Consider the following 72,089-nt stretch of genomic DNA (forward strand, 5'->3'; position numbering starts at 1 on the left):
CCCACTCACTTTCTTGTAAATACAGGCCTCTCCATGACACTGTATAAACCCGAAGTCTTTGATCACCTTATCAAAGCGTCGGTTCCAACTTCTCGATGCTTGCTTCAGTCCATAGATTGAACGCTGAAGTATGCATACTTTGTCGAGCATTTTTAGGATCGACAAAACCTTTGGGTTGTACCATATACAACTCTTCCTCAATGTCTCCATTAAGGAACGCCGTTTTGACATCCATACGCCAAATCTCATAATCGAAAAATGCAGCTATTGCTAACAAAATCCTCACAGATTTCAGCTTCGCTACAGGTGAGAAAGTCTCATCGTAGTCAACTCCTTGAATTTGTCGGAAACCCTTTGCGACAAGTCGAGCTTTATAGACGAGTAATATTACCATCAGCATCTGTTTTTCTCTTGAAGATCCATTTATTTTCGACAGCCTTTCGGCTATCAAGTAAGTCTACCAAAGTCCATACTTTGTTATCATACATGGATCCCATTTCGGATTTCATGGCTTCTTGCCATTTGTTGGAATACGGGCTCATCATCGCTTCTTCATACGTCGCGGGGTCCTCATCATTGTTATCCACAATCATGACATTTAGACAAGGATCATACCAATCGGGAGTGGCACGTTCCCTTGTCGATCTGCGAGGTTCGGTAGTTTCCTCGTTCGAAGTTTCATGATCATTATCATTAGCTTCCTCTCGTTGCCGGTGTAGGCGGTACGGGTACAACTTCCGGTGCTGCGCTACTCTGATCAACGAGTATAGATTCATCAATCTCATCGAGTTCTACTTTTCTTCCAGTCACTTCTTTAGTGAGAAATTCTTTCTCAAGAAAGGTTCCGTTCTTAGCAACAAAGATTTTGCCTTCGGATGCTGTGATAGAAAGTGTATCCTATAGTTTCCTTAGGATAACCTATGAAGACGCATTTCTCCGCTTTGGGTTCTAGCTTTTCCGGTTGTAACTTCTTTACATAGGCTTCGCAACCCCAAACTTTCGGGAACGACAGACTTAGGTTTCTTATTAAACCATAATTCATACGGTGTCGTTTCTACGGATTTTGATGGTGCTCTATTTAAAGTGAATGCGGCTGTCTCTAATGCATAACTCCAAAATGATAACGGCAAATCAGTAAGAGACATCATACTACGAACCATATCTAAGAGAGTTCGATTACGACGTTCGGACACACCGTTTCGTTGAGGTGTTCCGGCGGTGTCAATTGTGAAAGTATTCCGCATTTCTTTAAATGCATGCCAAACTCATAACTCGGATATTCACCTCCACGATCGGATCGTAGAAATTTGATCTTCTTGTTACGTTGATTTTCTACTTCACTTTGAAATTCCTTAAACTTCTCGAAAGTTTCGGATTTATGTTTCATGAAATAGATATACCCATATCTACTCAGATCATAAGTGAAGGTTAGAACATAACGATAACCACCGCGCGATGCTACGCTCATTGGTCCACATACATCGGTATGTATGATTTCCAATAAGTCAGTAGCTCGCTCCATCATACCAGAGAATGGAGTCTTTGTCATTTTTCCCATTAGACATGCTTCGCATCTATCAAGTGACTCAAAGTCAAGTGATTCAAGTAATCCATCAGTATGGAGTTTCTTCATGCGTTTCACTCCAATATGACCAAGACGACGAGTGCCACATATAAGTAGAATTATCATTAAGTTTAATTCTCTTAGCATCAATGTTATGTATATGTGTATCACTACTATCGAGATCTAACGAGAAATAAGCCATTCTTTTGTGGTGCTCGACCATAAAAGATATTATTCATAAAAATAGAACAACCATTATTCTCAGACTTGAATGAATAACCGTCTTGCATTAAACAAGATCCGGATATAATGTTCATGCTCAACGCAGGTACATAATAACAATTATTTAGGCTTAAAACTAATCCCGAAGGTAGATGTAGAGGAAGTGTCCCGACTAGCGATCACATTGACCTTGGATCCGTTTCCAACGCGCATCGTCACTTCATCTTTCGGCAGTTGTCGTTTATTCTTTAGTTCTGTTTCGAGTTACAAATATGAGCAACCGAACCAGTATCAAATACCCGAGTACTAGAACGAGAACTAGTGAGATAAACATCTATAACATGTATATCGGATATACCTTCTTTCTTCTTCTTGACAAGGCCGCTCTTTAGATCAGCCGGATACTTGGAGCAATTACGCTTCCAGGTGTCCCTTCTCCTTGCGATAATAGCACTCAGCATCGGGCTTAGGGCCGTTCTTAGGTTTCATAGGAGGCGTGGCAGCTTTCTTGCCACCCTTCTTGAATTTTCCCTTAGACTTGCCCTGTTTCTTGAAGCTGGTGGTCTTGTTGACCATCAACACTTGGTGCTCTTTCTTGATCTCAATCTCAGCAGCTTTTAGCATGCCAAAGAGTTCGGGTAACTCCTTGTTCATGTTACGCATATTGTAGTTCATCACAAAGTTCTTGTAACTTGGTGGCGGTGATTGAAGGACACGATTAATCCCCGGTCGCGTTAGGAATCACTATTCCCAAGTCACCGAGTTTCTTCGCATGCCCGGTCATGGCGAGCATGTGCTCACTAACGGAGTTGCCTTCTTCCATCATACGAGCTGAAGAAATGTTTCGATGCTTCATAGCATTCCACCGCCGCATGAGTCTCGAATATAGCTTTCAGCTCATTCATCAACTCATGAGGATCATGGTGCTCAAAACGTTTTTGAAGATCGGATTCCGGACGCACGGGATGGCACACCGAACTTGAGAGTACCGAGTTTTCCGAGTTGCGTAAACAGCTTTTACTTCATCGGATTCATCTTCGCGGGAGGGTCACCTAGCGGTGCATCAAGCACAAATTGCAGATTTCCGCCGAGAGGAAGATCCTCACATGACGGAACCGATCGGTGAAGTTGCTACCGTTGCTCTTAAGTTTCTCTTTCTCTAGGAACCGATTAAAATTGATTGAGGACGCCATCTCTACAACATATATTTGCAATAGTTTAGACTAAGTTTATGACAAATTGAGTTCAAATTTTAATTCAACATAATTAAAACCCTAGGTGAACTCCCACTCAAAACAATATCCCTCGCATTGTCTTAGTGATCACACGAGCCAAATCCACCGCACCTAAACCCGATCATCACGAGAAAAGGTGTGATTTCAATGGCGAACACTCATAGTGTTCATCATATCAACCATATGATTTATGCTCTACCTTTCGGTATCACGTGTTCCGAGACCATGTCTGTACATGCTAGGCTCGTCAAGGCCACCTTAGTATCCGCATGTGCAAAACTGTCTTGCACCCGTTGTATGTACTTATCGAATCTATCACACCCGATCATCACGAGATGCTTCGAAACGATAAGACTTAATAACGGTGCTACTAAGGATGAACACTTTATTATCTTGAGATTTTAGTGAGGGATCATCTTATAATGCTACCGTCGCGATCTAAGCAAAATAAGATGCATAAAAAGGATTAACATCACATGCGAGTTCATATGTGATATGATATGGCCCTTTTGTTCTTGTGCCTTTGATCTTCATCTCCAAAGCACGGATATGATCTCCATCATCTTCGGGCATGATCTCCATCATCGTCGGCGTAGCACCAAGGTCAATGGCACCGTCTTCATGTTTGTCCTCCATGTAGCAACTATTACAACTACTTTGAAATACTACTCAACATGAAATTTAAAGACAACCATAAGGCTCCTGCCGGTTGCCACAATACAATAATGATCATCTCATACATATTCATCATCATATCATGGCCATATCACATCACCAAACCCCGCAAAAACAAGTTAGACGTCTCTAATTTGGTTTGCATATTTTACGTGGTTTAGGGTTTTCGAGAGAGATCTAATCTACCTACGAACATGAACCACAACGTTGATACTAATGTTTTCAATAGAAGAGTAAATTGAATCTTTACTATAGTAGGAGAGACGAGACACCCGCAAAGCCTCTTATGCAATACAAGTTGCATGTCGAACGAGGAACAAGTCTCATGAACGTGGTCATGTAAAGTTAGTCCGAGCCGCTTCATCCCACTATGCCATAAAGATGCAAAGTACTCAAACTAAAGATAACAAGAGCATCAACGCCCACAAACCATTGTGTTCTACTCGTGCAACCATCTATGCATAGACACGGCTCGATACCACTTGTAGGATAACGTTGCATAGAAAACAAAAATTTTCCTACCGCGAACACGCAATCCAAGCCAAGATGCAATCTAGAAGACGGTAGCAACGAGGGGGTATCGAGTCTCACCCTTGAAGAGATTCCAAAGCCTACAAGAGGAGGCTCTTGTTGATGCGGTAGACGATCACTTGCCGCTTGCAAAAGCGCGTAGAAGATCTTGATCACGATCGGTTCCGGCGCCACGAACGGGCAGCACCTCCGTACTCGGTCACACGTTCGGTTGTTGATGAAGACGACGTCCACCTCCCCGTTCCAGCGGGCAGCGGAAGTAGTAGCTCCTCTTGAATCCGACAGCACGACGGCGTGGTGTCGGTGGCGGTGTAGAAGTCCGGCGGAGCTTCGCTAAGCAAACCGGGCAATACGAAGTGGAGGAGCAAAGCTAGGGTTTGGGAGGGGGTGGCCGGCCACTCAAGGGGCGGCCAAGCTATGGTCTTGGGGTGGCCGGCCCCCTCCCTTGGCCCCTCATTATATAGGTGGATCCCAAGTGTTGGTGTCCAAGTCTTCGAATAAGACCCGAAACCAAAACCTTCCATAGGAGGGGGCAAACCTAGCCCAACTAGGACTCCCACCCAAAGGTGGGATTCCCACCTCCCATGTGGGGGTGGCCGGCCCCCTATGGTGGAGTCCACTTGGGACTCCACCCCCACTAGGGCTGGCCGGCCATGGAGGTGGAGTCCCTTGTGGACTCCACCTTCCTTGGTGGTTTCTTCCGGACTTTTCTAGAACCTTCTAGAACCTTCCATAGAACCTTCCGCGACATTTTATTTCACATAAAATGACATCCTATATATGAATCTTATTCTCCGGACCATTCCGGAACTCCTCGTGATGTCCGGGATCTCATCCGGGACTCCGAACAAATATTCGAACTCCATTCCATAATTCAAGTGCTACCATTTCAACATCCAACTTTAAGTGTGTCACCCTACGGTTCGAGAACTATGCGGACATGGTTGAGTACTCACTCAGACCAATAACCAATAGCGGGATCTGGAGATCCATAATGGCTCCCACATATTCAACGATGACTTTAGTGATCGAATGAACCATACACATATATTACCAATTCCCTTTGTCTCGCGATATTTTACTTGTCCGAGGTTTGATCTTCGGTATCACTCTATACCTTGTTCAACCTCGTCTCCGACAAGTACTCTTTACTCGTACCGTGGTATGTGGTCTCTTATGAACTCATTCATATGCTTGCAAGACATTAGACGACATTCCACCGAGAGGGCCCAGAGTATATCTATCCGTCATCGGGATGGACAAATCCCACTTGTTGATCCATATGCCTCAACTCATACTTTCCGGATACTTAATCCCACCTTTATAGCCACCCATTTACGCAGTGGTGTTTGGTGTAATCAAAGTACCTTTCCGGTATAAGTGATTTACATGATCTCATGGTCATAAGGACTAGGTAACTATGTATCGAAAGCTTATAGCAAATAACTTAATGACGAGATCTTATGCTACGCTTAATTGGGTGTGTCCATTACATCATTCACACAATGACATAACCTTGTTATTAATAACATCCAATGTTCATGATTATGAAACTAATCATCCATTAATCAACAAGCTAGTTTAAGAGGCATACTAGGGACTTCTTGTTTGTCTACATATCACACATGTACTAATGTTTCGGTTAATACAATTCTAGCATGATATATAAACATTTATCATAAACATAAAGATATAAATAATAACAACTTTATTATTGCCTCTAGGGCATATCTCCTTCAGAGTCCACATGGGACTCCACCTCCATGGCCGGCCAACCCTAGTGGGGGTGGAGTCCCAAGTGGACTCCCCCTTAGGGGGCCAGCCACCCCCCCCCATATGGGAGGTGGAACTCCCACCTCTAGTGGGAGTCCTAGCTTGGGTAGGTTTCCCCACCATATGGAAGGTTTTTGGTTCGGGTCTTATTCGAAGACTTGGAGACCAACACTTGGGGTTCCACCTATATAATGAGGGGCCAAGGGGAGGGGGCCGGCCACCCAAGAACCACAAGGTGGCCGCACCCCTATAGTGGCCGGCGCCCCCTCTCCCCAAACCCTAGCGGCCTCTCTCCTCCGCCATGTCCGGCACGCTTAGCGAAGCTCCGCCGGACTTCTCCACCACCACCGACACCACGCCGTCGTGCTGTCGGATTCAAGAGGAGCTACTACTTACGCTGCCCGCTGGAACGGGGAGGTGGACGTCGTCTTCATCAACAACCGAACGTGTGACCGAGTACGGAGGTGCTGCCCGTTCGTGGCGCCGGAAGCGATCGTGATCAAGATCTTCTACACGCTTTTGCAAGCGGCAAGTGAACGTCTACCGCAGCAACAAGAGCCTACTCTTGTAGGCTTTGGAATCTCTTCAAGGGTGAGACTCGATAAACCCCTCGTTGCTACCGTCTTCTAGATTGCATCTTGGCTTGGATTGTGTGTTCGCGGTAGGAATTTTTTTGTTTTCTATGCAACGTTATCCTTCAGTGGTATCAGAGCCGTGTCTATGCATAGATGGTTGCACGAGTAGAACACAATGGTTTTGTGGGCGTTGATGCTCTTGTTATCTTTAGTTTGAGTACTTTGCATCTTCGTGGCATAGTGGGATGAAGCGGCTCGGACTAACTTTACATGACCGCGTTCATGAGACTTGTTCCTCGTTCGACATGCAACTTGTATTGCATAAGAGGCTTTGCGGGTGTCTGTCTCTCCTACTATAGTGAAGATTCAATTTACTCTTCTATTGAAAACATTAGTATCAACGTTGTGGTTCATGTTCGTAGGTAGATTAGATCTCTCTCGAAAACCCTAAACCACGTAAAATATGCAAACCAAATTAGAGACGTCTAACTTGTTTTTGCAGGGGTTTGGTGATGTGATATGGCCATAATGTGATGATGAATATGTATGAGATGATCATTATTGTATTGTGGCAACCGGCAGGAGCCTTATGGCTGTCTTTATATTTCATGTTGAGTAGTATTTCAAAGTAGTTGTAATAGTTGCTACATGGAGGATAATCATGAAGACGGCGCCATTGACCTTGACGCTACGCCGATGATGATGGAGATCATGCCCGAAGATGATGGAGATCATGTCCGTGCTTTGGAGATGAAGATCAAAGGCGCAAAGACAAAAGGGCCATATCATATCACATATGAACTGCATGTGATGTTAATCCTTTTATGCATCTTATTTTGCTTAGATCGCGACGGTAGCATTATAAGATGATCCCTCACTAAAATCTCAAGATAATAAAGTGTTCATCCTTAGTAGCACCGTTACCATGACTTGTCGTTTCGAAGCATCTCGTGATGATCGGGTGTGTTAGAATCAACAAGTACATACAACGGGTGCAAGACAGCTTTGCACATGCGGATACTAAGGTGGCCTTGACGAGCCTAGCATGTACAGACATGGTCTCGGAACACGTGATACCGAAAGGTAGAGCATGAATCATATGGTTGATATGATGAACACTTTGAGTGTTCACCATTGAAATCACACCTTGTCTCGTGATGATCGGACTTAGGTGCGGTGGATTTGGTTCGTGTGATCACTAAGACAATGCGAGGGATATTGTTTTGAGTGGGAGTTCACCTAGATTTTTAATTATGTTGAATTAAAATTTGTACTCAATTTGTCATAAACTTAGTCTAAACTTTTGCAAATATATGTTGTAGAGATGGCGTCCCCAAACAATTTTAACCAGTTCCTAGAGAAAGAAAAACTTAAGAGCAACGGTAGCAACTTCACCGACTGGTTCCGTCATGTGAGGATCTTCCTCTCTGGCGGAAATCTGTAATATGTGCTTGATGCACCGCTAGGTGACCCTCCTACAGAAACTGAAACCGATGAAGTAAAAGCTGTTTACGAGACTCGAAAAATTCGGTACTCTCAAGTTCAGTGTGCCATCCTGTGCAGTCTGGAATCCGATCTTCAAAAACATTTTGAGCACCACGATCCTCATGAGTTGATGAAAGAGCTGAAAGCTATTTTTGAGACTCATGCGGCCGTGGAATGCTATGAAGCATCGAAACAATTCTTCAGCTGTATGATGGAAGAAGGTAGCTCCGTTAGTGAGCACATGCTCGCCATGACCGGGCATGCGAAGAAACTCAGTGATTTGGGAATAGTGATTCCTAACAGACTGGGGATTAATCGTGTCCTTCAATCACTGCCACCAAGTTACAAGAACTTTGTGATGAACTACAATATGCAGAACATGAACAAGGAGTTACCTGAACTCTTTGGCATGCTAAAAGCTGCTGGGATTGAGATCAAGAAAGAGCACCAAGTGTTGATGGTCAACAAGACCACCAGTTTCAAGAAACAGGGCAAGTCTAAGGGAAATTCAAGAAGGGTGGCAAGAAAGCTGCCACGCCTCCTATGAAACCTAAGAACGGCCCTAAGCCTGATGCTGAGTGCTATTACTGCAAGGAGAAGGGACACCGGAAGCGTAATTGCTCCAAGTATCCGGCTGATCCGAAGAGCGGCCTTGTCAAGAAGAAGAAAGAAGGTATATCTGATATACATGTTATAGATGTTTATCTCACTGGTCCTCGTTCTAGTACCTGGGTATTTGATACTGGTTCGGTTGCTCATATTTGTAACTCGACACAGGAACTAAAGAATAAACGGAGACTAATGAAAGATGAAGTGACGATGCGCGTTGGAAACGGATTCAAGGTCAATGTGATCGCAGTCGGCACACTTCCTCTACATCTACCTTCGGGATTAGTTTTAAGCCTAAATAATTGTTATTTTGTACCTGCGTTGAGCATGAACATTATATCTGGATCTTGTTTAATGCAAGACGGTTATTCATTCAAGTCTGAGAATAATGGTTGTTCTATTTTTATGAATAATATCTTTTATGGTCGAGCACCACAAAAGAATGGCTTATTTCTGTTAGATCTCGATAGTAGTGATACGCATATACAAAACGTTGATGCTAAGCGAATTAAATTAAATGATAATTCTACTTATATGTGGCACTGTCGTCTTGGTCATATTGGAGTGAAACGCATGAAGAAACTCCATAAAGATGGATTACTTGAATCACTTGATTTTGAGTCACTTGATAGATGCGAAGCATGTCTAATGGGTAAAATGACTAAGACTCCATTTTCTCGGTATGATGGAGCGAGCTACTGACTTATTGGAAATCATACATACCGATGTGTGCGGACCAATGAGCGTAGCATCGCGCGGTGGTTATCGTTATGTTCTAACCTTCACAGATGATCTGAGTAGATATGTGTATATCTATTTCATGAAACATAAATCCAAAACTTTCGAGAAGTTTAAGGAATTTCAAAGTGAAGTAGAAAATCAACGTAACAAGAAGATTAAATTTCTACGATCTGATAGTGGAGGTGAATATCTGAGTTATGAGTTTGGCATGCATTTAAAGAAATGCGGAATACTTTCATAATTGACACCGTCGGGAACACCTCAACGAAACGGTGTGTCCGAACGTCGTAATCGAACTCTCTTAGATATGGTTCGTTCTATGATGTCTCTTACTGATTTGCCGTTATCATTTTGGAGTTATGCATTAGAGACAGCCGCATTCACTTTAAATAGAGCACCATCATAATCCGTAGAAATGACACCGTATGAATTATGGTTTAATAAGAAACCTAAGCTGTCATTCCTAAAAGCTTGGGGTTGCGAAGCCTATGTAAAGAAGTTACAACCGGACAAGCTAGAACCCAAAGCGGAGAAATGCGTCTTCATAGGATACCCTAAGGAAACTATAGGGTACACTTTCTATCACAGATCCGAAGGCAAAATCTTTGTTGCTAAGAACGGAACCTTTCTTGAGAAAGAATTTCTCACTAAAGAAGTGACTGGAAGAAAAGTAGAACTCGATGATATTGAAGAATCTATACTCGTTCACTACAACAGGACCCCCCCTTTAGCAACGCAACGATGCGTTGCCGAATGTCCATATAAGTGTTGGAAGCGTCTACACCAACGGATTTAGTATGAGTTGCCGTAGGTGGCGTTGCAATGGTCTACAACAACACATATATATGCGTTGGTAAACGGCATGATGAAGCGTTGTAAGATAGCAACGTATATCATTAGAGCCTAACAACCCTTCCTATGCGTTGGTGGATACCCTGCACAATTGGATTTTAAAATGGATAGGGTAGAAATTTCAATCTCCAAGAAGAGTTTCTAATAGCTCGAACAATTAATGGTAGCTTATATATCACAACCAATATTTGTTCAACGCTGAGAGTGCACACATGCCACACTATAGTAAACAAAATGGTCTCATATATTAAATCAACTATGTAGCTTTACAAAGAACATGATCCAATGATTACAAGATGTGTATATGTTAAGATGACATTCCAAAACATAATGTATAACTGTGGTAGAAGCACTATTCTCCAACTTCTTATCAGCATCTCATCCATGCATCATCCATTTATTTGGAAATCTGCAACAACAACGGAAATTGAGAGAAGTATGGTACCATTAGCGAGACAAAAAGAAGTTAATAAAGTAATACAATTTAGATACCTGCAACAAATGTTGAAGGCAATGAGATAATTAATCTTTCTACATAAACATGGAAGCAACTTGATGATTATCTTCTCTGAACAACGAGGTCAAAGCAACCACAAGAAACCGATAATTCTTTTAGTCATATATATACATTATATATTTATGGCAGCAGATTCTTGGATGACATCTTATATCCTAATCCTACTGATCTTCCTAGGCTAAAGTGTCTGTTGAGGAGAGCTTACTTGGGAGTCTAATCTAACTTGCATGATGTAGCTTAGTGACTTCGTTATTTTGACTAAACCTTTTGTAGTTCACATAGTAGAAGACTAAATGAGTAGAGCATATCGCATTAAAATAACAGAAGTATTATAGTCATTTCGTCAGCATTTATTTGTACTAGACCTTTTGTACTTCACAAAAAAAAATTAAAGGAAAAAAAGATGCATCGTAGTAATTGGGTAAGCATTTCTATTTTGTGCTGACTCAGTGTTCATTCTTGTGAAAATGAAATTGATAGTAGATCTCTAGAATAGAAAAACTTCATCAGAAGTAGGCAAGTAGCCGATTGTTTTTAAAAAATGCATATGAAACTAAATTCAGATATATCTACACACTTAACATGTACACTAGTATAGATGCCTAAAATGATATATTTGAGACCATAAAACCTTCAGGATAAAAGACATCAAGAGGCCGTACAACATACCCTGATTACTCTCTGAAACCTTCTTATATACGATCCTGGATTCTCATAGTTGCAGAGCACTAATACAGAAGCTTTACCTCTCGTCTGAAGTTGCATAAGCAGAAGACCAACATAAATTTCAGAACCAATGTGTATACATCCATGTAAAGATTACCAGACAAACACAATCTACTATATAATACGGAATCTAGGAAGTTAAAAGTTAATTAGTTCTTAGTCGTCTCCTTCCTTTGGTACAACTTTTCAAATAAATATATGATTAGAAGTCGACACAGCTCCCCTATTTCTGCATCCAACTAGTTACTCCCTTGACAAGCACCAAAAGTTGCCTACCATTAACATCCATACACAATCATTGAAGAAAAGCCAATTATTTTGAACTAATAAATTCCATTCTTTGCATATGTATAGCAGCAGACTGAAGCTGGTCTGTAAGATAATTCAACTATTGCATATATGAGAAGAACACAAATGTGGGCTGCACAAATAATATCAAATGATTGCTATGCACCTCATTGTCACAGATGACTAATTTTATTGGATCGTTCTAAAATATTGAGATAAACATATGAATCAAGAATACGGCTGTCAAAATAATTACGTGTAGAGCCTGGTTACCTGATTAGTGGATGCATAGTAGTAACAAAAGTTGCATTACAGACACAGCTTGCATATCGCAGGGGAACAGATAAATTCTAGAACCGAAATCTGTAAAATTTGGGGGAACAGATCATGTACTAAAATTAGTAAAAAGGAACAACGAAGTCTAGTGAAGTCTGTGGTTGGCAGTTGGTATTCGTGGTAGGTACCTGGGAACGATCGCTCGTGGGTGAGGACTTGATGGGCGGGAACGGCTGGTGGAGCAGCACAGATCCACCAATCACGTAGCCTGAAACAATGAAGACCGGATCAGAAATACAGTGGTGCTCTTGGATTTCCGATCTGAAACAATGAATCACGTATATCCTGAAACAATGAAAAACGGATCAGACACACGGATCTGAAACAAGGACTGCTGATATTGGATGGGTTGAGAGAATAGAAATACCAGATTGTAATAGGATTGCCGAACTTCGGGCAGTGTCTCGACACACAGTGGTGCTCGTGGATGGTTGGTTATGTAGTCACGTACTTCCGTTTGGCTCTCCTGCTCGCATCTGCACATCTTTGACGAACTCTCGACATCTGAATCCCATAACGGTGTCCGGAGAACAAAACACAACCTGCTGAACCAGGAGACAGGCAACAACGATAGAGATCACTAGAAGAGCCCGACGTGGAGATGCTCACATGGGCATGTCAAGGTGGGGGCGGCGGCGGCCAGGCGCAGAGGGAGGCGAAGATTTGCTTGGGGGCGCATTACAAGCGAAAGGAGACGATTGGGATCCAGGGGGTCAGGGGAAAATATTCGTGGAAGGGGATATTTGGGGAAGTTATAAATCGTGGCTTATCCCTCCGCTAGCACGGGAAGTGGGGAGTTGTTTCCTGGAAAACGCATCCCTGATTCGTTGGAAGACATGCGTAGCTATAGGGAGGTTTGTGGCGTAGTGGTTGATCAGAGTAGCGCAGTACCGGAAGTTGTACCTGTACCACCTACACCGGCAACAGAGGAAGCTAATGATAATGATCATGAAACTTCGAACGAGGAAACTACTGAACCTCGCAGATCAACAAGGGAACGTGCCACTCCTGATTGGTATGATCCTTGTCTAAATGTCATGATTGTGGATAACAATGATGATGACCCTGCGACGTATGAAGAAGCGATGATGAGCCCAGATTCCAACAAATGGCAAGAAGCCATGAAATCCGAAATGGGAACCATGTATGATAACAAAGTATGGACTTTGGTAGACTTACCTGATAGCCAAAAGGCTGTCGAGAATAAATGGATCTTCAAGAGAAAAACAGATGCTGATGGTAATATTACTGTCTATAAAGCTCGACTTGTCGCAAGGGTTTCCGACAAATTCAAGGAGTTGACTACGATGAGACTTTCTCACCTGTAGCGAAGCTAAAATCTGTGAGGATTTTGTTAGCAATAGCTGCATTTTTCGATTATGAGATTTGGCAGATGGATGTCAAAACGACGTTCCTTAATGGAGACATTGAGGAAGAGTTGTATATGGTACAACCCAAAGGTTTTGTCGATCCTAAAAATGCTGACAAAGTATGCAAACTTCAGCGTTCAATCTATGGACTGAAGCAAGCATCAAGAAGTTGGAACCGACGCTTTGATAAAGTGATCAAAGACTTCGGGTTTATACAGTGTCATGGAGAGGCCTGTATTTACAAGAAAGTGAGTGGGAGCTCTGTAGCATTCCTGATATTGTATGTAGATGACATATTATTGATCGGGAATGATATAGAACTATTAAGCAGTGTAAAAGGTTATTTGAATAATAGTTTTTCAATGAAAGACCTTGGTGAAGCATCGTATATATTAGGCATCAAGATTTATAGAGATAGATCAAGATGCCTAATAGGGCTATCACGAGTACATATCCGGACAAGATTCTAAAGAAGTTTAGAATGGACGAAAGTAAGAAAGGGTTCTTACCTATGTTACCGAGCAAGGTCTTAAGTAAGACTCAAGGACCGGCTACGGCAGAAGAAAGAGAAAGGATGAGTAATATCCCCTATGCCTCGGCGATGGGATCTATCATGTATGCCATGCTATGTACTAGACCGGATATAGCACATGCTTGTTAGTTTGACTAGCAGATATCAAAGTGATCCGGGAATGGAACACTCTGGACAGCGGTCAAGAATATCCTGAAGTACTTGAAAAGAACAAAGGATATGTTTCTTTGTTATGGAGGTGACCAAGAGCTCGTTGTAAACGGTTACACCGATGCAAGTTGGAACACCGATCCCGATGACTCTAAGTCACGGTCCGGGTACGTGTTTATATTGAATGGTGCCTGCGATAGGCTGGGCAAGCTCGAAGCGAGTGCACGGTGGCGAAGTCTTCAACGGAATCGAGTACATATCGGCTTCGGAGGCTTCATCGAAGCGGTATGGATGAAGAGGTTCATTGTAGAGCTCGGTGTGGTTCCTAGTGCATTGGACCCATTAATCATTTATCGTGATAACATGGGTGCCATCGCCAATGCACAAGAGCCAAGGTCACACAAGAGGCTGAAGCATATCAAGCTGCGTTACCACTCGATTCGAGAGTACATCGAAGATGGAGAAGTAAAGATTTGTAAAGTACACACTGATCTGAATATAGCAGATCCGTTGACTAAAGCTCTCCCTAGGGCAAAGCATGACCAACACCAGAATGCCATGGGTGTTAGGTATATTACAATGTAATCTAGATTATTGACTCTAGTGCAAGTGGGAGATCGAAGGAGATATGCCCTAGAGGCAATAATAAAGTGGTTATTATTTATATCTTTATGTTTATGATAAATGTTTATATATCATGCTATAATTGTATTAACCGAAACATTAGTACATGTGTGATATGTAGACAACAAGAAGTCCCTAGTATGCCTCTTAAACTAGCTTGTTGATTAATGGATGATTAGTTTCATAATCATGAACATTGGATGTTATTAATAACAAGGTTATATCATAATATGAATGATGTAATGGACACACCCAATTAAGCGTAGCATAAGATCTCGTCATTAAGTTATTTGCTATAAGCTTTCGATACATAGTTACCTAGTCCTTATGACCATGAGATCATGTAAATCACTTATACCGGAAAGGTACTTTGATTACATCAAACGCCACTCGCGTAAATGGGTGGTTATAAAGGTGGGATTAAGTATCCGGAAAGTATGAGTTGAGGCATATGGATCAACGATGGGATTTCTCCATCCCGATGACGGATAGATATACTCCGGGCCCTCTCGGTGGAATGTCGTCTAATGTCTTGCAAGCATATGAATGAGTTCATAAGAGACCACATACCACGGTACGAGTAAAGAGTACTTGTCGGGAGACGAGGTTGAACAAGGTATAGAGTGATACCGAAGATCAAACCTCGGACAAGTAAAATATCGCGTGACAAAGGGAATTGGTATTGTATGTGAATGGTTCATTCGATCACTAAAGTCATCGTTGAATATGTGGGAGCCATTATGGATCTCCGGATCCCGCTATTGGTTATTGGTCGGAGTGAGTACTCAACCATGTCCGCATAGTTCACGAACCGTAGGGTGACACACTTAAAGTTGGATGTTGAAATGGTAGAACTTGAATATGGAATGGAGTTCGAATATTTGTTCGAAGTCCCGGATGAGATCCCGGACATCACGAGGAGTTCCGGAATGGTCCGGAGAATAAGATTCATATATAGGATGTCATTTTATGTGAATTAAAATGACGCGGAAGGTTCTATGGAAGGTTCTAGAAGGTTCTAGAAAAGTCCGGAAGAAACCACCAAGGAAGGTGGAGTCCACATGGGACTCCACCTCCATGACCGGCCAACCCTAGTGGGGGTGGAGTCCCAAGTGGACTCCCCCTTAGGGGGCCGGCCACCCCCATATGGGAGGTGGAACTCCCACCTCTAGTGGGAGTCCTAGCTTGGGTAGGTTTCCCCACCATATGGAAGGTTTTTGGTTCGGGTCTTATTCGAAGACTTGGAGACCAACACTTGGGGTTCCACCTATATAATGAGGGGCCAAGGGGAGGGGGCCGGCCACCCAAGAACAACAAGGTGGCCGCACCCCTATAGTGGCCAGCGCCCCCTCTCCCCAAACCCTAGCGGCCTCTCTCCTCCACCACGTCCCGCACGCTTAGCGAAGCTCCGCCGGACTTCTCCACCACCACCGACACCACGCCGTCGTGCTGTCGGATTCAAGAGGAGCTACTACTTCTGCTGCCCGCTGGAACGGGGAGGTGGACGTCGTCTTCATCAACAACCGAACGTGTGACCGAGTACGGAGGTGCTGCCCGTTCGTGGCGCCGGAAGCGATCGTGATCAAGATCTTCTACGCGCTTTTGCAAGCGGCAAGTGAACGTCTACCGCAGCAACAAGAGCCTACTCTTGTAGGCTTTGGAATCTCTTCAAGGGTGAGACTCGATAAACCCCTCGTTGCTACCGTCTTCTAGATTGCATCTTGGCTTGGATTGCGTGTTCGCGGTAGGAAAATTTTTGTTTTCTATGCAACGTTATCCTTCAGTTGATGCTATTGAGTGAAACCATTGAATTAAGGTTTATGTCCAGATTTTTATTTATCATCATATCACCTCTGATTATGATCCATATGATGTCTCGTGAATAGTTCATTAGTTCTTGAGGACATGGGAGAAGTTATGTTGTTAGTAGTGGAACTATGCTAAGTAGTATGCAATGATTTGATATTTAAGTTGTGGTTCTATTCTTCTAGTGGTGTCATGTGAACGTCGACTATATGATACTTCACCTTTATGGGCTAGGGGAATACATTGTGTATTTGGCTACTAATTATGGGGTTGCAGGAGGACAGAAACCCAAACCCCCGTTAGGAAACCGGTGCACATGGGGGTGTAGGATCTCAAAGTTTAAGGTTGTGGCTAGATTTATCTTAATTACTTTCTTGTAGTTGCGGATGCTTGTAGTTGCGGATGCTTGTAGTTACTTTCTTGTACTTTTTCAACATAAGGTTCAGGAAAAACACGATCAGCAGTACAAACCTCAACATTTCTAGCAGGAATTGGGAAAATCAAGATAAGAGGCAAAAGTCTTAATTTTTTTTGCAAGAACTTGAGAATCAAGACCATAAACAACACTAGTATTACGAAAGTCACCATTTTGCATAAAAGATTCAATGCATTCATAATCGTAATTAATACCTGACTTTTTTCCTTTATCATTCTCCCATCCTTTAGTATTTTCCTGAATGCGGTCAAGAAGATCCCATTTATCTTCTTCATTCATACGTGTAAATGATCCAGAATAAGAAGCATTCAATAAATCTTTATCATGAAGAGAAAGCTTTGCATAGAAGTTATTAATAACAATATTACCGGGGAGCTCATGAATGAGACATTTGAGCATTAGTGACTTCAATCCCCCCCACGTTTGGGCAATACTCTCTCCATCTTTAGGCCAGAAATTATATATCTGATTCCGATCTTTATGAATCTCACTTGGAGGATAGAATTTAGAATAAAAAAGAGGTAAAATTTCCTCCCATCCAATAGATCGTCCATTCTTCAGCATCTTAACCATTCTGCAGCTCTTTCCTTAAGTGATAAAGAGAATAATTTACTCTTAACTTGGTACATAGAGATACCTGCACACTTGAACAACTCACATAATTCATGTATAAAGAGTAAATGATCACCCGGATGGACAGTCCCATTTTCATAATAGTAGTTATTCATAACACATTCAACAATTTTCATAGGTATTTTAAAAGGATCCAATTGAGCTTGCGGTGGTTCATCTACTACCGTAACAATGGTAGTAGTAATCCCAAATAGGTAATCAAATGGAGAAGCCTCCATAATAAAATAAGCAGTAGCAGACAGAAACAAAACAACACTTAGTTACCTTTACCAATTCCACTCTTCAATAACGCTTCACTCCCCGGCAACGGCGCCAGAAAGTAGTACCCTTCCCTGCCAAGGTAAAGGAACATTCTGTTGTAACTATTGTGGTTAATAAAAGTAAAAACAAAGCTATAGAACCTGATGAAGAAATAACTATTGAACCTGTGGTAGCAATAGTAAAGGACTTGGTTACTGAAAATGTAGAAGATGGACATATTATATTTTGTGAAGATGCCTCTAATATTATTTCACATCCTAGTAAATCCAAGAAAACTAGTGTTCTTGTGCTTTCTGTTAGAATAGGTGATCATTGCTATTATGGTTTATGTGATATTGGTGCAAGTTCTAGTGCTGTTCCTTATGAGCTTTACAGGGAAATTATGTAGGAAATTGGTCCTTGTGAACTTGAAGAAATTGATGTGGTTATTCATCTTGCTAATAGAGATACCATCTCTCCAATTGGTATTGTAAGAGATGTGGAAGTTTTATGTGGTAAGATTAAATATCATGCTGATTTTCTAGTACTTGGTTCTGCTGCTAGTAAGACTTGTCCTATAATTTTTGGTAGGCCTTTCTTGAATACTTGTGGCGCTGTTATAGATTGCAAGAAGGAGAAAATTCTTACTAAATTTGATGGAGAGTCTTATGAAATTAATTTTTCTAGGTTTGCTAAAGCTCCTTATAAAACTAAATTGCCTAGTGAGGATTTTATAGTTGAACAAATTGCTTCTATCGTTGTTGCTCCTAACAATGCTTTGCAGCAATATATGGAGGATCATGAAAGTGAGGTCTTTATGGAGGAAAGAAAGGAAACTGACGAGATTTTTCTTCATCAACCAAAGATGCTCAAGCACGATTTACCTATGGAAGAATTGGGTACCACACTACCACCCAAGGAGGATCCTGTTTTTGATCTAAAACCTTTACCTGATGATCTTAAAGATGCTTATATTGATGATAAGAAAATATATCGTGTTATTATTAGTTCTAAACTTTCAGAACAGGAAGAGGAAAGATTATTGGGAGTATTGAAGATGCACCGAGGAGCTATGGGATATACTCTTGATGATTTGAAGGGGATTTCTCCTACTATATGTCAGCATGCTATTAATATGGATCCGGATGCAAAGCCAGTTGTTGAACATCAACATCGTTTAATTCCTAATATGAAGGATGTGGTAAGAAATAAGGTATTGTAACTTCTTGATGCTGGTATTATTTATCCTATTGCTGATAGTAGATGGGTTAGTCTTGTGCATTGTGTCCCTAAGAAAGGAGGAATTATTGTTGTGCCTAATAAGAATAATGAACTTATTCCTCAAAGAGTAGTAGTTGGGTATAGGATGTGCATTTATTTTAGAAAATTTAATAAAGTTACTAAGAAAGATCATTATACTTTACCTTTTATTGATCAAATGTTAGAAAGGTTGTCTAAAAAAACACATGTTTGTTTCCTTGATGGTTATTCTGGGTTCTCTCAAATTGCTATTAAAAAGCAAGATCAAGAGAAAATCACTTTTACTTGTCCTTATGGAACTTATGCTTATAGACGTATGCCTTTTGGTTTGTATGCTCCTGCTACATTTTAAAGATGCATGTTTGCTATCTTTCATGGTTTTGTGAAGAAATTGTGGAGGCATTCATGGACGATTTCTTCATCTATGAGACTTCTTTTGATAATTGTTTGCACAATCTTGATAAAGTTTTTCAGATATGTGAAGAAACTAATCTTATTCTTAATTGGGAGAAATACCACTTTATGGTAAATGAAGGAATTGTTCTTGAACATAAAATTTCTGAAAGAGGTATTGAAGTCGATAGAGCCAAAGTGGAAGCAATTGAGAAAATTCCCTATCCTAGGGATGTTAAAGGTATTCGTAGTGTTCTTGGTCATGCTGGTTTCTAGAGGAGATTTATTAAAGATTTCTCTAAAATTTCAAAGCCTCTTATAATCTTCTCCAAAAGGATGTACCTTTTTCTTTTGATGATGATTATAAGGAAGTTTTTGAAACTCTAAAGAAGACTTTAACTACTGCTCCTATTGTTTAACCACCTGATTGGAATTTACCCTTTAAAATTATGTGCGATGCTAGTGATTTTGCGGGAGGTGCTGTTCTTGGACAGCGAGTAGATAAGAGATTGAATGTTATTCATTATGCTAGTAAGACTCTTGATGTTGCCCAAAATAATTATGCTACTACTTAAAAAGAATTTCTAGTTGTAGTCTTTGCTTGTGATAAGTTTAGACCTTATATTGTTGATTCGAAAGTTACTATTCATATTGATCATGCTGCTATTAGATACCTTATGGAGAATAAAGATGCTAATCCTAGACTTGTTAGATGGGTGTTGCTTTTAAAAGAGTTTGATTTGCATATTGTAGATAGGAAGGGCGCTGAAAATCCTGTTGCTGATAATTTGTCTAGATTGGAAAACATTTCTTATGATCCGATTCCTGTTAATGATAGTTTTCCAAATGAACAATTGGCTGCAATAAAGGTAACCTCGCGTGAGAGTCCTTGGTATGCTAATTATGCTAACTTTATTGTTTCCAAGTATTTGCCTCCAGCATTTAGATCTCAGCAGAGAAGGAAATTCTTTTATGATTTGAGGCATTATTTTTGGGATGACCCACACTTATATAAAGAAGGAGTGGATGGTATTATGCGAAGATGTGTTTCGGAATATGAACAACAGGAGATATTGAGAAAATAGCATGGTAGTGCTTATGGAGGACATCATGCTGGAGATAGAACTGCACAAAAGGTTCTACAATCAGGTTTTTATTGTCCTACTCTTTTTAAAGATGCAAGAAAGTTTATTTTATCTTGTGATGAGTGCCAAAGAGTTGGTAATATTTCTAGACGCAATGAAATTCCTATGAATTAGTATCTTGTTACTGAACCATTTGACTGTTGGGGATTTGACTTTATGGATCCTTTTCCTCCTTCAGAAGGTTATACTCATATACTTGTTGCTGTTGATTATGTTACTAAATGGGTAGAAGCTATACCAACAAAGAGTGTTGATGGTGTTACCTCATTAAAAATGCTTAAAGATGTTATTTTCCCTAGATTTGGTGTGCCTAGATATCTTATGACTGATGGAGGTTCTCATTTTATTCATGGTGGTTTTAGAAAGACACTTGCTAGATATGATGTTAATCATAGAATTGCTTCAGCCTATCATCCTCAAACAAGCGGGCAAGTAGAATTATCAAAACGAGAGATTAAATCTATCTTGCAAAAGACAGTCAATAAATCTAGGAAGAATTGGGCTAGTAAGTTAAATGATGCTTTATGGGCTTATCGAACTGCTTATAAAAATCCTATGGGTATGTCTCCTTACAAAATGGTTTACGGAAAGGCTTGTCACTTGCCTTTAGAATTAGAACACAAAGCTTACTCGGCAGTGAAAGAACTTAATAGAGACTTCAAACTAGCCGGTAAGAAAAGGTTGCTTGACTTGAGTTCTTTAGATGAATGGAGGAGTGAAGCTTATGAAAATGCTAAACTCTTTAAAGAGAAGGTTAAAAAGTGGCATGATAAGATAATTCTTAAAAGAGAGTTCCATGTAGGTGATAAAGTTTTATTGTATAAGTCTAGTCTTAGATTTTTTGCAGGAAAATTACTCTCAAAATGAGAAGGACCTTTTATTATCGAAGAGGTGTATCGTTCTGGTGCCATAAAATTGCTACCTTAAAGGATAATACTACACAAGTGGTGAATGGGCAAAGACTCAAACATTATATTTCTAGAGATTCTTATAATGAAGATGTTGATCTTATTCAAGTGGTGACCCTAGAAGAATTCATTAAGGAGCAATTCCAGGAATCTGCAGAGTCCATTTTTGAATAGGTAACAGTTCTAGTAAGAAAAAGTTCTTGTTAGGATTTCCAGGTTATGTTTTTGCCGTTTTTGCTAAATATGAAAAATTACGAGACGGAAACAGTTACAAGAAGGTGCCTAGGGGCACCAAACCACCCCTAGGTGCGGGCCAGCTCTAGGCCGAGCATAGGCATGGTCTAGGTGCCCTGGAGCGCCTCTCCGACCTAGTTTCGCCTTGTTCCCTTCCTTTAGTTACGAAATTTTTGTTATATAATCCCCCGGATCCTCCGAGATCCGTATATCGTGTTCTCGTCGTGTTTTCGTTTCAAGCTGTTTCTGCCAGGATCTGTTCTCAGTTTTAGAGGCACCATGGTCTCCACCAACAACAACAATGGCAAGGAGCTGCCGGAAGATAATCCCCGATTCGTCATCGGTATTGGTATCCCCTTGGCTTGTTCCAAGCTTGGGGGAGTGCTGCGGTATCACACTATTCCCTTTTACCTATTTACTTTTTAGTAGAGTCATATCATGAGTAGCGAAGTTATCATATATGGTAGTTTGCAGTGTGAAAGTATCTCTCCTTTGGTTGATTATTGATGTATCCCTTGGTGTGAGTTGCCGTTAGGGAATATTAATGAGAAGTTTTTATCATTTACTTTCTACACATCTTATTTTAGTTTGTAATTTCTGTCTTGTGATTAATCTTGTTGGTTAGTATTTGTATCACTTTGGGAGCATAAAGTAATTCTAGTTGGTCTTGGCAAACTTAGCATTGGTCAGTAGCAACATTACTTTGAGGCTTAAGTAGAAAAGAGAGAGATACATGTAGATATATTATTCCATTATCTTTCTTTCTTGTGGCTCATAAGCTTAATATTCTTAAGATTAAATCATTTGTACTCCCAAGGAAGATTGCATGATTTTTTCTGTCACATGTATATTTGTTTGTATCGCTCAAATCTTATGCTTGCTACCCAACCTTGCTAGCCAAAGACACGTACTAAGAGGGAATGCTTCTCGTGCATCCAAACCATGAACCAAAAACGCGTGCCATTTGTGGTCACCATACCTACCTATATGTGGTATTTCACCGCCACTCCAAAGTAAATTGCTTGTGTGCTACCTTTAAACTTTCAAACATTACTACCCATTTTGTTCTTAGCTCATGGGAAATTAGTCTAAAAATCTATTGTGATAAGGACTATGCAACTTATAAGTTGCTTGTTGTGCGATAACCATGTCGTCTGGGGAAAGCCATCAACGTGTCTCTTTTTGTTGAATATCATGTTTTACCATGCTATGAATGTCCATCTTGTGTGAAATAATTGGGGTTACCATGCTTAGATCGGAGTATGCATATTTGTTAGAGAAGAACAAAGGGCCGCCAACCGAATCCATGTTCACATGGTGGAAGTTTCAGCTGGACAATTAAATCCTCAAATCTCAGTCTGATAATATTACAGTTGAATGCTTAAAGCATTAACCTGAGGAGTCCAACCATCTGTTTTCATGTTGTCCTGGTATGGATGTCTAAAGTTGAGATTTTTCAAAATCGAGAAATCAAATGCGATTTATCTCCTTGGACCTTTGTACATGCGGCATGGAGGTACCCCTTTTGCGATACTTGGTTGAAAGTATATGCATATGTTGAAGATCTTCGGTAATCATTAAAGTAAGTCAAGGTTGTGGGCGCTAATGGTATATGGGAATCAGGCACGCAACTTATATGACGAGTCATATTAATTATCACTACCGTTGACATAGACATGCATACCTCTCAAAATATATATTTTCAATACTCCTATTGCATTTAAAACAAAAAGCACTAGCACATGAGTAATCTTGCTTCCCTCTGCGCAGGGCCTTTCTTTTACTTTTATGTTGAGTCAGTAAACCTATTTCCTCTACCTCAAGCAAGCATTTGAGTTGTTGTGATCCAACCATTTATATATATTGATCCATTCGATTCTCTCTTTTATTCTCCCTTGTGTATTACAATACTTTTATCGCAATGAATATGATTCTGAAAGCTATCTATGATTGTAAAGAGATTGTATTGATTGAGCATGTGATTTCTGCAATAAGCTCTAATATAAAGACTCTGCTCGAAAGATAAGTACCATTTGTTAATTGTTCTCTGACCAAGAACAAAAGTTTGCCATCATCAATTATGATTTCCTCTATGCACCTCTATTTAGTGATTCCTTACTCATTGCAAGTTGAATTATATGAGAAGAAGTTGTTGTCTATAATGACTTGTGTATTGGTAATTATGATACTTCTTGTCCTTATTTTGTTTATTGACACTTCACTCCATAAACCCGTGGTCTGGTTTACCAAGTTCAGTTTCGCTTGGGGACAAGCGAGGTCTAAGCTTGGGGGAGTTGATACGTCCAATTTGCATCACTATTTTATATCATAATTTATTGTTATTCATTGATATATTTCATATTTAGAGGTAATACTTATGTCATTTCATCTATTTTTTGCATGTTTGATGATTATTGGAGAATTAACCACCGGAGCCAGGAATCTGCCGAAAAAAGGACCGTCAAGGCACCATATTTCTAAAGACCAACAATTCCTAACAAAGATACAGAAAATCATATTTTTCCGGATGACGGAGTAAGCCAGAAGGGGAGGCCGAGATGGGCCAGGGGGGCTCCAAACCACCCCTAGGCGTGGGCCCACCTCAGGCCGCGCCTAGGCATGGTGTGGCCGCCCTGGCCAACCTCTGAGGACGCCCCCTCGCGTATATCAACCCCTCGGGAAACCTAAGATCGGGGGTACGACGAGAGAAATATTCCGCCACCGCTACGGGGCGGAGACAGAGAGGGAGAAAAGCTCTCCGGCAGGCTGAAATCTGCTGGGGAAATTCCTTCCCGGAGAGGGAAGATCGTCACCACCATCGAGCTGGACTTCATCGGGATCATCATCACCATCATCTCCACCACCAGCACCATCATCACCGCCATCTCCACGCCGTCCCGCTGTAACATCTTGGGTTCAATACTTGTCTAGTCCATAGGAGAAACTTTTCCGGTGTTGATTACTCCTTGTAGTTGATGCTATTGAGTGAAACCATTGAATTAAGGTTTATGTCCAGATTGTTATTCATCATTATATCACCTCTGATTATGATCCATATGATGTCTCGTGAGTAGTTTGTTTAGTTCTTGAGGACATGGGAGAAGTCATGTTGTTAGTAGTGGAACTAGACTGAGTAATATGCAATGATATGATATTTAAATTGTGGTGCTATTATTCTAGTGGTGTCATGTGAACATCGACTACATGATACTTCACCTTTATGGGCCTAGGGTAATGCATTGTGTATTTGTCTACTAATTGTGGGGTTGCGGGAGGATAGGAACCCAAACCCCCGTTAGAAAACCGGTGCACAAGGGGGTGTAGGGTCTCAAAGTTTAAGGTTGTGGTTAGATTTATCTAAATTACTTTCTTATTGTTGCGGATGCTTGCAAGAGGTATAAACACAAGTATGCATTAGTTCAAGTATGGGGTAGTGCATTAGCATAAGTTCACCCACACAACATTTACCAAACCACTGATATTATTTAACTATGTGAAGCAAAAGCAATTGACGTGATTCCCGTGTGTCCTCAGGAACGTTTGGTCATCATAAGTAAAACAACCGGCTTGTCCTTTTCTTTGCTCTAAAAAGGATTGGGCCACTCACTGCAATTATTATTACTGCATTTTATTTACTCGTAATTTATTTATCTGCAATACCAAATACCCCTGCAAACCTGTTTGCTAGTGTTTACAGTGAATCCTCAACCAAAACTGCTCGTCAACACCTTCTGCCCCTCTTTGGGTTCGACACTCTTATTTATCGAGAGTACTATGATACACCCCTCTATACTTGTGGGTCATCACGGCGTCGTAGCGGGAGAGTTTCCCGCGCCGCGCACTGGCATCACTGACAGCGTGGCCCCATCGCAAAACTCGAGGCGCCAGCGCGCACGATTTGCGCCCAATTGGGCTCGAAATTGCGTCGACGCTTTTTGAGACGCCAGTGTGAGCCCATTTTCATTGCCGTCCCCCTAAAATACTATCGAGGCCGCTATCGAGAGGCGGGCGCCGGTGGAGATGCTCTAACTTCCATATTATCACATTAACACCGTTTACGTAGCTCCGATGTGCCAGAGGCAGCATCAAGTTTAGCTTAGAAGGCATCACCAGGCATGGGAGATTTTTTTAAGTATCAAGTCACCTGAAAAAATACAAATGCAGTTCGGAAAGAAATGCAACTCGTTTTAGTTGCATTTTCGGGTAGAAAAGTGCAGTTGTATTTTTTTATGTTGGAAAATGCAACCCAAAATCAGCTCTGCTCAGCTTTTAATACTCTTTTTTTGCAAGCTAGAAAATTCTAAGACATACTAGCAAATCCGAAAGAAAGATGATGTAGTAGCACATAGGTCTGTTTCACTGTACATGCAGGCAGCTAACCAACCTGATGCAGGTCATGTCACGCTCACACAGGCCGTGACACATGACACTGGTCGGGCGAGCACGAGCACGGCGACCTCGTCCATCCGCTCCGCCACCCACCACCAAAGGCATCATCTTTTTCCTCTAGACCAGAAAGCAGTAGCTCCGCTTCTTCTTTCCCCCTAATTCCACCCCTTCTTCCCCAACCCAGGCGTCCTCCTCTTTCCTTGGATTGGATCCCATTCCTCCCTTCTGATCGGAGGAGACTGCTGCTGGAGTGAACGTCTCGGTAAGGGATCCGAATCTCTCCGTTGCTTCCATTTCGGGTCTCCGCTGCGCTCGCCGTCCCCGCCGGATCTCTATTTCTTTACTTCAGGATCGATCTCATCTCAGATTTCACAGGACTGCCTCCCGCCCTCCCACACCTCCTTCGCCTTCTCACTTCCGGAGACCAACCGGCGGCGCGCGACCAGGTAATTCCTCCTTCCCCGTTTCCTCTGCGCCTGTCCCCTGATTTGCTAGGTTGTGGGGGAGGAGAGTGATCTTGTGAGATCATCACAATGGATTCCAATGTTTTCTGTCGTAATCCGAGTGAGCCAGCCAGGACGGCATGTACACCTTATAAGTGTCCTGTCCAGGTTTCTGATAATATATGTACAAGAGATGGTCATTTTGTTGTACTCCTTATATGTTATGAGTTTCAGTCACTGATAGTTGTTTACCTACGTGATTCAGGATGCCTACCCAGCTGCTGTGTTATCAGCTCGAATTCATGATTTCCATCTATTTGGATTTTTTTTTTGTTATGCTGATCGATTGAATGAATGCGGATCTTTACTTTGCTTACTCCTGTTGATTACGCTCCATGCTCGTTAGTAACGTGTGCTCTTTTTTTTCATGCCAAGCAGCCCTGAAGCTACTTACCATCATCCTTATTGTAGCATGAGCTTAATTGCATAATTTGCAGATTTTTGAAACAATCATCCTTATTACTAACTATCTGAAGCTACCTACTATCATCCTGAATCCATGATTTTCCATCTGTTCGGAAAATTTGTTGGTATGCTGATCGATTTTCAAAACATTCATTGTTATGCTCCAGTTCATGATTTCCATCTATTACTTTGCTTACTCCTATTGACAAAGATTCGTGCTCAATAGTAATCTTTCTCCTCTTTTCATGCCAAGCAACCCTGAAGTATCATGAGCTTTATTGCATGATTTGCATATATTTGGATAATCCGTTGTTATGATGAATTTGTATTGGTGATTGAATGACTGGCTTTACTCCCGCTGACAATGTTTGTTTTTTTTCTTATTTTGATGCCATGCAGCTCTTAAGCTAAAATGGCAGCGCTGCCATTGGCCACCGCCGAGGTGTGCGACGCAAACTCGCACCTGATCACCAACGGCGAGCTCCGCGCCCTCCAGCCCATCTTCCAGATCTACGGGAGGCGGCAGGTCTTCGCTGGCCCCATCGTGACACTCAAGGTGTTTGAGGACAACGTCCTAGTGCGTGAGTTCCTGGAGGAGAAGGGCCAGGGCAGGGTGCTGGTGGTCGATGGTGGTGGCAGCCTGCGCTGCGCCATCCTGGGTGGCAACCCCGTCCAGCAGGCGCAGAACAACGGTTGGGCGGGCATCGTGGTGAACGGGTGCATCCGGGACGTGGACGAGATCAACGGGTGCGACATTGGCGTGCGGGCACTCAACTCGCACCCAATGAAGGCAAACAAGAAGGGGATGGGCGAGAAGCATGTCCCAGTGACCATTGCTGGCACCAGGATCTGCGACGGCGAGTGGCTCTACGCTGACACCGACGGGATCCTCGTCTCCAGGACTGAGCTGATCGTGTAGTCGTCGATGTTTAGAGTGTCTGTTTATTCCCCTTTGGATGGATGTATTGTCTTGAAAGTAAAAAATATGATGAAAACCGGGCTCTATGTAAAAAGATAGTAGGAGGCAGACGAGGAGGGCTGCTGTTGCTGCGTGCTTCTGCCCCTCCAAACTGAATATGCTGCTATATCTGAAGCCTAAACATTGTAATAAGATAGCTTGGCGAATGGGAATAATAATTGGTGCCTTACTTAAACATAGATTTATATCTCGCGCATCTTCAATTTGAGGTGTTTTCTCATGAGAAACCTTGAGGCATTAACATGGTACATGTTCATCTCTAGCCATGGCTGTACTGTCACAAAGAGTGATGGAACTTAACATCTGTGTGTGCCAGCTGAGACTGCATGAACTGCAGCCTGATTTATCTATCTGACCTGTGGTGTCATAATAGCCCATGAACCGCGTTCCTGTGATGCTGTCTCAAGGATTACGAGTCGAAAAATCGAGCCGAGTTGTTAGGGTACCGACTAATCGTGACTAGTCTAGACTAGTGTTCGACTAGTCGACATGTACTCTGTCAGTAGCTAGTACAAAATAAGTTGAACGCAAGTTATGTAACATAATAATACTATAACCTAGACAGCTATCCACCGGTACTTCTAGATAATTGTTCATGCCCAAATTGAGTCGAATTACAACGACTAGTCTAGACTAGTCCATGACTAGTCACTCGACCACTTACTCTATGAACTAGTCGAGTCGAGAAAGCTAGTCGATAATTAAGTTAGGACTCATAGACTAGTCGCGAGACTAGTCTAGACTAGTCATTACACTCATAATCCATGTGCTGTGTGCTACTTGATGATTAACCATCCATGGGGAACACGTTGCCACTAGTGGAGAACATGCCTGTTGTCGCGGGCCGTTAGAGGCTTTTGTCCCGGCCGGCCACCCAGGACAATAGAGGCGGGGCAAAAGGCCCAACCTTTTGTCCCGGCCTGGTTACCTGCGGGGACATAAAGTCCACCACGTGGCTGCGATGCAGGTGTTTGGGCTGGAGGACCTTTTGTCCCGGCTCGTAATCACAACCAGGACAAAATGTTTTTTTTTCATTTATATTTTTTCATTTTCATTTTCATTTTCATTTTTCATTTTTTGTTACTCTCTCACTTGGACCATTTTTAACACTAATTACACATAATCTATACTCAAATTCTAGACTTGGTCACTTACCGGTCGGTCACCCATCTTCACACTACTCCACCCTCAGCACACTCAATTTCTCGGTTCTTTCCTACCATGCTCCCGCGAATGTGGTTGTACCTTGTTGTAAATACTACTATAAGATAATAATATAGCATTCCAATGTGAGGAATTTGAATATCTTTAAATTTTTAAACCGCAAGTGGACAAATAATATATGCATAACTATTAGAAAAATGTGAGGAATTTGAATATGGAATAATTTTAATTTTATTCATTTATTAATATTATTATCAAATAATATATACATTATTCATATAATATGGCCAAACAATTAATATCTTTCAATCCTTAAACCGCAAGTGGACAAATAATATATGCATAACTATTATAAAAATATGATGAATTTGAATATGGAATAATTTTATTTTTATTCATTTATTAATATTATTATTAAATAATATATGCATCATTCATATAATATGGCCAAATAATTAATATCATTCAATCTTTAAACCGCAAGTGGACAAATATTATATGCATAACTATTAGAAAAATGTGTGGAATTTGAAAATCGTCCCATCCAAAAATCTGCGCCTCTTCTTCTAATCCCTTGTCGGTATTCGGCGGCTTGTTCTTCTTATAATTAAACTTCTTTTTCTGCTCGAGACCCGTCCCAATATAATGATTTGCCAAATCATACAAACTCGGAGTATGCTTTCTTGGGACGGGGTTCTGGAGGATCTGCTGGAGGTTGATCGCAGACGGAATAAAAATTGCGTAGGTCTGCAACATATCCACATCATTGTGGATTGCCGCGTCACAGAATCTGATGTTCTTGTCCGCAAAGAAATCGATGACCAGTTGTGGCACTTCATCGGCATGCACAATATGGAAGACCAGAGTATGTTGCGCGACGGAGAGTTGCAGGACGGCGGCGCGTTGGTTACCCTTGTGAGGGTCGGTGAACTCGCAGTCCAAGCCCATGACCTTCAAACACAGAAAAAAATTGCCATTGGGATTTTGGATGCTTTATGATATCTCTAAATTTTAAGCTACATACCTTTGATAACAAAAGCCATGGGAGAACTAACCTTGATTTCCGCGGGCGTCGAGGAAATCCCTCTTGACGACGCGGATCCACCTCTCCACCCCTCTTCGCATGGAGGGTGTACGTGACCTTGAAATTCATCTTCTCCATGACATCGTAGTAGACTTCAGATCGAGGGAAGTCAAGGGCGCGAGCTAGCTTGACCATTTCGGGTTCAATGAGGGCCGACCGGGGCGCGGGAGAGAGAGAGGCCGGCGCCGGCCTAGCTCTTTTTTTTGAGAGAGATGTGGCTAATGGTGTAGTTTTGGTGGCTATGGAGATCTGAGGAAGAACAAGGCATGTATATAGGGGAGAGGGAGGTGAAAAGGTCGGTCATGACGCCGGCGGCGATGCAAATTCCGACGCCGATGATCGTTATGCTTCTCTCTGTTTTTCGTGTGCACTAATGCCGAGACGAATCGATTTCCACGCGGGAACGAACGGTTGGACCTTATGTCCCGGCTCGTGTCTCCAGCCGGGACAAAAGGGCTGCCAGTAGGACTTGAAAGACCTCAGATCCTTTTGTCCATGTTGGAGGTTTCAACCGGGACAAAAGGCTTTAAAGAACCACGACAAAAGACCCGTAGTTTCTCGGTGATTTCGGGGCGACGTGGGCGGCCTATTTGTGCTGACTCTAGATTGGACCGGGATAAAAGACCTGAACGGAAGCCCAATTTTCTACTAGTGTGCTCTCCCAGCCCGTGCACAGGATGACAATGCAAAAGGCCAAAGACCAATGTATGAGGATCAGAGGAAAAGGAATGCTTGTAATACACCACCATCTCAACGACGGCAACCTCCTCCCGAGGGACTTGCAAAAGGTGAATGTGGACGCCAGCTTCGGAGAAGTACCGGACAGGCTGGCCTAGTTCTAATGGAGCAGCTTCCCTCCACAATTGCAGATCCGTGGCGGAAGCCCTCGTCTCTTTGGAATGTCTGAATATTATATTACTTCCATCCTAAAATTTAAGGCTTATATTATTTTTAAAAGGTTAAACTATGTTAAATTTAATTATATTTTTATCAAAAATCATTAACATGTAAAATACAAATTCAATATTATTAGATAGATAGTGAAATATATATTTATATGGTATCTACAAAATATCATATTTGTTGATAGGTTTTTCTAAAAGTTTGATCAAACTTTACATGGTTTGATTTTTCAAAAATAAATATAAGCCTTCAATTTTGGGATGGAAGTAGTATTTGGTATGTAGGGATAACTAACTTAGAAGCACTCATTGTACTACACATAGCGGGTACAAAGACAAAAGTCATGGAGATTCAAATTGTTTTTTAAAATACATAAAAAAACTTTACTGTATTCATACATTAAGGATTATAGTGTTTTCCAATTAATTAGCGAAAACCAGTCAAAATAGACACGAACTTTTGGCTTTCAGGTGTGCAAGAACTCATTTTGAACAATAAAAGTCGAAAAAAAAATACTAAAACTAGAACATCAGGAGTCGCGCATGGAGGTAAGAGCATGTCTAACAGGCCCCGTATTCCTATGCCCCGTATAACGCTCGCACGTATCGAAAAATTGCTAACGAAAGAGCCATTCCGTCTAGCAGACCCCGTATTTCGTCCCGTATTTTCAAAAATTAAAACCCCAGGAAGTTCATCTTCATTGATCATACTACGGATCATACATACATTGCGATCATACCTACATCTATCCTACATCTATTCGTCAAGGATGACGAATGGGATGAACGCGATGGAGGCCGCCTTCTCCTGCGCCTCCCGCGCCTCGAACTCTCGGACGGCGGCGATGGCCACCGCCTCCTCCTCTGCCTCCGGCCGAGCCTTCTCGGCGGCATCCTTCTCGGATGCGGCCACCGCCTGCAGGAAGGCCGCCTCCTCCTCTGCCGCCTCCGCTTCCTCCTCGCCGGCTCGCGGATCTCCTCCGCTTCCTCCGCCGCTGGTGCTGCCGATGCTTGCCGCCCATGCCGCCTTCGACGCGCGGTCACACTCGCAGTCGGCGCGCCACTTCTCGAAGGCGACGCCGCTCATCGGCTTGAGCGGCGGGTCTTGTCGGTACCACCGCCCACCCGCGGCGAACTCCCGGAGCGAATCCGGCACGTAAAGCGCGCTGGCGTACCGGCACGCCGCACGGCGACTCCCCTAGGCGGAGCGCTTGCACTGGCGCCGCCACGCCTCCTCAACGGTGTCCGGCGAGCGGGATCGCTTCGATCCGCTCGCAGGCGAGCCGGTACTGCGGCCGCGAGCGTACATGCCGGAGATGGGGTGGAATGCGGCGCGGGGGAGTGAGGAATTTCTCGCCGGAGCAGGATGGAGGAGGCGGCGGCGCACGACGGAGCTAGGGTTGCGAGTGAGGGGTTAACCCCTCACTCGCACCTGCGCCCAGTATAAGTAGGGGGCGGCGGGGCCGATTTCCTAGGCCCCGTATTCCGCCGAAACGGGCCGGCCCGAATACGGGGCCTGCTAGACGGTCCAAATCGCTCCTGCCCCGTATCCCGCCGGAATTTTACGGGGTGGGCGGGTTATAAGGGGCCTGTTAGACATGCTCTAACCTCGTTGATTGCCTCAGTTTGGTGTTTGATTGCCGCATGAACAGCAATCCAGATGGAAATAAAACAGAGTATTTTACCTCAAAACAAAGCATTTGGCAAGAATTCAGTTCATTGATTTGAATTAACAAAATGCCATTCTTGTAGTAGTAGGATTCGCTGACCAGCTTCTGATTTCATTCGCCAACTCGTCCAGCGCGGAGTTTCTTCCGTTGGCGAAGACGACACGTAGCGACTGGAGCACCAGGGCGCCGCGGAGCAAGGACTTGAGCAGCATCCTCTGCACGTTGGCCCCCTCGTACTGCTCCACGCTCACCTCCTTGACCCGCTCCCGCAGGCACTGCGCCGCCTGCACATCCGGCACGTCCACGGCGAAGCTCCATTGGTACAGATGATCGCCGGTGCCCCACTCAGGTGAGCCACTGCTGCCGTGCTTGCCGATCTGGAGCGACAGAACAGTGAGGTTCGGCGTCTGCCGCAGGATCCCTGTCACCGCTGCTACGACCCGCGGATCCATCAGACGGCTCCCGAGCTCGAGCCTCGTGAGGTTGTTGAACAGGGGGAATTCGGCAAAGAAATCGTCGCCGCCGGCGAGGGCGTCGGATCGGTCGACCCAGCCGAGGTGGAGGTGCGCGGCGCTCACGAACGGGAGCAGGAGCTCCTCTTTGAGCCTCCCGAAGTCGATCTTCCCGTTGGGCCAGATGCCGGTGCTGCAGACGTTGATCTTTGCCGAAGCGATGGCTGTTAGCGCACCGCCGCCCACGAACGTGAAACACGGCTCGACGGGGACCTCGCCTCTGTAGTCGAAATAAAGACCGTAGTGTCTCGGATGCGTCGATGGTGGCGCTGCGAACATCGTGGCAGCAACGCATGGCGAATGTCCTGAGGCACCTGGCTTCTGGCGCCACCGTGATGTCGGTGATCTCGCAGTCCTCGAGCGCCAGGCAGCCAAGGCGCGGGCAGCTGGAGACGAGCCGCTGGATGTCTTCCCCGCTGGAAGATAAGGGCGAGATATCGATCAGCGCCAGCGTCTCCAGGGACGGGAGATCGATGGTGGACGGCAGCCCGCGCAGGGAGCAGGAGACGAGGTGAAGCGCTCGCAGGGTAGCGCAGGAAAAGAGCTTCTTTGCCGGAAGGTCGATTGGATCGTCGTCTTCCCAATCCTGATCGAATGATTCGCTGTACTTGTCAGCTTCTGCAGAGTAGACGTAGCCGCCATGAGCGAAGCCGAGCTTGATGTCGTCGACCCGACGGCAACCGGTTACGCAGCAGGAGATGTCGTAGGAACCCTGCCTGCGTGTTACGAGGTGGAGCTCCTGGACGCCATAGTCGAGGGCGTAGGAGAGCCAGTGGTGGAGAGTAGAAGAGTCCGACGACATGTACGGGCCCAAGGCCACGCGGAGGCAGCGCAGCCGCGTCTCCCCGCCGCTACAGCGTCTCCGGGCCAGGAGCGCAGCGGTGACCCTGTCGATATGTCCCTCTTGGAAAGATATGGTGTGGACGTCGGCGATGACACGGCGCCATCGGCGGGACAGGACGGCGGCGCGGCCGGCCTCTTCGGTTGGGAGGAAAGAGAGGACGTGGCCGAGCAGGTCGTCCTGGAGGTTGCTGAGGCGGTCGCGTCGGGGCCGCCTCTTGGCGGACAACGAATCCATGGCGGTGTACTGACCAGATGGTTGGTATAATTTGTTTTCTTTAACTGATGCTTGATATGAATTTAGGGCTAAAACTGATTGGATGTCTCAACGAAAAAGAATCCGGCAAAATAGGTTCGATCAGATTAATTGAATTCCTCAATAAAAGAGATTAATCGAATTCCTATACCTTTTGGAAAGCATGATGGGCCCACGGATTAGAAAGAGTTTCAGGAAGCTACTTCTCCTGCTCCGGATCATGGAAGTTGGAACCAGCCAATTTTAGGGAAACGCTATCGTTTGCGTCCTCCTCGATGCATCGTCGCGTGGGAGAAAAGAAAGTAGTGATGTCTCGCGGCGAATTTGTAAGGGTGACCGGATCAGCCCATATTTTTTGTTTCTCTTATCTATAGAAGGTTTACAGGAAGGTCTCCATGAGCTACAAGATGGATGGATTTGAGAGAGAAGGAAAAACCTCCGAAAACGTTTTGCTCGCCCCCCGCGTTGCTCCGCTTTAGGGCGATAAGGGCGGCGACGGAAACCCTAACTAGCCATCCCTCCCCAGTTGTCCCTTTCTCCCTCGTCGCCGCTGAGAGAAGCCTGCCGGCAAAGCCCGCGCGCGGCAGCGACCTCACTCCTCCCGCTCATCGGGTTGAGCTCTCGCAATGGAGGCGACGGGTGGTGAGGGCGGCACCGCCAGTGATTTGGGCCGCCCCCTCCGCCGCGTGGGTGGCATGGGGGCGGAGGCAGCTGGTCGTGTTGTAGAGGTACCTCTACCTCAGGTCTAAATATGGTGGTTCCTCTCTGTGGTGTTCATGCCTCGATGTTGCTCGATCCCGGTGGGATCGCCGGCGTTTGAGTCATGGTGGTGGCGGGTTGGCTCTGACCGGGGAAAACACTTGACTGGCAGTGGTGGTCACGACGTCAATGACGCGGTGCACCATTCCCCTTCTTGGAAGCAACGTTGAGGTATATGTTCCTCTCCTCCCACTCCCTCCCTCACGGGTGAAAACCCAAACCCCTTGGATTGGGGTGATGTGCTGCCGTCGTTTTTCCCTCCTTGAGGTGTCGCCTTGGGATGGGGTGATGGTGGAGCAGTGCGGCGGTCAATAACGGTATGTGGTCTCGCTTGGTGGGGTCACGCGGGAGAAAGCTTTTTGCCGTTAGACATGCATGTCTTCGTTAAGGATGGCAGGGTAGATCAATACAGCGGGTACAAACTTCTAGCATACCCGTACCCACGGATATAAAACTTCACCCATACCCATACCCGTAATTGCTAGTTAACTGCCGGATTAATTAGGTTCAGTTGTCATATTTATCAATTACCAGGTTAAATAGTGGTACTAATCTCCCGATTAATTAGCACTAATTATGAGATTGATTACTGGTAATTTCCTGATTAATTATCTATAGTTGCCATATTACCATTTGACAGATTAATTAGGTCCTAGTTTCCTTATTAATCAGGCGCAGCTGCCAAGTTTTAAAGAGCCTAATATAGTGCATATTTTTCCTTATTTTGCCAAGTTCATAATTGCCAGTTTAAATGGTGTACTTTTTGCCTGCCTAATTGCCAAATTGGTTGATCCAGGTGCCGTGAATGTATTTTGTTTTGGGAACTGCTGGGCGTCTCCCGGGGATCTGATTTCCCAGCCCCCAGGTCGCCAGCCGTCGGATCGGCTATATTGGACGATCAGATCTGCTTCTACTGAATGTAGCGAAAAAATACCTTCCGGCAGCAAAAACATAGCCCGTTTTTGCTACATTGTAGCAAAAAACGGTTCAGTTACGAAATCAAATAAAAAGGCTGAGCTCGCCGGAGACCTCGCCGGAGATCTCGCCGGAGAGCTCGTAGCAAATTTTTTAAATTAAAGTAGCAAAACAATAAAACAATTATATCAAAAAAAATAGCATCACATCGTGATAATATGTTTGCTACGTTGTCTTCGGCGATGTCTCTGACGATTTTCATCTTTGCTATATTATCACATTTTTTTGCTACGTGGTCTCTGGGGAGGTCTCCAGCGAGTCTAGCCTTTTTATTTTTATTTTTCTGAACGAACCGTTTTTTGCTTCAGTCATTTGCTGCCGGAGGTGATTTTTTGCTGCCGAAGGTGTTTTTTTGCTATATGCAAATCTAACCATCAAAATGGTTGATCCGGCGGCTGGGGACCCGGGGGCTGGGAGAGCCTTATCCCCCGGGGGTAACGAATCATTTTCCTTTTGTTTTAGAAATCAAATGAGATGCCACGTGTGGCTGCATGCATATTTTTCGAGTTGTTTATGTCATACTTAAAACAGTGGGCCGCATGGCTAATCCGTTGAACCAGGGAAGTAGCTTTTTGCTGCGATTTTCTTATGTGGTGGGGTTGGGAAATCCGTCGCACGGATGTGATCTTGTGCGGCGCCGCCGTCTAGTCCTGTCCAATAATGTATTGCCTATTTTAGGAAAATATAAGCAAGCTGTAGTTACAAGAAAATCCAAGCAAGCTCTATACAACGCATTCTGCACTTTATGAATGTGCTAGGCTGTGTCTTTGCTGACTCGTGATCTCCGCTGCCACTACGGTCGGGTCTTTGCTGCCACTGCCAGGTCATCAGGTTGTGATGTTACGATGCTGCTCTACACGATCGTTGTGTCCTTCAAGTGTGTCCAGTCGCCGTCGTGCTGCCGCTAGCTAGACGCCCTTTCCCATTTGGTTAGTTCCTGGCTGGCCATTTCATGATTTAGGAAATCGTTTGTATGTCCATTACTTGGCTCTATCGCTAGCACCTTTTGATTTGTTGGTCTTATTTTAGGTTAGCGCTGCAGTGCATAATACTACCACTATTCATTTAAATTGATTTAGTCCAAGGTCAAGTGGTGGGATTCCATTCATGCAACAACTACCATAACCTATCAGGTTATATATAACTTATACATCGGTATCAGTTTGAGTTATTTGTATTTGTTTTTGTTCTAGTGCTTCTTGTTTACCTTATTGTACTCTCCCATATTTACAGGCTGCAACTGGAGAAGTTTACCCCTATGGGATGTCATGAGGTTACACCTCTGATGAAAGGTATCATGTTAATTAGGTGCACACTTGGATAAAGTTCAGCTCTGATGAGTCTCCTCTATTATTTGTTGGTTGGCTGCTTTTTTGCTTTCTTCACTGGTTGCACTTCATTTACCATTTGTTTTCTAAATACTTACTATTTCTTCCCTTGGTTGTGCTCATGAAATATTTATTATTGGAAAATATGGAGTCGGAACAATATGTGTATTGCCTTCTGATAGACACATGTTTGTTCTTAATTTGCCTATTTGTTCTTTCACCTTTTTTGAAGCTAACTACTGCGGGAGAGACTATCTTTGTGTACATGTCCTTGAACAATATATTAAAGTGTCATTATCTTAAATGTCTTTCCTTTTACAACACTGCTATTATTTTGAATAAATCAGCACTGTACTCAATATCTTTTTCAACTGGATGTCGAACCCAGAGGTAATTGCACTTCGTTATATTTGACATGTGGGTGGCATGGAAGAATTTGTAGATAAGAAAGGAATTACATTTAGAAGTCAATTATGTATTTGCACCAAAAAAGGGAGAATCCTAATGCATATTTAGCAACCATTTAAATCAGCTTGCTTTAAGATTCAGAGTTAGTTAATGAAGAACCAAAATGTAAAACATGTAAGAAAAAAAATCAGAACTTGGAGTGGAAAAGTTCCAAATTATCATGGTTTACAAGCAACACTGAAAAAATGCTATTGGATGAACCGTTTATTTCTGAAAAACTCCATATAGATAGATACATCATTTTATCTTGCTTAGGCTTGAAGCATTTATTTGTGCAATCTTTTATTTTTTTTAGTCCAGAAAAAATGATTAATTTACTTGATTTCTTTCCCCATTTATCCTTGCATAAAAGAAGAACATTTTATCAGCTCTAAAAGCTCTTCGACTGCACCATACATGTTCAATTAGATTGTATACCTCACCTCGGAAAATTTGCCACCTTGCTCGGTTCCACTTTGTTATCTAGACCAGTTAATCCACCTTCCGAATCCCATGAACTCCCTTATCGTTGAATCAGATGCCCTGATTTCGTAAAAATGAGCTTTTGTTAATCATTCAATGGACTTTTTGGCATATCTCATTTGTTTGCATATAATATTTCATAACCTCCTAATTATTTTGATAGATACATAGATACGGAAACAAGGATACAATTTCATTTTTTTCAACTCGAGTTTCAGGTTGTATCTGCAGCCGGTGTCACTAACTGAGGTTTGTCTGATCATAGCATCAATCTTCTTCTATACATGTCCTTCTGATTGCCGAACAAGCCCACGTAATTAAGGTTATTAACTATCTATATGTTTCGGACATAATTAGTCCTGTACAACTAAGTTTTTGCGCCACTACTTTAGAAGAACTAGGACTACAAGAAATAGTACTATAAAATAAGTATGATAGACGTCATGTAAATTTTAACCAGAGTATCAGAGGGTGTTGCCTGTTTTATCTGAGACACGAAGCAGTTGAATAATTGCAGGTTGACTTTTGGGTCTTCATTTCCTTGACTGAACTTCTATGTTTCTGGTTAACTGAAACAGATAACTGTTTATGCTTGGCATTATGATTGCTGGCTCTGGATATCATTAAGCAGTATTCAGCCAGTTCTCTTTAAAGAAAATTTGCCTCGGATGCGATTGCCTATCTTAGGCCCCCACGTGATGTTAATTTTTAATAAATATATTTCACTTGTGAATAGAAAGAGAATACATTGATTTATTTTCTTCTCAAAGTCTAGCATTTCTTTGTGTTCCTTTTTTCTAACTCAAGAGTATGCTTTTATGTTTTCCTTCTGATTTTGGTATTTAGCTCTGTATATGTTAATATATTTCGCCTCTAAATGAAGGAAATACACTTCATTTAATCCAGGACTGGAGTGACGCCGATGTCACACTGATGGTCACACTACTGCATCTTGAGGTCGTACTGTACCTGACAGCTGGTTTGACTATGTCTTCCTAATGGTATATATGTATGCTATTTTGTATTTACCGTGCCATAGTGCATATGCACTGTACTTACATGCTTAGAGCTATAGGCTTTGTGATAGTTTGTGCATGTCGTAGTGGAGGATAAACATGTATGTAAATCCTATGTCTAAATGAGTGACATGCGTTCAAGTTTTTTTAAAAATCTGTGCAAAGAAGATTCCTCAAACAGTTGTTCCATTTCTCTTATTAATGTTTTCTTGGTGAACTTTATAATTGGTGGTAGTTTGCACTGAACTTTTCTACTGCAACCACATAGGTAAATGCACAAATGATGCAATGCTAGGTATACCGGATTCTCCCCTCTCTGTTTCTCTAAAAATCCAACTAACTTCATCTTGGTTTGGCTTTATTCGGTGTCCATGGTCGTATGTTACCGCTCTTCTAATATTTTAGGCACATTAACAGAATTCCAGTTTTACAGACATCACATTGTGGCAGTAGGTATATATTGTCATGTTCATGTGAGAATTTAAGGAGATGAATAAAGTGTGGTTGGTGTATCTGAGCAATGACACAATTTAGATCATGAATAATACTGTATAGGCCCAGATTTTGATCGCCCAGCTAGGAAAAAAGGGAATTGTTGTATATTTGTCGGCGAAGATGTATCAGTGATATGTGCTAGGTAAACAAGCTTATACATGCAATAAATTCCGTTATGCATGTGAAAATCCATCTAGTGTACAGTTTGTGTTTTGAGTACATGTAGAACAGATATACCACTTTATATTCAAAGGTGAGATTATTGACTGGCATTAGAAAGAGAGATGATCCTGTTCTGTTAAGTTGTGCATTCTATTTTGATGAAATAATTACGAGGAGCTTATTCCTAAAATAACTAAATTATATTATTATGGATGTTGAGGGTTATTTCCCTCGCAGAAAAAATTCAGTTCCTTTATTCGATGAAATGCGACCAAGGCTAGAGGGACAAGTTCAATGCCCACTGGCTATTTGATAAAACACATGTACTGGATGTTCTCTTTTCTCTCTATTTATCCATATATTTCTGATGTTTTCCCTTGATGTATTCACAGTTCATTGATTGCTTACTAGGAAAAGTATTGTCGTAGGTGCATGTATTAACCAAGGACATAATATTTAAGCTTGGCACCTCTGAAAGTTTGAATTCAGACCTACTACCAAGACGATTTTATTTTATTTGCTGCATTTTTTCTAGCACAAATGATCCTCCACCACTTACAGATGCTTCACTCTTTTGTCATAATCTGCATGATTTCCCCATTCCTGAGCAGCAGATTGCATCTCTTGTTTTCCTATACCTGAGATTTTGTTATTGTGAATTTTATATTGATAGACAAATTATTATTAGTTCTTAAAATTGCTAGCATAGGTTGAATTAAAATATATTAAGTTAGCAGTACAAGTCGATATATGTGTTGCTTCCTTTTCTCCTTTTTATGTGCCGTTGGTAATATATTAAGTTAGCAGTACAACTGTGAACCTTTTCTCTGCTTGGAGAGATTCTCCATGCATTTTTTTTTATGTTTAAATTCTTGATGAAAAGATGGTTCAATCTGGCCAACATCCTTTAGTTCTCGGGACCTAACCAAAATTCAACTGCATGGACATTTAAAGTATTGTAGCATGGACAATTAAATTGTTTTACATGTATGGGAGTCTCTTACATTTTAGGCAGCTGTATTCATTTCTCTCTTTATAATACAATTTTTTTTCTGTAGATGTACATTGGTATTTTGAAAGACTTGAGTTGTTGAATGATTTTTCTATTTCATTCCACGTATATTTGCAGGTTACAATAAGTTTGAACCAATTAGCGAGCTTTGTCTATCACTGACGGATGCCGCGTTTTATACCATGTCCTTGGCTTAAACACCTTATGTAGATGTGTTGCCATAATATGTTTTCCTATTTCTCTAATTGTATATAAGCGTTTGCCACTCTGTTCATGGTTTTGTGTATTCTATCTAATATCGCACTATTGATTTTGTTATTTAAACTCTAAGAAATAAATTATCATTTCTCACCTTATTTTTTTATTGTTGCTATACAAAATGTAAATCGCCGTAAAGTTCACGGGATCGTGCGCCAAGGCGCACATCTAAATCTAGTATAATACTATATATGCATGTTGTTACATGGTTCCCAGTGAGATCCCCCTGAAAGGTAGTGCTATTAGGTCTTATAAATGGCCCATACGATACACAGGAAACCCTAATGGTATGCTGGGAAAGCCTTTGTATGGCTCTTCCGCACCTTCCCGAGACGTTGTCGGGCCTGCCAACCACCCTGTCTTGTCTCCTAGTCATCACTGACAGGGACAGAGCTTTGAGGGCTACATGGCATAGAGCCACCGTGCCCTCGTAGGCATGCGTCGCCTCCACCGTCTGAGCCATCATCATGTATGGGGCGGCATGCGCCATGATCATGCACAGTGCCCCATGACAGACAAGATGTGACGCGCGCATGGACTTCTATACTCGGACGATACCGAGGGATGGTAGTTTTGATATTTTAAGCTTGCCACGTGGGAAATTCCCACGGGTCGTTCCCTACATTTCCACGGGTTTATTGGTGCCCATTTTTTTTTCGTGAATCCAACTCTAGTTAGATTTTTTTTTTGTTTCAAAATGGTGGTATAGCAGTCTTGATTTTGTTGCAAGCTTTCTACACTACTTAAAAAGAAGGAAGATGTTCCCAATCCGCAATACGTCGAATCTTTTCGTCGTCGTAGTCCCGTTCCGCACGCGCCTACCTGGGACGGTCGCTAGCGCCCAAATGGGCCAAGCCCAACAAATCCACCCAAGTCCTCCCCAACCTTCGCCTCCTCTACCCTGCCGCCGCCGTCGCCCCGGAGCAAATCCCGTGGGTTGGGAGCATGGCGGACGCCATGGACATGTCGCTGGACGATCTCATCACCAAAGAACAAGCCCTCGCACAGCCGCGGCCGCGGACGCCGCAACCCAGCCTCCGCCGCGGGAGGACCCGCGCCCGCGCGCCGCCGCTTCCACAGCCGCGCCGCCAACCGCTCAGCCGCGGCACCCTACCACCAGCTCAACTTCCAGCCGCAGCAGGTCTCATTCTCATCCTCCTGCTCTTGATTGATTAAGTAAATCCCGCGGCAGCACAGCACAGTACCCTGCCAGTCTCGAGCTCACTCCAATCTTGCTCTTTTTTTTCTCGCTCAGGTGCCCCCGGCTTTCGGGTACGTTGCCCAGCCGACGGCCATGGTCACGGCGCCGTCCACTGGCTTGGACATCACGCCCACCAAGCTCTACATCTCCAACCTCGACTACAACGTCTCCAACGAGGACATCAAGGTCGCTAGCGCATTTTCCTTGTTACCCCCTCCTTAACAAACTCGCGATGATTGTATATTAAGATATTTCTGTAATTCATCATCTGCCGCTTCTTCCTAATCAACTAAAGTGCTCACTTTTATATGTCTTGCATTCATCACCCATACAATCATGGATTGGTTATTGCCCATGGAAAGGAATTTTACTTTCTTCATCTTGCTTTACTTAGCTGTTATTTCCAGGTTTAAGCAACCCCTCCTTACTTATCTATGTTCATCGTCTCCTGGTCCTAAAGTTACCCTAAATACTTTGCTCAGGATCTATATTCCGAGATGGGCGAGATTAAGCGTTACTCCATTAATTACGACAAAAGTGGAAGATCAAAGGTTTGCGCTCCCCCCACACTTTCTTTTTCGGTTTCAATCCCTGCCTTTCACAGACCTTCCATTTTGTTTGAATGTTCATAGTTCAACTCATTACCGGGACTCCATTTTGGCAGGGAAGGCTGTCTTTTCGACAAAAGCAGAAGCTTTAGCTGCTCTTAAGAAGTACAACAACGTGCAACTTGATGGCAAACCTATGAAAATTGAGGTCATTGGGATAAACATTGAGGCACCATCATCTGCTATTTTCTCTTTTGCTTGACCTCCGCTACCTGGAAACTTCAGTTTTCCTCCCAGATGGTCAGATGGTTAGTTGCATCTACCAGAGGCACTATTTATGAACTATATATTTATAGGATCATAGCACGGCAAAAAGAAAGAAAGCAAAGCACAGGAGATCTAAGTTAGCTCCCCTGTGACGCAATCATGCTTGGCAAATGTGAGGGGAAATGAAATCAAAGCTGTTATCGTTTTACTGAAACTGCATTGTCTTGTAAATTAACAATTTCAAATGTGTATTACTCTGAATATTATGAGCAAGTGACAAATCCAGTACTTAATATTTTGCAGTGGACCTGGGAGGGGTGCTGGCGGCCGAGGATGGTCTCGGGGCGGAGCTGGGTTCAGTGGTCGTGGCCGAGGGCGTGATGGTGGCCGAGGGCGTGGTGCTAGCCGTGGGCGAGGGAGGGGAGGGCATGGCAATGTGGAGGTTTCTGCTGCAAACCTCGACGCTGACTTGGACATGTACCACTCGGCTGCGATGCAAACCAGGTAGATCGCTCTTGCACTGCCTTTCATGTATTGTTCTTTTGGTAGTGACAGATGCAAACCTCTCTCGCGAACCAGCATCGCCGTTTCCTAGGGTTTGGCTCGGCCGCCGCTTCCTTCAACAATGCCTCCTTATTGTACGCCGCTCGCTTATCGCTGCCGATTCCACCTACGATGGGTTCGTCCTCCATCTCGCACGACCGGCGCCTCTACATCGACCCACGGCGACACACACATCCTCTAGATCGATGTGCGGCGAAGCGAACCTCCGGAGGAGCTCTGACAGCGACGAGCACTTGCGGCCGGAACCCCTGCTCTCCTGTCTCTGCAACTCCATCCAGAGGGATTCATCCTCTCCAGATAAGGCAAAATTCTCCATTGTTTCTCTATTATTTAATTCTTTTTATTGCAATAGTAGGATCGGTAGGATTCTATTGGCTTTCAAAGTTGTGCGAACGGACTTTGATTCTGAAACTGTGAATCGCGGGGTATGGAACTATGGATGATCTAGGACGAATGAAGTAGTAAACGGATGGATGTAATTTGTATCTTACACACTCTTTGATTCAAAAGCTCTGAATGCTGGGTATATATATTAAAAAATGTATTTTTTTGGTGCCTATTAGGCTACTGGGATTACCCCCTTAACCAGTGACAGTGATGAGATTGTAAAAGGAATTCACTTGTTTGGTGAAAGGTCTTTGTAAAAGGTAGACTTTGAGTATAGAGTGCCTAGAAGCCCTCCATCTTCCTGTAGGTGAAACCTCTTTGTAAAAGGTTAATGGTGTGTTGATTACAAAAATGAAAACTTCGGATCTTGATAGGATTATGTGAATGCGATTATCTGTGAACTCAAAAGTGATCTTGTTTATGTACCAACATTTGTGGTATCCATTATTTTCTTCTTAGTAGAAAGCATAGTATCTAATTTCATCAAAATTTAGTAAAACTGTAAATACATGAAATGTGCAAGGATTTTGGTACTCATAAGAGCCTCTAGAATAACAGCTTGATAAGAGGAATTAGAAATACCTAATTTCTCATCTATAATAATCAAATCAGTTGAATAACTTATTTTGTTTCCCACAATGTTTGCAACTTTATTCTTCGGAGGAGCTCACCTTCCTGGTCTAGAAACTGTTCTTGTGCAGTTCGCGATGGTGCTCTGTCCGGTTTGAGGTGAGACTCACGGGCTGGAGTGTTGACGGAAATTAAATATGACCTAAAATTAAATATTAGTGTTTGTGGGCCCCAGCTTGAGCATAAAAGGTTTTAAATGTTAATGAAATGCTAGGAGTTTTACAGCTCAAAGTTGTTGGTTTCCACAATTCCACTTATGTACTTATCAGATGAAGTCTGTCGAGTTTTTGCAGGTTTAGATAAATGGTTTCCCTCCTCATGTTCTAATTGTTCAGTTTGTAGAGAAGTGCATCTACTGGCTACTTCTTGGATGTTGTGGGTAAAATGAAGTATTGCAGCTTAGTTTTCAGTTATCTCTGGACATGTTGCCATTTTGTTGACATACTTCCATAATTTAGACTAATTATATTATCTTTTCACCAGAAGACAATTGGTTATTAGGTGAGCACGATGTACCTCAACACCTCCAAACCAACGAGCAAACCAGAAGCGTTGCCAGCTCCTACACGAGGACCATGAAGTCTGCAAGCCCATCCCAGGTATATTATTTCATTTGGTTCAGTGTTCATTGTAGTCCGACAGATAAATTAAATTGACTTGGGTATGGTCAGTTACAAAAGGTGAACAGATTAGCATGCCACTTGCAGGTGTGTACAGATTCTTTATTGTAGATGCCAAAGTAATTTGGCATGAATAATTCAATGATGTTTCAAAGTAATTTGATGTTCATCGAGTAGACATAATTGGTTAGCATGGTTTCTTTATTTTTGATAGTTTCAGATTAGGAGTAAATTAGTTCAAATACAACTCAGGTTCTCCAATCCTCTACAAATAGTTTAGCACCAACAAAATCGGAAAAGCCCACCCTTCAAACTAGCTACAGATTCCAATTAAGTTCTAACCACCCAAGTACTTGTGTAATTTGTATCATGATCACAAACAAAGCGTCATTGACATGGGACCTTCCCTTTATTGTCAGGCTATAGCTTGAATGTTATTAGAAGCTTTGGTGTATTGCATCATTTCAATATAGTTCAATATGACCTGACACTAGCATATCCTTATGAAGAGCTACAACATATGTGTAATCAAGGTTTTCGATATTAAAAGCAGTTGCTTCTTAACAGACAACATAAGCCAGAGATCATTTTGGAACATCGCGCGCGATTTGACCAATCTGAACCATACCCCTGATCAGGTGGAACCACCGGCATCGCCGAAATCGTCTGCGCCCGGGAGGAGTGAAGAGGCTTGGTGGAGGACGCCTTGACGCTGGCAAATAATGGTGCGGCATTCGTCTCCTTTGGGATCCTAGAGTTATATATAAAAATGAACCTGGGATCGAGTTCTTTGATTTGTTGGTGCAGATCAAGGAGTGCATAAGCTGGCTAGCTACGCTGCAGCAGTAAGGAGACGTCGTAGCAACAACACACAGTAGTGCTCACAAGTGAGGGGATTCCCATTGGTTTGCATGTTGCAGCATTTTTGAGATTTATTTAGGGCAAATTTCCGTTGTATTGTGGCCTGTTTGAGAGTTTATATTGCTACTTTGTCATGTAGACCCTTTTATTCACGATCTGAATCGACAGGAATAGTATAATTGAAGGTTTGTGACGATGTCTAACCTGATATCCCACATGATTTCTTTGCACCATATGCATTTTCCAAGAGGTGCTGATCAATAAGAATTATCTACGGATCAACGTGCATAGTAGTAACTCATACACGCAATTCCTATGGATTACAATGGAGTCAAAAGATGCATGCAAGAGCACTATATCTGCCCCATTATATTAGAGGATAAAGAATACACTACAAGAATATAAAACCTAATCATTGCTACAGTTTTCCTTCTGTTTGTTTCAAATAATATTTCTTTTCTTGGGTGCACACACTGCTCGTTATATTAAAAAAATATGTTCGTTTGCAAAAAGAATCCTAGAACCCGTCAAGAGTCTGTGAGTAATATTTATTGTACTTCTGCAGAATACTTCTATTTGAGGTTTGATGCCCTCATGGTGCTATGACTATAAGATATTTGAACAAAAAGAGGTGAAGTTTGAGTTTTTACCATGCAAGTTAATTACAGGTTTTTGTTAGCCTTATCAGTGCTCTTCTTGGGGCCTATTGCATTATGGATTATGAGTTCTCTTGACTGAGTAGGTACCATTGCATCAATGCTGATAAACGGTGGATGATCCAATCTATTCTTTTTCTCTTCTGTATTTGCTTAAATTATATTTCCTGTTTTATGTGTCCTCACATGAATACTATGCACCAATTATAAACTAGCCCCCCTTGTGGAATTACAGGAAGGGGAGGGAGGTGCCGGCGAGCAAGAAAAGCGGTCGACCCTATGCGATGGAGGAAGGTAGAGGGCGAAGAAGCGTCAATGTGGGTGGAAGGGTGGTGCACTGCAGAAGTTCTCTCAGGGGATAGCCTGGGAGGTCTGTTGTTGTTGCCTAATCGACGGTACCTCGGAGGAGGGATCCTCACGAGGGGGAGAAGAAGTAGGGGCCATAGGGCGGAGTGCTCTCGGGACGGTGGTACGCGATTTACCCAGCTTCGGAACACCTGCACGATGACGGGGCCCTACTGCTGCTTGTCCGGAATTATCCAGGCGCTTTCGCGTTGTTACAATGAGTTGTGGTTGTGCCTCTAGGGCTCCCGGGATCCGGCTTATATAGGCGCACGGATCTAGGGTTTACACGGAGAGTCCTAGCCGGAAAACAAGTTGCCTAACTACGGTACAATGTCTTGCCGTGTACGTCAAGGATCCGCCTTCCTTCTAGGCCGTCTCGGATCCGGATACTTCATGGGCCTCCACGGATCCGGCCTCCTTCGTAGGTCGGTTGAGATCCGGCTTCTGTTCTGAGGCTGGACTTCATCCTTCATGATCTACGACAAGCTGGGCCGCCCGATGGGCCACATGCCTCACCACCAACTATGGGCCACCCGGGCTTGCCGGATCTAGGCCATGCCGTTGATATACCCATAAAGTATACCCACAACAGTAGCCCCCGAAGTTCTCCGAGATTCATCATTCCTCCGACTTCATTCAGCTCGGATCCGAAGAGAATCTTGAAGAGCTTCAAAACTTTTACTTGATTCCGGGTTCATTCACTCGGAAGTCCTTCATCTTCAGATCACGTATAACAACGGAGACTCCGCTTTTCCCGCGCACAACCTCCTTATTTCCCGCGCTAAATTTTCGCAGATGCAAATCTTTAGCCGGAATTTTCGGGAGTGCATGGTTAAGTTACCTCCACGTCGTTTTACCGCACTTGACCTAAAACACGTGTCGTCCATCCAACGGTGTGACCGTTCCGTTTCCACCGTCGGATCCGAATCCCGAATCTCCGTGTGTAGCCTATAAATACCCCGCGGCTCGGTAATTCCTCATTCTTTCACCTCTCCTCACCACTTCATCTTCCTCCTCGCGCCGCGCCGCCCGACGGATCTTGACTCCGGCGAACTTCGCCACGGTGAACTCCGCGCGCCGCCAGTCCAAGCCTTCCCTCGCGCCAAGACCCCTTCGGTTGAACGGGAAATCCCTCCCGCCGCCGATTCGTGGTCACGCGAGGTGACTTCCTTCAAGTCCGGCGACCATCGTCTTCACCGGAGCTCCGTCGAGCCACCGCGCCATTAACGGTACGTGCGCCGGCCTTGTAGAAGACAAACGTAGTGTAGATCCGGGTACTCAAATAATTTGCATGGGCGCAACCGGAAGCATGCCACTTGATTCATCGCACTGTACTGGTAGCTCTCCGAGTAGCCCGGATCCCCATCCATTAGAACCAATATGTCCGGATCCTATAGCATACCTGCCACCATATGTTTCCGACATTAGGTTAGCTCAACCATTTTCCGCATCTTCCAGCACCGCTCCAGGCCGGATCCCTTCCCTCAAAGAGCTTCAAGAAGAACTCGAGGGACAAGCTAGGATGGCAGCCAAAGTACAGGAGGCGGAAAACAAGAGGGCGTCCAAGGCCCGGATCCGCGAAGGAGAGCGGGGTCAGTGGTGGCCCTGCGAAACTACTGATGTGGAGCTTAGAGAGCTCCAAAACGAGGGTATGATCTCCACTCACTGGAGCTTCACACGCGACTCCATCGTCCCCAAACCCGAAGCCGGAGAAATCGTCATGACTAAGGCTTGGGTGGAACGTGGATTATCACTCCCCTGCTCGGAGTTTTTCCTCTCCATCCTCAACACATACGGGCTCCAGCCCCACAACATCTGCCCAAACTTGTACCTCCTCCTTTCCAACTTCGTCACTCTTTGCGAAGGGCACCTTGGGATCCGACCAGATGTCAAATTATGGCAGTTCTTCTTCCGGGTGAAGAAGGAAACGAAAGATAAAGCAATGGTGAACTGTGGGAGTATGACGTTCATGCTCCGACCTAGCCGCATGTATCCTCCCCACGACTCGCACGAATCCGTCCGGTACTGGAACGCCGGATGGTTCTATGAAAAGAACGCCTCAGTTCCGGATATCCACGATGGCTTGCCCAAGTTCATCAACGAGCCTCCGGAAGAGCTCGCAAGCTGGAGCTTTGTTCCTTCACTCGCCCAAACCCCTATCTTGGAGAAGGCAGCGCGGAGAATCTCCTGGCTAGTCCATGACGGACTAACCGGAGCTCAGCTTACCCTCAGCTGGTTTTCCCGGAGAATCCAGCCCCTGCGCTACAACGCACGCCTGATGTGCGCTTATACTGGGACGGACGATCTCCTCCGAGTAACTCGCCACGATCTTCCGGCCGACTCCCTCAAGAGAAGGTTCAAGACGTTGGTGAAGATTCCTAGGGGCCAACAGGTCCCGGAACTGATCAAGGATATCTACACAAACGACCAGTGTCCTCCGGTAAGCTTTATTCTTTTCGTTGCTTCAAACTTCACAAGTTTTTGGATGTTAACTCTGACTTTTATTCATATTCCTCCCAGCTCAACACTTTGGCGGAGGAAAACTTCCGCACCATTCTTCGTGTCCCTGTCAGCGGCGACGCGGCGGAGGAGGTTCCGGAAGACGAAGAGGAGGAAGAGGAACAGGCACCCCGCAAGGCAGCCCCTCGACCTTTGAAGCGTCCCCGCGCCAAAGCTTCCGGCTCAGAAGCCGGAGCTAGCGGCGAGGCCTCCGCCAAGAAGCCCAAGACCGTAAAGCCACCTCCGCTAGACTCGAGGAAAGCGGAACGTGCACGCACGCGCCCCATCATCCCCGGCGCCCCGTAAGTTTCCGAATATGGTGCACCTCTATCTTGGCGAAATTATTTCTTATTCAATCCCTTTCACTTGTTTGCAGGAATCCGAGTACCACCGCCACGCGGACCATCAGCCAAGAGCCTATCACTAAATACATGAAAAAGTCTCCGGCTGTTGGTCCTACTACTCCAGCTCCGCCAAGTACCTCCCACCCTACTCCTCGGCCATCTCCCCCTCAGGCTGATCAATCTCCCCCTCCTGCCGCAAACACTCCACCGGAAATAATTCCGGTTAGCAGCGAGAAAGTGGGCGGAGAAGATCCTAAGGCCAAAGGCCCTGCCCAAGAAGACGCAGAAGAACAAGGCCAAGGAGAGGCTGAAGTCACTTCTTCTGAGAAGGCCGGAGACGGCGCTGGCGACATCGTCGTTTTTCCGAAAAACTTTGGAGATCCGGCTGACACCACTTCCACCCCCAAGGCATATGCTACCAAGTTTTTCAACAAGTTAACCGAGGCGGAGAAATGGGAGCTTGAACAAGACTTGCTCAACGCCATGCTGAACAACGCCTGGGGGAAGCCTGATACCGCGACATCGGAAATCCAGGACTTTAAGAAGAATGTCGGCCAGTTCTTCGACAAACTCATCTGCAAGCAAAAGGTACTCCCCAGTAGCCCCCAAGCATGTAGGCGGAAACTCAAATAATAGTTAGCGCTTAGATGCTTAGAGAAAGATTACTTCCGGGAAAGTTTGTAAATTGGATCAGTAGCCCCCAAGCATTATGGCGGAAAGATTCCGGCAATAATGCTTTGAAGGAAACCACTGTTACAGGCCGAATTTTTACTCCTGCCCTGTCTATGTTTTTCAGGAACAGCAGGCGCTGCATTATGAGCTGCACAAGAACATTGCCCTTCAGCGCCGCGTTACTCTGAATCAGGCGGAAAATATCCGAACTCTGAAAGATGCGAATGCGGAACTGAACAAACAACTGGCGGACGCCCAAGGTTGGTTTCCGTCTTTTTCGTCATTAGTCATATTCCGACTTTGAACTTGTTTTTAACTTATGTTATTATAGGCGCATCCTCTTCCCTTGCTACAGCCTCGTCGGAGCTTGAGAACCTACGCTCCTCGTACCAAGAATTGGAAACGAAATTAAAGGAGGCGGAACTGAAGAGGGAGCAGGCCGAGAAACAGCTGGCGGAGAAAAACTCCGAGCACATCAGGGAAACGGCGAATTTATATTGAAAAGAAATGCTGACAGCGAGACCATCAGGAGGTAGCAGAAAGAGCTCAATGGACTCCGGAAATATATGGAGACCGCGGAACATCACTGGGACTTGCTCAACGAGAACATCTTGGGTACTATGCTGAAACCTTGTCTAGATGTTTGCTCCGACTTTTGTTTTTTCTTTGTGCTCAAATCGCATGCTTATATCCTGATTATCTTATGCAGAGCCGCTTGGGTATCCGGAAAAGCGTCGGAATTTGTTCCCACGAGACGACCTTCTTCAACTTGCAGGCGATGATTGCAAAGATCTCATCTCCGCCTCCCGCAAGATATGCTACAACTTATCCATCAAGAGGAGTCGCACTTGCAACGTTCACAAACTTGTTGAAAAAATGGACGTTCTTCCGGAGCTGGTGACGGATCTACAAGCATCATCAGCCCGAGGCGCAGCTGCAATGACCTTAACTATGTGCTTAGCACATAATCCGGAGCTTGATCTTGAGCAGGTAACCACGGGCGTTCCTCCGGATGCGGATGTTAACGCGCTCCTGGATGCAGTGAGCGGCTACGACACCCGTATCGCGCAGGATCCGGCATAATGAATTCTACGACAAGGTCGTTCTTCCTGCGGACGAGCCCTTGGAAGCCGGACTTCAAAAGGAGCGCGACGCGGAGGCGCGACCTGCGGAATCCGGAACCCAATTTACCTGGACCAGCTCCAAGGACGCTCCCCAAGAAGAACCCAAGACCAGCACTGCAGCTTCTGAAGAAGAAGAAGAAGAAAGTGATGAAGACGTGTCATCTCCGGCCGAAGACGCCAAAGGAAAAGATCCAGAGGGCAAGACTTCTCCGGCTAAGGGGGAGTGAAAAACTTTTATTCCTGCGGAAGAAACAATGCATCATTTTGGCCCCAGCGAGGGTTTGTAATATAACTTTAAATTCATAAGTATCTAGGGACGAAACAATTATGCGTGGGCGGAAAACTTATCCTGCTATCCGTTAGAATTATTTGCATGTTTCGTTTGTTAAAAGCAAGTGCTGGTTTGTTAATTTTCCGGCTTACTCATTTGACCTTCCACGAGCCGGAAAACCTTTGGCCGGAAACGCTCGCCTGCGGCGACGAAGCCCAATGGCGTCCGTCCATAACCGCGGAAACAAGCCCCCAGCCTAGGTGCCGGAAATCGCTACCAGGAATCCACGAGTTCGCAACGAAAAATTTTTCCACCGGAAAATTTAAGCTTACGTCCTAAAGGACGATTTTGAAAATCACAACTTTCATACACGCATAGGCGGAAACATCCAGCTCTGCGGTTTTAGTCGGAAAAAAATGTACACGATCTAAAATGAACAAGTAAAGGAGGTAAAAGACTCAAAGAGTGAACCATAAGCTTTATTTCATTGATCATGTATAACTATTACAGAGTTTGTAACTCGGAAAAAATATGCTAAGTGTAGAAAGGACGTAGCTGTGCGATGTTCCAAGGGCGATCTGTCTCGTCGTAGATGTCATCCGGATCCTCACGCTTGCGTTTCCGGTGCCAATTAGCAGGTCTATCCTTTAACTCACGGAAATCAACAAGGTAGTACGACCCGTTATGAAGCACTTTGCTAATGACGAAGGGTCCTTTCCATGGAGATTGCAGCTTATGGTCTTTCACCTGCCGAAGGCGGAGGACCAGGTCTCCTGCCATGAAGGAGCGATTCCGAACTCGACGACTGTGATAACGTCGGAGCTTCTGCTGGTAGATGGCGGAGCGCTGGTCGGCTAAATTCCGAGCTTCCTCGATCAGGTCCACAGATAGCTGTCTGGCCTCGTCAGTTGTTTCTTCATTGTAGGCGGAAACTCGCGGTGAATCGTGGATGATGTCGGAGGGGAGCACGGCTTCGGATCCGTATACCAGGAAAAATGGGGTAAACCCTGTTGATCTGTTGGGGGTAGTTCGTAAACTCCACAAAACAGCTTCCAACTCATCAGCCCAAGCTCCAGCTGCTCGTCGCAGCGGTTCTTCAAGGCGCGGTTTAATTCCTGATAATATTAGGCCGTTAGCCCTTTCAACCTGACCGTTGGATTGTGGGTGAGCCACAGATGCAAGGTCCAATCGAATCCCTACTGTCTCACAATAATCCCTCAACTCTCCCTGAGCGAAGTTTGTGCCATTATCTGTGATTATGCTGTGTGGGATGCCGAATCTCATCACGAGGCTGCAGACAAATTTTAGTGCCGTAGCACCATCGGCTTTCCTCACTGGCTTTGCCTCGATCCACTTGCTGAATTTGTCAACAGCGACCGGAAGGTATTCAAAACCGCCGGGAGATGATCTTTTTAACTTACCAACCATATCGAGCCCCCGGACCGCAAATGGCCGGGTGATAGGTATGGTCTTCAGCTCTTGGGCTGGAGCGTTTGGTTGAGTAGCGTAGTCATCGACAACCTCGGCAGGTCTTGACTATTTTGTCAGCATCTTCTTTAGCTGTGAGCCAGTAGAAACCTAGCCGAAAAGCTTTTGCAACGAGTGACCTGGAGGCGGCATGATGCCCGCAATCCCCTGCATGGATCTCTCTGAGGATTTCAATGCCATCTTGATTGGAGACGCATTTGAGAAATATCCCTGTTGCACTTTGTTTGTAGAGCTGTCCATCAACAACTGTGTAGGATCTTGCTCGTCTGACGATCTGTCGCGCGAGGACCTCGTCCTCTGGCAACTTCTGATCGATGAGGTAGTCCAGGAAAGGCTGTGTCCAAGCCGGAATGATAGCCATCACTTCCCTAGCCGGAGATACTGCCACTTCTGGGTTTTCCGGGTTAGCGCCCTTAACCGAGGGTATCCGAGAGATGCTCCAGGAAAATGCCAGGCGGAATTTGCTTCCTGCCGGATCCGAGCTTGGATAGCATATCTGCCGCTGTGTTATCGTCTCTCCTGACGTACTTGACTTCGTATCCGAGGAAGCACTTGGCGATCTCGTCAACTTCGTCTCTGTAGGCCGCCATGACGGAATTTCTGGCGTTCCAGGTTCCGGCTACTTGTTGTGCCACTAGGTCGGAATCTCCACAGCATATAATGTGCTTGATCCCGATTTCCTTAGCGATGCGCAGACCGTGTAGTAGAGCCTCGTATTCCGCCATATTGTTTGTAGCTTCGAAGTGGATCTGCAGAACATACTGCAGTTCTTCTCCGGTAGGGGACTTCAGGGTGACTCCGGCTCCTGAGCCTTGATGCTGCTTGGATCCATCGAAGTGCATGACCCATGTTTCTGGTTCCGGCTCCAGACTTGCATCCGGAGCTTCTGTCCAATCTGCGACGAAATCTGCCAAGACTTGGGATTTAACCGCAGTCCTAGGCTTGTAAGCGATGTCGAAGGCGGATAATTCGATGCCCCATTTAGCCGTACGTCCTGTTGCGTCAGCGTTGTTGAGAATTGTTGACAGCGGAGCCTTGCTCACAACTGTTACTGGGTGCTCTTGGAAGTAATGTCTCAGCTTCCGGCTGCCTAGGAACACTCCATAAGCTAGCTTCTGAAAGTGAGGGTATCTTTGCTTTGACTCCGTCAGTACCTCGCTAATATAATAGACAGGTCTTTGGACGTCATATTCATGACCTTCTTCCTTTCGCTCCACCACGATGACGAGGCTAATGACTTTGTTGGTAGCTACTAGATAAAGGAGCATTGGCTCTGACTCTGCTGGGGCTGCCAAGATAGGTGGGGAGGTGAGTATTTCCTTCAACCCCCGAAGAGTTGCGTCGGCTGCGTCGTCCCAGACGAATTTGTCTGTTTTCTTCAGCAGCTTGTACAAAGGTAGCGCCTTCTCGCCAAGACGGCTAACAAACCTACTGATTGCTGCGACGCAACCAGTTAGTCGTTGCACATCTTTGAGACAAGTTGGCCGTTTGATGCACAGGATTGCCTTGATTTTTTCCGGGTTAACCTCAATGCCTCTGTGAGAGACTATGAAGCCAAGGAGTTTTCCGGCTGGCACGCCAAAGATGCACTTCAGCGGATTCAACATCATCTTGTACCTGCGGAGGTTGTCGAAGGTTTCGTGAGGTCGCTGATCAAGTCGGATCCTTTCCGGGTCATGACCGCGATGTCGTCGACGTAAGCGTGCACGTTCCGGCCGATTTGGTCCTTCGAGCACCGCTGCATCGTACGTTGGTAGGTGGCACCTGCGTTTTCAAACCAAAAGGCATAGTAACATAGCAGTAAGTACCAAACGGGGTAATGAACGAAGTCGCCTTTTGGTCGGATTCCTTCATCCGGATCTGATGATACCCGGAATACGCATCAAGAAAACACAGAAGTTCCGCCCCCACCGTCGAATCAATGACTTGGTCAATGCGCGGCAAGGGGAACGGATCCTTCGGGCAATGCTTGTTCAAGCCGGAGTAATCGATGCACATTCTTAGTATTTCAGTGTTCTTTTTGGGTACAAGGACGGGATTTGCGACCCAATCGGTGTGGATAACTTCTATTACAAAACCTGCTTCCAGTAACTTTGCTAGTTCCATTCCTATGGCGCGGCGCTTCTTATCTCCAAAGCGTCGCATAGCTTGCTTCACCGGTTTAGCCCCGGATTTATGTTGAGGTAGTGCTCGGCGAGTTCCCTAGGTACTCCGGACATGTCGGAAGGTTGCCATGCGAAGATATCCATGTTAGCGCGGAGGAACTCGACGAGCGCGTCTTCCTATTTGGGGTCCATGTTGGCTCCGACTGAAACCTGCTTGGAAGGGTCGCCTTTGATGAGGTCGTGCTTCTTGGTTTCTATCGCGGCCTTAAAGGAGGTCTTCTGTTCGGAGATCTGCTTCTTGGTGGTCTGCATCTCGGTCGGATCCACCGCGGCTCGTAGCCTTGCGGCTCCTCTCCGGATATCACGGACTCGCGAAGGCGGCTTCGCCTAACTCGCACTCATGAGCCTTTTTGTAGTCTCCGGATATGGTAATCATACCCTTAGGACCCGGAATCTTGAGCTTGTTGTAGATGTAGCACGCTCTTGCGTGGAACTTGTGGTAGGTGGGCCTGCCGAAGATGACGTGGTAGGAGCTCTTGAAGGGCACAACTTCAAACGTGATTTTCTCTTCGCGGAAATTGTGAACATCGCCAAAAGCCACGGGAAGTGTGATGCTTGCCGAGGAATTCGCCTTCTTACCCGGAACCACGCCATGAAACTCGGTGTTGCTTGTGTTTGACCTGTTCCTTGGTGAGGTTCATCCGCTCTAGAGTCTCCGTGTACATGATGTTCAAGCTGGCTCCACCATCCATGAGGCACTTGGAGAAGTCATACCCGTCTATGCGGGGACTTACAACCAAGGCGTAGCATTCTTTTGGCACAATGGCAGGGTGATCCTTCCTATCAAATGTGCACGGGATTTCCGACCACCTGACATACTGCAGCACAGCCGGAGCCGTGGCGTTCGGGATCCGGGTAGGCTGACTTGGCGGCCGCGGACGGTTGGGGTTCCGAGGAAAGTGTGGTAAGCCCCCACGCTCTTTTTATCGAATGGGTTGGATTTACCTGCGGATCCTGCCTTGGGATCCGGCGAGTTATCATCCTCATCCATCGCCTCGGAACTATCTTCCTCTTTGTCCTTGTTCTTGCCCTTGCCTCCCTTGCCTCGTGGGCGGTGCTTCCGGGCTCGCTTGTATCCTGCCTCCGGGTCGTTCTTTAGATCATTGACCCACTTGCAGTTGCGGTTGGTGTGAGTTGACTTCCCTGTAACCGGATCCAGGTGGGCCAGGCAGGGCATGTCTCTGTACTCCTCGTAGGTTTGCGGGGCGCGGGATCCGCCAGCTGTGACCTCAGTGGCATGCTGCGGACCCCTGCCGGCTCCGCCTCCACGTCCGCGTCCTCTTCTGCCTCCTGAACCTCCGCGTTGAAACGCCATGGCGACCATCTCGGATCCGCCACTCTTCTGGTCATCAGGGTTCTTGCGCTTATGGCTGCTGCTGTTGCCGTTATCACGGTTCTTCTTTTGTTGGTGCAGGGGGATTGCTGTAGCTGCGAGATCACCGCCTGCGTCATCATCGGCGGCAGTATGATCACTGGCAATGGAAGTCATTTCATCCAAAGTCAGCTTGGTTGAGTTAGCCAAGCGAGTGAGCGTATGCCTCAGCAATCCTCCTCTCTGCAGTCCACCAATGAAAGCGTACATGGCGGTGGTGTGGTCGACGTTTTCGCACTCGTTCCTGCATGCCAACCATCGTGTGAGGTAGTTTCTTGAGGTTTCTCCCTTCTTCCGGATGCGAGGCTTGCGGGTCGCTTGCCGTGGCGGGTCTTTTGTAGGTGCCTCTAAAGTGTTTCTCGAAAGCGGTATTCAGGTCGAACCAGCAAAAGATGGAGTTCTTCTCGAGGTCACCGAGCCGGATCCGGGCTGGACCTACAAGGTACAATCGGAGCATGCGGCGAGCGATGTTAGGGGTTCCTCCGGCAAAGGTTACTCGCATTATAGTAATCCTCAATCCGGGTATCCGGCCTTTCGGTGCCATCATAATGCTTCGGGTTTCCGGTAGCTTGAGGTTCATCCTTGGCTTTGGTTCCTCTCGAATCATCCTCGCCAAAGCACTTCGGACCAATGTAGTCGGTTCTGTATTCGTTAAGGCGATCCCGCGCGTCGCGCGGGCCGTGGCGAGGAGATTGTGAGCGAGAGCGAGATCTCCGGCCGTCGCCTCCGCCTCTACCTCTGCCGCCACCGCTAGGTGGTGGTGAGGGAGACCTGCGAGGTGGTCGGTCCGATTTCTTGCTTCCGCCATCTGATTCTCCTCGGCCTTCCCGGTGCTGGCTCCGGCTCCTGTGGCTGCCTTCGCCATGGCGCTGGCTGCCCTGGTCGTTCCGGCTCCGGCGAGGCTCCGGGTCGCGGCTCCGGCGAGGCTCTGGGTCGCGGCTCCGGCGAGGCTCTGGGTCGCGCTCCTCATTCCGACTCCTCCTGGGCTCGGGCTCACGAACATTGTTCTGGTTCCGGCGTGGTTCCGGCGAGCGCTCCCTGGTTTTCGTTTCTTGGCAGCACGTTGTCGCGGATAACAATCCCACCATGCCCTGGGGGCCTGGTGTTTCCGGCTGGACTACGGCGGCGAGGGGGTCGCGGGTAACCATTAGGCGGCGGAGAGGGATTGCGATATTTGTCTCGTCCAGAGTACATTGCATCTTTTCCCTTTCTTGGATCTGACGAAGGCGTCTTTGACGGAACGGGGATCGGATTTGGGTGTTCCCTGGTTCTTCTTCTGCGCTCCGAGGATCCGGTGTGTGATTCATCATCGGGATGCCGATTGGCGCGAGCGTCCTTCTGCGCGGTTGATACACAGTTATCCGGATTGGATTCTAACCTGCGCGAAGTATCCGCCTTGCTTTGCTGCTGCATTGCTGAAGCGACAAGTTTGCGGAGGTAGTTGATATCAACCTCTTCGTCCTTCTTCTTCAACAGCTCCGCAGCTTTTAGCATGTTGTCCTTTGGGGTTTCCAGCGGCTGCTGCTCTGCGGGCGTGGCAAAGTTGATTCTGCGTGGCGGAATTGCTTCTCTAACAATTCGATCGGCCTCCGCCTGCGCATAGGTCATCTTTACTTCCCACTCTTGCGCCATGCTCTTGACATGCTCGAGTGTGGCAGCAATTTCGCGATCCTGTCTGTCGAATTGGTCCACCAAACCTGCAGCTTCTGCCCTTTCCTCCCTTAATGCGGCTTCGGCATCGGCGAGCTTCTTGGCTGTTGCCAGCATTTCCTTTCTAGTGGCCTCTAGAGCCTCCGGATCTGCGGTGTCGCCCGGGGTTATAGGTTTATTAAGAACTGCTCGTGCAACCATCTCTTCAGCTGACAGGAGTTCCTCCGAGGAAGAATCCCTGCGGGGTCGCTCCCGTGACATTGGAGATCCTTGGCGGGAAGGCTGAGGGTCAGATTGGTCGGTTGCCTCTTCTGATCCGGGTTGCCCCAGCGCTGCTACGGTTGCGAGAACCTGCTTAGGCTGGGCGGATTCAACTTCAGGCTGATCACCGTATCCGTATTCCCTTATCTTGCGAACGAAGTCATCAGACTCCATGGAGGGGGTATCTCCCGAAATTGGGCTCAGATTGCCCAAAATCGACTCTTCAACCGGAGCTTTGCTTTCTCCGACAGGCTCAGCCTGATCCGGATCCGCGTCGTTTTCCGGTGCCTCTACCTGCTCAGGACCAGCTCCATCTTCTTGAAGGGCGGTTCCGGCGGTATGGGCCAAGAAGTGTACGAAGTGGCACCTCTGCTTTTCTAACACCTGGGAGACCCAGGCGGATCTGCATTGGTCTTCCACCGTTGTTTCCTGCTCAGGGGCGGATTGGGTGGGCTTTAAAAATTCCAGATCCGAGGCGGAATCTTCCTTGGGAAGCTCCTGCGTCTCAGATCGGATCTTCGCGACAGCTTCCAGCTCTGCAGCGGTCGCGTCTGCGTTACTTACCAGTGGGTTTCCGTCGGAATCGACGGTTTCCCCGATGAAGATGTGTATGCCGCCAACTGGGACGATGGAGAGCTTGACGGGGTTTGTCCTAGCCGGAATCCAACACTCATCCGGAGGGACGATCGGCAGATTTCCGGCGTAGAGGACGCGCCCCACAGCGATGGTGTCGTCGTAGCTTCCCATGGCGGAACCCTCCTGGTTCCGGCCTCCAGACGCCACAGGCCCCACGGTGGGCGCCAACTGTCGTTGCCTAATCGACGGTACCTCGGAGGAGGGATCCTCACGAGGGGGAGAAGAAGTAGGGGCCATAGGGCGGAGTGCTCTCGGGACGGTGGTACGCGATTTACCCAGCTTCGGAACACCTGCACGATGACAGGGCCTACTGCTGCTTGTCTGGAATTATCTGGGCGCTTTCGCGTTGTTACAATGAGTTGTGGTTGTGCCTCTAGGGCTCCCGGGATCCGGCTTATATAGGCGCACGGATCTAGGGTTTACACGGAGAGTCCTAGCCGGAAAACAAGTTGCCTAACTACGGTACAATGTCTTGCCGTGTACGTCAAGGATCCGCCTTCCTTCTAGGCCGTGCTGGATCCGGATACTTCATGGGCCTCCACGGATCCGGCCTCCTTCGTAGGTCGGTTGAGATCCGGCTTCCTGTTCCTGGGCTGGACTTCATCCTTCATGATCTACAGCAACTGGGCCGCCCGATGGGCCACATGCCTCACCACCAACTATGGGCCACCCGGGCTTGCCGGATCTAGGCCATGCCGTTGATATACCCATAAAGTATACCCACAACATCTGTCCTCACAAAAAGACACAGGTTTATTTGTGTTGCTCGTTGGTTCACAACCTGTCAAATATGACATGCATGTATATACTCAGAAACCGTGCCTTTTGTATGTTCTCAGTTGTTCTTCTGCCCTGAATATATAAATGTGACCAAGAAGTGCTCTGTTCAAGCTATGAATGAGGTTCCAGTGGCCAATGCCAGAATTCAAATTTTTGGAACACCAGTTTAGGTATGTCCTTGAATACATAGATATTTATCACCAAAAGAAATGAGGACTAAATTTTATTTCGGTTGAACATTTAGCAATGCAAATCTTTTTGATCTTCAACCAACTAAGCTGTGAATGTGTTAATTTTGTGTGGTTGCTTCACCAGGACTCCTAATGCTTCAAAAAAAATTAAGCGGCAAGCTCCAGCGGTGATTATGGCTGGCGCTAGGCGCAGGGATGGTAGAGGCCCAGTCGGAGGGAGAAACGGGGTGCTATAGCTCAGCATGCTCAGCAGGAAGGCAGAGGGAGGGTCCGGGAAAGCTGGAGAGGGCGTAAGGAAGACAACGCGGTCATTGGTGGCGGCGGCCGGACTGAGGCATGGTTGTGGTGGTGCTTGAGGGTGGGCGGCTCCTCGGGAAGGAGATGGTTGATTATAGCAGAGCGGAAGGGGTATTGCGCCAAGTCAGGGACGGGTTGAAGAAAAACACCAAGGCGCCTATTAAGAGCAACCCGTCGCAATTCCTGGTGTAGCTGGTGATTGAGGGTGTGGTTGAACATCAGTGGCGTGGGACTCCACCTGGTCCCACCTTCTGTGTTAAAATGATAGATTACAAGACTGGTCTACTCCCTCCGTTCCAGTTCATAGGGCTTGCGCGTATCTCTTGGTTGTCAATTTGGCCAACATAATATCATTTGTATAATATAAAAATTATATAATTAGAAAGTAGAACATCTAAGCTTTCTAATGATATATATTTTGTAATATATATGTTGCATTATCATCGTCAAATTTACGACCTAGGGACACACGTAAGTCCTGTGAACTGGGACGGAGGGAGTAATATGCTTTGGTTATTCCTTTTTTGTGGGTTAGTTCAACCCAGAGTTATGTGAGATTGAAAGGAAAAGAAAATTGTGACGGAGAAGAAATCCGACATGTATCATTTTACGTCTTGGCATATTTTGGAGCTCGTACAATGTTGCATTATATCTAAATCCTTGCATAAATATACCATGTTAGGAGTTTGTAATAATGAGTTGATGGCTCAAGTGTATTGCTATGCTTAAATAAAGAAATAGAGGAAACATAGTTCCCTTTAGGGCTTTCCACTTGTGAAGTTATTTTAAAATTTTGTTACATATTCACAATTGAAAGGCCGGATGCAGCAGCCGAGGCCTCCCTACTCCAGCTCTTCTACCTCATGTCCCTCCTCTTTTGCCGCCGGTTCGTACTCATCGTCGAGGGGGGGGGGGGGGGGGGGCCGAGACGTCTCAACATCGACGGTGTTGGACTCCAGCATGTGAACCAACGGACTACCGCTGCGGCTCAACGGAGGTTTTAATAACGAAAATCGCGAGCATAAAAACCAAGGCTGGGGGACAAAACTGCGTACATAGATTCATCAGGCGGCGGCCACCGTCAAAGAGGGTAACATCCCGGGTGGGGATTTAGAGGAATCGCACGGCAGAGGGTGGTTGCCTTCCGCTTCTGCTTTGCCACGGTAGTGGGCCCTCCTGCCTTCGATTTCTACCGCACCAGGACAACCGCCTTAGCTGTTCATGGTTTTAAGTTGATGCATTATGTTTGTTTGCCTAAAAGTGAATCTCAAAATGTTAATATTTCACTAATTTTGAAATAATAGAAAAGAAAAAAAGGCCGCTAGCTAAAAAATGCTCACTCGTAACAAAAATAAATCGTGCATTAGAAAAAAATGTTTATGTTGTCCAACAATTGTTCACGGACGTTCAAAAAAATGTTCATTATTTTTTAAAAATGTTCTATTTCGGAAAAAGGTTCACCAATTTTTTTAAAAAAGTTCATGCATTTTAAGAAATGTACATGTGTTGTGAATTATATATGTGTATTGAGAAATAAAATTTGACGACCCGTGGCAACGCACGGGCATTTTTACTAGTAATTATAAATGCATGGCAAAAAGGATTTGACAACCCTCAAATGTAGAAAAGTTGAGTAATATGTAGACATATATAAGTATATAACATAGTACCTCCATTCTGAAATGTAAAAAATCTTGCATTTCAGAACGGAGGCAACAGTAGTGATTTTATATAGATCGAGAGAAAGAGCCGCAGAGTAGAAATTCCATTACTAGTGCAGTGGAAACCTGTATGAGACAGAGACATGATCTCAAGAGAATGTCATTGTTGCAGCTGGATTCACTGCCCAACTTTTGATTTCATTCACCAAATCAGCCGGCATGTAGCCTCCGTCCTTATTAACACTTACCGATTCGACGACCAGCGCGCCGCGAAGCAACCACTTGAGTAGCATCTTCTGCGGTTTGAGCCCCTGGTACTGCTCCACGCTCATCTCCCTCACCCGCTCGCGCAAGCACGGCACGGACAGGTTGGGCACGTCAAGAACGCGGCGGCAGTTTACCTCCCGTCTCTTGTCCCAGCAGAGCTTGATCATGAGAGCAGTCAGGCACTGGTAGAAAAATGGCCTTTAGTCGCGGTTCGCAACTGCCATTAGTCGTGGTTGCGCAACCGCGACTAATTAAGCGCGACTAAAGGCCCCCTCCTTTAGTCGCGGTTGCTTACGAACCGCGACTAAAGGCCCGTTCACGTGGGCGGCTACCGTGCGCCTGGGCGAAGGACCTTTAGTCGCGGTTGGTGTCCCCAACCGGGACTAAAGGCTATTTCGTTAAATTTTTTTAATTCATTTGGATTTCTAATTTTTTTTCACTCCGTTTTTTTTTTCTTTTTTTTTCCAGAATTTCTCTTATTTCAGTTATTTGCATAGCTTAGTCTCTATCTCTAACTACACTTATCTCTAGTCAAATTACTTACTCGTGGTCAAACTTCCCGCTCGGTCACCCATCCTCCCACTACTCCACCTCTAGCACGCTTAACTTCCGAGTTCCATTCCGTTCCGCATCCAAGTGCTTCGCGCCCATGTATGTGATAGTACTATCATATCAATCCTATTAACATGTTGATCGATGTCACATTTCTTTATTGTTTGAATTTCAAATAATTATTTTAATAAATAAAAGTAATGATGTAATAATAATATTGAATAAATAAATAAACATTAACTTTTTAATTTGTATTATTTTTAATTTTATTAATTAATTAAATATTTTTTTTGCCAAACCTAAAATCTAAAAAATTGAAAATCTAAAAATTGGGTAAAAATGATAGTAATCTTTATGCAGAATGAAATTATTAATTTTAGGTTTTAAAAAATTTAAAATATATAAAATCCATAATTTATAGAAAAAACTAAAATCTTCCTGCTTTTGTATTTCCATTTGGAATTTTGAGAATCTAAAAATTGGCTAACCGGGTAAACCCAATTTCTCCGAAAAGTAGGTTGCATAACATACAAGAATCTGAAAACAATTTTTTTTTTGAATTTTCTATCATTTTCTTTTGTATTTTACAAACCAAAAAAAGGCGATCCACGGGGGGGGTGCAGGGTGCGTGGGAGTAAAAAAACTCGGAAAAACCTTTAGTCGCGGTTGGGGACACCAACCGCGACTAAAGGTACTTTTAGTCGCGGTTGGTGTCCCCAACCGCGACTAAAGGTTTTTCCGCTGGCCGCCTCCGAACCGCGACTAAAGGGGTACCCTTTCGTCGCGGATGGAGCATTAGTCGCGGGTCGCCTCCCGAACCGCGACTAAAGCCCCCTTTAGTCGCGGTTCGAATATTTCCGGGACTAATGGGGGTGGACGGAAGCCTCTTTTTCTACTAGTGAGGTTGGGCGTCTGCCGCAAGACTCCAGCCACCCTGCGGACGGCACCGGGGTCCGTACAACGGCATCCCAGCTCGAGCCTCGTGAGGTTGTGGAACGGAGGGAAGTGCAGGGCGTGGAAGCCGTCGTGGTCGAACCGGGCGTTCCAGATCACGTTCAGCTGGAGGTGCGCGGCTTCCGCGAAGAGGACCAGCAACTCCCACAGCCTATCCTGGTCCATCGTCCGGGACGGCTTCGAGCCGCAGATGTTGATCTTGACCGAGGCGACTCTCGGCGCGCCACCGCCGAGCCTGAAACACGACGCGGCGGGCGGCCCGCCTCGGTACTCGAAAGCCCGAAGCGTCTCCGACGACGCATCGACGGCGACGCGCTGGACGCCGTGGCAGCAGCGGAGGGCCAACCTCGCGAGGCGCTGGACCGTGATGTCCGTGATCTGGTGGCAGCCCTCGAGCGTCAGGTCTGCGAGACGCGGGCAGCAGGAGATCACCCGCTGTATGTTTTCGGCGGAGATCTGCCGCGGGACGTCGTCGTCTGCCTGAAGAGTGGTGTATGTGATGTTAGCGAGAGACAGCGTCTCCAAGGACGGGAGACGGATGGTGGGCGGCAGCAGGCGCGGCGGCAGCGAGCAGGAGACGAGGTGCAGCGCTCGCATGGTAGCGCAGGAGAAGAGCTCCGCGGAGACGTCGTATCGGTGCCGAGGCAGATGCGCGTACAGTGGGACGCCGTCGTAGGTGGGCGTGGCGCCCGCCGAGTCATAGTCGCTATCATAGTCGTCGTCTGAGTCGCTGTCGTCGTCGTCATTGTATCTGCTGTCGACGTCCGAGTCGTAGTCGTCGTTGGTGCCGTGCTGGAAACCGACGTCCTTGGAGCCGCCTCGGAGGCAGCACTATTCGACGGCGTCTGGGTAGCTGCGCACGTGCCTTGAAGTTTCGAGGCGGAGCTCCTCGATGCCGTGGCGTAGGGCGTAGGAGAGCCACTTGTCCACGGCGTAGCAGTCAGGCGCGGTGTACCAGCGGATGGGGACACGGAGGCAGCGCAGCGGCGCGTCACCGCCGGAGCTTCGCCGCGCCAATAGCGCGTTGTTGACCCTGTCGATCAGTATCCTGTTCTCTGCCTCCCCGCCTATTGACAGGATCCGCAGCGGCTGGAAAGAGATGGTTTGGACGACGTCGAAGGCACGGCGCCAGCGGCGGGACAGTACGGCGGCGCGGCCGGCCTCTTCGGCTGGAAGGAAGGAGAGGACGTGGCCGAGGATGTCATCCGGGAGGTCGCTGAGGCGATCGCGTGGGCGGCGCTTCTTCTTCGTGGAAGACACCATGACGAAACGAGGGCGTTCATGCGTATCGATCCACGGAGCGGGCCTGCAGCTATAATGGTTGTTAGGTTAGAAGAGTTCGTAAATTATACTACCGGGAGTCAGGCAAGGACTAATCTGGTCGATGCATCCAGGAAAAAAGAAGCTTTCCATATATTTGGACTTCTGGTAGTAAAAGGCAAGCACATCGGATAAGCTGAATTTTGTTTTTCGCCAGAGTCGGTTGAATGGAATTGGTCATGGATCTTGTGCGTTGCCCTAATATGATTCCGCCCCGTGCACGGTCACAACCTATGCTTGACAGAAAGAACACGACTTCGTCCAATCCCGTTTGGCATAAAAAAAACCTTCGTCCAATCCCGTGTGTAAAAAAACTTCTCTATAGGAAATTTAATTCGGCTCCCGGGTGCGTATGTTTCCTCTACTAAAAATTATATTTCGAAATTTCGAAAATTTTGAACAAAAAATTCTACATGTACATCTTCATAATATACGTGCGCTCGTCAAATTTCACGAAAAACCAATACTTTGTGTGATCTATACAAAAAAAAAAAGTTTATCTTGTGAAATTTTTTATTTTTAGCACGGAATTTTGTCTTTTTTACACACGTCCCATGATAAGTCGATTTTTTATGAAACGACTTTCTGAGCACATAGCACGTGAAGATGTACGTGCGAACTTTTAGTTTTAATTTTTTAAATTTAAAATGTACGTAAGATGCATTTCAAAATATTGAGAGCATATGGACCCATGTTCCAAAACACCGCTCCCCTTCTCTATGCCCAATAATAGACAATAGCGGCAGGTAGACCTACACAAGCATAGTTCATGTAACATAGACATGTTTTCTCTTTTTTATACCGACTACAAAAAAATATCGGTTTTTCGTGAAACTATACAAATGCACTTAGATTATTTAGTTGTACATGTGATATTTTTGTTAAAATTTTCTAGCAATTAAAAATATGTTTTTTGGTGAAAGGAGCCTATGCACTAGAGAGCCGAATAGAATTTCCGATTTAGTAGCATCCTTAATATACTTTTCATTCAACCGACTCTGGCGAAAAAAAAGAGTCGATGTTACTATTCGCAAAAAAAGAGTCTCTCATAAAAAGCCTTATTTTTAGCACCAAGTTATTTCTTTTTTTACACATTTCAAAGTAGCATGTGAAGATGTACATGTGAATTTTTCGTTTGAAATTATTTGACATTTTAGATTGTATCAAAATTGTATTTCAACATAAAGTGATCATATGCATCCAAAAACCAAAACATCACACTCCTAGCGAATACAAATTAGATTTATGAAAGATGAAAGATATAATGAAGTCAATAGGCAGCTACTTGAGCTCCACACGATTAAAATTTGATTCAAATCCACACACACACACACAAGTTCGGTCATTCATGCCTAAACATTATATTTGTTCGTAGATTTTGTTGCCACGACACCATCTCACTCACCAGAAGAGTTTCAGTTTCAGATCCTTCTCCGACGCTCCGACCAAAGGTAACTTGTAGCTCGTCGGTGCGCACGGCCTCTCTCAGCAGAAACATTGCGAGCCGTCTCTGCACGTCTTGCCCATTGTACTTCACCAGATGGATCCTCCTTAGCGAGCATTGGAAGCACTCGACAGCGGATGCCACGAGTCTTTTAGGCGCAGCAGTTGATGCTTCGTCGTCACCATCGAGTAGGTCAATGACCAGTGTCAGAACCTGGAGGTTGTTCGTATTTTGGAGGATGTTAACGAGTGCGGCGATGTGGAACGGGCCACTGAACTCCAGCTGTGCGAGCCCCGACAATGTCTGCGGGGCACGGTAGGGATAGAAGGGTGGTTTGTCATGCTGGGACAGGTGAAGGGTCGTAAGATTGGTGCATCGCTCCACAAACTCCCTGAACCGCCGGTTCTTGTCGGAGTCGTTGGCCTGGACGGCGGCGCAGATGTCGACGGCCAACGTATGGATCTGGCCCCAGGTCGAAAATGCCAGCACGTAGGCGCCCGCTACGGTGCCGTTGTACCCGAGGTACCGGAGCGACGGCGCGTCGACCAACACGTGATCGGCGTCGTGGCAACATCGCAAGGTGAAAGCCCGGAGGAGGGGGAGTGCCACCGAGATGTGTTTCATCGTGGGACACTCTTCTATCGTCAGCTCGGTAAGGCGAGGGCAGGCAGCGATGAGGTGCTGCAGCGCGTGGTCCGGCGCGTTGATCCTCTTGAGCGACAGCGTCTCCAGCGTGTCGAGGGAGAGCGACTGTTCGCGCTCAGGCTCCGGCAGATCGAGCTCGCAGTTGCCGAGCCGCAGGTGGCGCAGCGCGGCGGACCGGGTGAACAGGCGGCGAGGCATGGTGCAGAAATTTTGCCGGGCGAAATCTGCTGCCGTGCTTTGGTAGAAAGTGCTGGCATTAGGGCAGATTGGCTGATCTCCCATCGTCAGGTCGAGAGTCTCCGCGCTGGCGAACAAGGCGGTGACGATCCACTGCAAGATCGCAGAGGCTGAGGGACGGTCGTCGCGGAATCCGGCGACGCGGAAGGAGCGGATAGGCGCGGTGCTGTCGCGGCTGAGGAGCACCCCGCTGACCATATGGTTGATGCTGACGGGACAAGTCATCTGAGGGGCGCCTACAATGTCGACGACGGGGACGGCGGTGAAGACGTGGCGCCAGCGGCGGGAGAGCGCGCTGGTCCGGACGGCCTGGTCGGAGCAGAGATGCGAGAGGATGTGGGTCAACATGTCGTCCGGGAGCGCGCTCAGGCGGTCCGCGCCACCGGCGCGCTGCTGCTTTGCCATCTTCCCGTGTGCGGGTTCCTGGACTTCGTGCGTTCAGATCGGAGAGTCTTTGGGAGACCTGATGAGATCAAAAGAGTTCTTATATTCCACGATCCAAAACTTTGTTGTTTGTTTCTTGTGCATAGAGAGTCATACACTCCATGATCCAAACCGTCCTTGTTTGTTTCTTGTGCATAGAATCATACTTTCTTTTTCTTAGGATTTAGCTAAGAGCATGGGAGCCTTTATTCTTCGGAATTGAAAAAACAAAGTTCAGTCTCTTGAAAAGCAAAATGCGAGCGGTTTAGGAGGTGGCGCAGAACAACAGCCGTATTTAGAACCGAAAACACGCGAATTCAAATTTTGCCAGTAAACTGATCATCGCAAACAAGTTTAAAAGTGCAATTCAAACATAGTAGTTGCATAATTTGATAGTTTCGATCGCAAAAGGGACTACATTTGAGGTGGTTATCGGCGACTAGCTCCTAAACTTAACTAATTTCACCCGACGGTGACCTACTGTACGTGCGGCAGAGGACTGCGCCATCGGCGGCCTACTCCGAGTCGAGGTCGACGACCTCCTGCTTCACGCGGCGGACAGCCGCCTCCTTCTGCGCGGACGGCACGGACGGTTTCCGCCTCCCCGCGGCGAAAGCGCGCGCGCCTCGGCCCCCGAGATGACGGAGACCTGCTGGATCGCCGTCGCCTCCTCCTCGTCATTGAGGACGTAGTCCCCCGAATGGAGGACGGTGCGCACCGGCACCTCCTCCTCCTCGTTGTTGTTGGCGAGTGGCAGCGCTAGCGCATGGTCGGACGCGTCGGAGGAAGACCCCTCGCCGCTATTGGTGTAGCAGGCGAGTTTCCCCGGTGGCGTCAGGCCCTAGTTGGTCTGGAAGACGGTTCCATTTCCGCCGCCCGGCCTCGGACTGGAAGGCGGGTGGGGTGGGTGAGTTGCTCCCGCCAATCCGCCCGCCTTCCCTCCCGCAGCTGCATGCGCCAGCCATGCGGTCAAGGTGGTGGTGGAGGAAGTGGAGAAGTGACGGCAGCGGCTCCGTGATTGCTCGCCGGAAGTCCAAACGCGTGCGCGGCGGAGGAAGCGGACGCGACGGCCCCCTCCGCGGCCTGTATTTATATGGGTCGGCCCTCGCATTTTTCGGCCCCGAGAAAATTTTACGGGCCGGCCCACCTATTCGGGCTCCGTTCTGTGTGGCTTTCGGCCCGAACCTGTAAATCCGCCGGAAAAATTCAGTTCGGGTGGCATTTACGGGTTCTGTTAACCGAACCCGCCGCTCGGTATCATACACTCTGTACTGGATTGCGAACATTGGGACTTAAATCTTTGCCTATTGGTTTCTCCGGTAGGTTTATCCCTAAACGATCAATCTACTCATCTATAATCTATAATATCTAAATAGGAGCAACCCATTAAGTGATTTCTCTCAACATGCAAGCATACCAACTCATCAAGATGCCATCTCAGCAAATACCTATTTTCCTTTGGTTTTGATTTTTGCAAGATAATTAGTAATTTACTCCCAAGATGTTGGATGATCGCCTCACCTTCCACTTTTTTTTTTTGCGAAAATTCCACCGATCTATTAATAATCATCAACAGTAATACAAAGATGCCTAAAAGTAATAAAAATTACAAAAAGGTCATTGGACCACCTAGCGACGACTACAGACACTAGCACGAGCCGAAGGCGCGCCGCCGTCCTCGCCCCTCCATCACCGGAGTCAGACAAAGCTTGTCGTAGTAGAGATTGTTGTAGTAGCCAGACGGGAAGTCGTCGTGCTAAGGCCCCAAAGGACCAGCGCACAAGAGCAGCAACCATCGCCAATGATGACAACCGTAGATCGGAAGAGACTGACCTGAAATCACACAATCGAACACGAGAGACGACCAGATCTCGGGAGATCCGTCGGACACACAACTCCACACGCCCTCCGCCGACGCTAGATGCACCACCGGAGCGAGGATAGGACGGGGAGGACCTTATTCTAACTTCAGGAAGTAGCCGCCGCCTCACCATCCCGAAGAAGACACCGAGAACAAACTAAACGAAGAACTGAAACCTTCCCGCCGGCGAGAGGCTGCGGTCCGCCATACCTCCAAGGCCCCAAGACCACCGGAGGCGGAGCGGACCGGCAGCGTCGCCGACGAGAGGGACGAAACCCTAGATGGGTTTTGAGCCGCCTCCTGATCTCCTGTGTCTTTCCACCCACGCCTGTTGCCTCACCTTCCACTTTGATATGCTTCCTGTTAATGTGGTACAACTGAACCTTCATGTCCATCAAATTTACTTATGTCTCAATCTGTAACTGAACATTAAATCTAAAACGGGAGTGCTTCAGTTACTTCATCAATGTTTCTCAAGGCAAGTTAATCTCCTTAGTTCTAGATCTCTCCTCCACTACGTTTCACCTCCTACATATATCCGCCCTACCCATCGCCTGCCCATCAGGATTTTTACCTAGCTAGCCTATCAACTATACCGATACTAAACACACAACTGTGTTCTTCACGAACATGTGCCGTCTGCCTGACACGCCGTTCTCCACTCCAAGATATATGTGTTCATTGTGAGGTTGCTGATATATCCATTTGGTTTATTTGTTTATGAGATGATTCACTTGCCGAGCTGATGTTTCTTCTCTCTGTAACACGTACGGACCTGTAACACGTACGGACCCCCACTTTGCGGAGGAAGCGGGCGCGGCGGTGGTTTGGAATCCTACTCCCCTCCGCAGCCTATATTTATACGGGTCAACCCTCGCGTTTCTTGGGCCCCCGAGAAAATTTTACGGGCCAGCACACCGATTCGGGCTCCGTTCTGCACCTGTTTCGGCTCGAACCCGTAAATCTACCGGAAAAATTTAGTTTCGATGGCATTTTACAGGTTCTGTTAGAGATGCTCTAACCGAACCTGCCGCTCGGTATCATACACTCCGTACTGGATTGCGAACATTGGGACTTAAATCTCGGCCTAATGGTTTCTCCGGTAGGTTTATCCCTATATGATCAGTCTACTCATCTATAATCTATAATATCTAAATAGGATAAATCCTCTAAGTAATTTCTCTCAACATGCAAGCATGCCACCTTATCAAGATGCCATCTGAGAAAATACCTATTTCCCTTTGGTTTTGATTTTTGCAAGATAATTAGTAATTTACTCCCAAGGTGTTGGATGTTTGCCTCACCTTCCACTTTGATATGCTTCCTGTTGATGTGGTACAATTTTTTTTTTTTGCGATTAGGACATTGGCATTAAAAGAAACAACAAACAGTACAAA

At 45.7% G+C, this 72,089-nt stretch overlaps 1 protein-coding gene, 1 long non-coding RNA gene and 1 pseudogene across 2 annotated transcripts; 2 read left to right on the forward strand and 1 right to left on the reverse strand.

Annotated features, from left to right (window-relative positions):
• Window positions 1–10,488: 10,488 nt before the first annotated feature.
• Window positions 10,489–11,483, reverse strand: LOC124670430. Its single transcript, XR_006992523.1, has 2 exons — window positions 11,449–11,483; window positions 10,489–10,671 (listed from the first exon to the last, which is right to left on the reverse strand). It is a non-coding gene; the product is annotated as an uncharacterized LOC124670430 (long non-coding RNA).
• A 14,808-nt stretch (window positions 11,484–26,291) lies between these two features.
• Window positions 26,292–28,315, forward strand: LOC124676036 (putative 4-hydroxy-4-methyl-2-oxoglutarate aldolase 2). The gene is made up of 3 exons (XM_047212116.1): window positions 26,292–26,511; window positions 26,625–26,695; window positions 27,557–28,315. The coding sequence occupies exon 3, from the start codon at window positions 27,570–27,572 to the stop codon at window positions 28,074–28,076; it is 507 nt and encodes a 168-aa protein (XP_047068072.1). The 5' UTR covers window positions 26,292–26,511; window positions 26,625–26,695; window positions 27,557–27,569; the 3' UTR covers window positions 28,077–28,315.
• A 14,129-nt stretch (window positions 28,316–42,444) lies between these two features.
• On the forward strand, window positions 42,445–46,931 carry LOC124669168 (annotated as a pseudogene).
• The last annotated feature ends 25,158 nt before the right edge of the window (window positions 46,932–72,089 follow it).

This window comes from Lolium rigidum, chromosome 7 (genome assembly GCF_022539505.1).
Source record: "Lolium rigidum isolate FL_2022 chromosome 7, APGP_CSIRO_Lrig_0.1, whole genome shotgun sequence".
NCBI lineage: Eukaryota > Viridiplantae > Streptophyta > Magnoliopsida > Poales > Poaceae > Lolium > Lolium rigidum.

Coding starts and splice junctions, on each gene's coding strand:
- LOC124676036 (XM_047212116.1), top strand. CDS start 27,570: ATGGCAGCGCTGCCATTGGCCACCGCCGAGGTGTGCGACGCAAACTCG.